This window comes from Vigna unguiculata, chromosome 7, assembly GCF_037176805.1.
Source record: "Vigna unguiculata cultivar grain cowpea cultivar isolate G323 ecotype 2 chromosome 7, ASM3717680v1, whole genome shotgun sequence".
Taxonomy (NCBI): Eukaryota; Viridiplantae; Streptophyta; class Magnoliopsida; order Fabales; family Fabaceae; genus Vigna; species Vigna unguiculata.
The window spans coordinates 7,610,674-7,682,762 of NC_140798.1; the positions used below are offsets into that span (position 1 = coordinate 7,610,674).

At 30.9% G+C, this 72,089-nt stretch overlaps 5 protein-coding genes and 1 long non-coding RNA gene across 8 annotated transcripts; 3 read left to right on the forward strand and 3 right to left on the reverse strand.

Moving 5' to 3' along the window:
- The first annotated feature begins 4,583 nt into the window (after nt 1-4,583).
- LOC114190409 (uncharacterized) lies at nt 4,584-5,632 on the forward strand. The gene is made up of 2 exons (XM_028079278.2): nt 4,584-4,782; nt 4,899-5,632. The coding sequence occupies exons 1-2, from the start codon at nt 4,584-4,586 to the stop codon at nt 5,630-5,632; spliced, it is 933 nt and encodes a 310-aa protein (XP_027935079.2).
- A 10,768-nt stretch (nt 5,633-16,400) lies between these two features.
- Nucleotides 16,401-20,748, forward strand: PAB7 (poly(A) binding protein 7). Its single transcript, XM_028079971.2, has 9 exons — nt 16,401-16,771; nt 17,821-17,939; nt 18,040-18,233; nt 18,483-18,742; nt 18,840-18,946; nt 19,024-19,213; nt 19,606-19,886; nt 20,172-20,316; nt 20,421-20,748. The coding sequence occupies exons 1-9, from the start codon at nt 16,576-16,578 to the stop codon at nt 20,423-20,425; spliced, it is 1,497 nt and encodes a 498-aa protein (XP_027935772.1). The 5' UTR covers nt 16,401-16,575; the 3' UTR covers nt 20,426-20,748.
- Nucleotides 20,749-31,125: 10,377 nt separating this feature from the next.
- On the reverse strand, nt 31,126-33,073 carry LOC146884585 (uncharacterized). The gene is made up of 3 exons (XR_014996535.1): nt 32,383-33,073; nt 32,202-32,285; nt 31,126-31,171 (listed from the first exon to the last, which is right to left on the reverse strand). It is a non-coding gene; the product is annotated as an uncharacterized LOC146884585 (long non-coding RNA).
- A 606-nt stretch (nt 33,074-33,679) lies between these two features.
- On the forward strand, nt 33,680-40,996 carry LOC114191589 (splicing factor Cactin-like). Its single transcript, XM_028080850.2, has 14 exons — nt 33,680-33,833; nt 34,079-34,407; nt 34,504-34,595; nt 35,668-35,767; nt 35,956-36,027; nt 36,223-36,285; nt 36,373-36,513; nt 36,691-36,786; nt 39,092-39,376; nt 39,454-39,589; nt 39,681-39,832; nt 39,922-40,098; nt 40,307-40,573; nt 40,653-40,996. Exons 2-14 carry the CDS (start codon nt 34,120-34,122, stop codon nt 40,770-40,772), a joined length of 1,989 nt encoding a protein of 662 aa, XP_027936651.1. The 5' UTR covers nt 33,680-33,833; nt 34,079-34,119; the 3' UTR covers nt 40,773-40,996.
- Nucleotides 40,997-41,038: 42 nt separating this feature from the next.
- On the reverse strand, nt 41,039-43,609 carry LOC114191590 (FKBP-like peptidyl-prolyl cis-trans isomerase family protein). Of its 3 annotated transcripts, none has more exons than XM_028080851.2 (10): nt 43,404-43,609; nt 43,175-43,327; nt 43,024-43,079; nt 42,861-42,916; nt 42,515-42,572; nt 42,091-42,165; nt 41,744-41,863; nt 41,523-41,600; nt 41,397-41,437; nt 41,039-41,309 (listed from the first exon to the last, which is right to left on the reverse strand). In XM_028080851.2, exons 1-10 carry the CDS (start codon nt 43,471-43,473, stop codon nt 41,282-41,284), a joined length of 735 nt encoding a protein of 244 aa, XP_027936652.1. In that variant the 5' UTR covers nt 43,474-43,609; the 3' UTR covers nt 41,039-41,281. The 3 variants fall into 3 exon arrangements, with proteins under 3 accessions (XP_027936652.1, XP_027936653.1, XP_085532222.1); XM_028080852.2 differs by having other exon boundaries at nt 41,744-41,833; nt 43,404-43,602; XM_085676096.1 differs by lacking the exon at nt 42,091-42,165 and having other exon boundaries at nt 41,744-41,833; nt 43,404-43,608.
- Nucleotides 43,610-48,398: 4,789 nt separating this feature from the next.
- LOC114190368 (protein CHUP1, chloroplastic-like) lies at nt 48,399-50,101 on the reverse strand. The gene has a single exon (XM_028079218.2). The coding sequence runs from the start codon at nt 49,958-49,960 to the stop codon at nt 48,722-48,724; it is 1,239 nt and encodes a 412-aa protein (XP_027935019.2). The 5' UTR covers nt 49,961-50,101; the 3' UTR covers nt 48,399-48,721.
- Between the last annotated feature and the right edge of the window lie 21,988 nt (nt 50,102-72,089).

The following is a 72,089-nucleotide window of genomic DNA, read 5'->3' on the forward strand; positions in this document are numbered from 1 at the left end:
ATTATTAATTATTTTGGCTAAGTACTTGTGATTGATGATAGGTACCATTGGCAACTATTGGTCATCATTCCAAGATAATGCACAGTTGTATGGTTTTGTTCATGCCATAGTAAGATTCTACCTGCTTTGAAAAACATGTTACAAAAGTAAGTATTACTTTTTTTCAATGATAACCTATGTATCTACTTAGTTATATTAAAACTAACATATGTTTTATGCTTCCAAAATTTCATTAGAATTGTGGATAAGCCTAGAGGCCAACAACTTAAAAGTATTATATCTAAAGGTTAGAACTCATTCATTTTTAAGTTATTGATTTCTGCATGTCAACTTATGACTTTGATATGTGATTATTTTATTTGTAATGTTTAGTGTAACAAGCAAGAAGATTCATGAGAATGTGGATATTATGTCATGTCTTGGATAAGAACAATCATTTGAGCTGTAATTAAAGATGATTAGATAGAGGTAATTTTATATGTATATATATATATATATATATATATATATATATATATATCATTCACATATTATAAATCATATCAAACTTTAAAGAATGATATTCATACATAATGAAATTGTATTACTTTTTCAGTGGTTCAAGAATTCATCACCTCTACCAGATGACATTATCCACACATTAAGACAAGAGTGGACAACATATCTATTAGAAAGATGAAGTTGATACCACGAAAATTAGAACTCCTTTCAAAAACTTTGTTGGACAAAAATTTCATGTTGAAACTTTTAGTTTGGTGTTATTTGTATTAATTTAGAATGCTAAAGTGTTATTAGATATAACTATAAGTCCTGAATTGTGTTGAAAATATTATGAAACTATTATGGGAATTTTTTTATTTTTCAAGTGTGGAAATGTTGTAAAAACAACCAAATTTAAAAAAAAAACAACATTATTTGACGTCTAGTGGTGCTATGACAGATGTCAAATAACGTCGTCCAAGGTAAGCCCCAACGTTATTTGACGTCTGTCAGAGCATCATCAGACGTCAAATAATATAGTTTTTTGGCACCATTCAGCACGAAAATTGACGTCTGCTCCCTTTTGCCTCGACATTGGATAACGTCAGACTCTTCTATCCCCGACGTTAATTGATGTCTGCTATAATTTTTGACGTTATTTTGACGTCTCTCAGTACGATGTCAGTATTTGGGCAAACGTCAAAGGTCGAAAATATTGAACGTTAAAAGTCTTTTTTGTGTTAATGAAACTTCTCAAAAAAAAGATAAAAATAAAAGTCATGACATGTAATACAACTTTAGTTATCACAAGTATGTTAAAGTCGAAATCCCTCTTACAACATCACCCAATTTTGTAATATTTTTAAAAACAAATCCATTTACGTAAATTAAAAACTACATTAACCTATGTAAATTATTCATTTTCGTTAATCCTAATTTTGCATTTTTTTAGTTTTTAATTGATTAAATTATTTTTTATAGTACCTTTAATAAAGATGTTAAAATTTAAAAAACACATAGTGCTAAACTGAAGATTAGGTCGAAGTTAACAAATTTATTTAATTTATAAATAGAAGTATAAGAGAAAAGTCTAGAGTTACGAACCAATATTAAAAAATAGATCAAAATTATAATTTAACGCAATGCGATTTTTATAATATAGTTTACATTTCAATAATTGGTTTATAGCTAGATATTACAACGCTTGCTTTTGCAGTATAACTTATTTTTACACGTTTTTGTTAATCTTCTTACATTGTACTATGTACAAATTCCAACTATATTGATTTTTGTTTATATTAGATTTTGGAGTTAAATATGTTTTTGGTCTCTTAACTTTTTTAGAAGAAAATTAAAATTAGTATATCTTTGAAACTTTAGTCGACTTTAGTCTTCTATCTTTAGAAATGCGTGTATTTAGTCCTTTTAACCAAATTTTGTTAAGTTTATTTTTAAAACGTTTTTTAGCTAACATTGAAGCAAAAATGTATCAAACGGTGTAAACAACTCAAATGTTATCATGAGACGCATTTGAAACATCAAATAAATTTAACAAAATTTGGTTAAGATGACTAAATCGACGCATTTAAGTTGTTTATACCATTTGACACATTTCTACTTCAATGTTAGCTAAGAAACGCATTTGAAACCTTAAATAAATTTGGCAAAATTTAGTTAAAATGACTAAATCTACGCATTTTTAAAGTTGAGGGACTAAATTGGGTCAAAATTTCAAAGATGAACTAATTTCAATCTTCACTTAAACTTAAAGATAAAAAATAGGGTTAATTATGTTTTTCGTCCCTCTACTATTATCATTTTTTGGAATTGGTCCCTCTCCCAAACGTTAAACCATTTTTGTCCTCGTGATTTTGGAACTACTGATTTTAGTCCCTAATTTGTGAACGACGTTAAGTTTGTGACTACGTGGCAAACGGCGTTCCACTTAGGGTGGTCATCTGACGACACTTGTTCATTCAGATGCAGACATGTGTTAAATGATTTTTTTCTTTATTTATTTAATTTGTTTAATTAATATTATATAATATATTTTTTAAATGCCTCAATTTTAACACGTGCAGTTCTCGTTTTGAATGAGCACCAGCGACATCCTCTTGTTCTTAAGTTAGGGAGAACGATTTTCTCCGCCAAAGGTGCCTTTGGTATGCTGGTGAAAGTGGAATACCAAACGTGTGTGAGTATCTGTTCTTGGCGAGCTTGTTTGAAGTTGTTGGCGTAGTGCATGAGTGACTTTCTCGACGAGGTTGCAAGAGTAGAGCAACATTGGTTGGAAATATAGGGAAGTTTTTTCTTTCCTTTGTCATTCTGATTTAGGGTTTTAGTGCTTTTGATTTGGGGGGAAATTTATTGGGTGTTTCCAGTTCCAATTTCCAGCGGATGTGTTAGTGTGGGTTTGATTTCTGGTTAGGTTTGATGGGTTTAGGGTTCTGTTTTGGTTGTTATACAGATGGTTTTTTCAGTGGTGTTCCATCACATGGGGAAGTTTGAAAGATTTAGAGGAAGGATGTTGTGTTACAAAGGTAGAGAGGAGCATGTAGTGCATGGACTGGATCCAGATATATGGTCCTACTTCGAAGCATTGAGTATTCTGAAGAAGGATTTTAAGTATGATGGAGAACTTTATATGTGGTGAAAGCCGAAGAAGGGGAGAATGGATAGAGATCTAAGGCCATTATGTGTTGGAATTGGCCGAATATGCAGAAAATAAAAATGAGGAGGTTGAGATTTATGTGGATCATTTGGTTAGTTCTGCTCAAGTCATTGAACTTGTCGAAGGAGTGAATGGTGGTGGAGTAAATGAAGAAGATTCCAATGCTGGTGTAAATGATATTGGGGCAAATGAAGAGGCTGGTGTTGGGGCAAATGAAAAGGCTAGTGCTGTTGTTAATGTTGGTGTGATACATGAAGAAGAGGTTGGTGTTGTTGTTGATGATGTTTGGGCAAATGAAGAAGAAGTAATTGCTGTTGTTAATGGTGATGTGATAAATGAAGAAGAGCCAAATGTGGCTGTTAATGGTGGTGTGGTAAATGAAGAAGAGGGAAACATGGATGTTAATGATGGTGAGGTAAATGAACAAGAGGCAAACCTGGTTGTTAATGATGGTGATGTAAATGAAGAAGAGGCAAATGTTGGTGCTGGATCTGGTGTTGTTTCAGGTGATGATGAACCTGATGAATTGGATGAGAGTGAGGATGAAAGACATAGAGATGATGATGATTGTTTTAGGTTGGAAGATACTCTACGTAGGAATTTTTCTCAAGTTTTAGACAGGTGGAAAAAATTCAAACAAGACTGGAAAAATAGGAAGAGGTCAAGAACAACTGGTATGGGTACTGCTGAGGGAAACCAAAGTGAAGGTCTGGGTACTTCTAGCACACAACAAAGTACTGATAATCATGAAATAGATGCCAACTATAGCACTGATGAGCTAGATAGTGATGTGGATATTGCTTATGAGGATGGTGGGAGGAAATACCCAATATTCAAGGGTGAAGACATGTGCAAGGAATTCAAATTCAAACTTGGGATGGAGTTTTCTTCCTTGAAACAGTTCAAGCAAGCTTTGATGGAGCATTCTGTGTTGAATGGCAGAGAGGTTAAATTTTTCAAGAATGATGATGTCCGAGTGAGGGCAATTTGCAAAAGGAAGTGTGAATTTTTGGTTTTATGCAGTAAAGTTGGAGGAAGTCAAACTTTTAGGGTGAAGACCTTGATTGATACCCATAATTATGGCAGATTTTTTGTTAACAATAATGCAAACAAGAAATGGGTTTCCAAAATTGTAGTTGATAAGTTTAGGAATGTTGGGAGAATGACAGCCAATGAAATTATTGATGATGTCCGAAGATCATACAGTGTTGCAATAACCCCTTGGAGGGCTTGTAGAGCAAAAGAGATTACAATGGACATTCTTGAAGGAGATGGGCAAAAGCAATACAATTTGCTATATGATTATGTTGTAGAGCTAAGGAGAGTGTCTATTGAAACAACAGTGAAGATAAAAATTAATCAACCTCAGCCCACATTGTAGCCACGGTTTGGGTCCTTCTATTTGTGTCTGGATGGGTGCAAGAAAGGGTTCATGAATGGCTGTAGACCATTCATAGGTGTAGATGGATGTCATTTGAAGAATAGCTATGGAGGCCAACTTTTAGTTGATGTGGCAACAGATCCAAATGACCAATACTTTCCACTGGCATTTGCTGTTGTAGAGAATGAGTGCAAGGAGACTTGGAGGTGGTTCCTAACATTATTGTTAGAGGGCATTGGAGATATTCAAAGTAATCGATGGGTATTTATTTCAAACCAGCAAAAGGTAAATTCAAATTTGTGTACTTAATTGTGAACAATTAAATTATATGTATTATTGAGTTGTTGTATATGTACATTTTACAAGGCCTGATGCAAGTATTTGATGAACTATTGCATGGAGTCAAGCAGCGTTTTTGTCTAAGGCATTTGTACAACAACTACAAGAAGAGATTTGGTGGTGGTATAGTCATTAGGAATCTCATGATGGCTGCTGCTAAAGCCACATACTACCAAGGTTGGGAGGCAAGTATGGAAGAGCTAAAGAAGGTCAATCAAGAAGCTGCTGAATGGTTATATGCAATTCCACGTAAATCTTGGTGTAAACATGCATTTAGTGCATATTCTAGGTGTGATGTCCTCATGAACAACTTATTAGAGTCATTTAATAACACTATATTGTTAGCTAGGGATAAACCAATTATAACAATGATGGAGTGGATTAAGACTTACTTGATGAGTAGGTTTGAACATTTGCGAGAAAAATTAAGTGCATTTACGGGTGTTGTAATGCCTAAACCAAACAAAGGGCTAGATAGGGAAATAAAGAAAAGTGAAAATTGGTTTGCTGTTTGGACTGGAGATGGTAAGTTTGAAGTTACACAAGGATTCACAATGGATAAATTCACAGTTGACCTCACAAACCACACTTGCACCTGTTACTTTTGGGACTTAGTTGGCATACAATGTAGACATGCCGTGGCTGCAATCAATTATAGAGTAGAACAACCCTCTGATTATGTGCATGCATATTACAAAAGGGAGGCTTATGAAGCTTGTTATGGGTCACAAATTTCACCCATTAATGGCCAACAACTCTAGCCTAAAAGTAATGGACCAGAAATCCTACCCCCAATATTTAAGACTCCTCCTGGAAGGCTACAAAAATTAAGAAGAAGAGAACCTGACGAAGATATCAGTCACTCTAGGTTGGGGAAGAAGCATCTTAGAATGAAGTGCAGTAACTGTAGACAATTTGATCACAACATCAGAAGCTGCAAGCAGGGAAAAACCAACAAGGTAAATCTGTTTATCATAGTCAAATCATATCTAATATAATTAAGAAGTTGGAACTAATAAGTGTATGTTCTTTACAGGGAAAACAGAAAAAGAAGAAGTCTGCAACAACTGCAGCTGCCATTGCCAATGCATCCGGGAAGAAGACCAACTTAAGATCTGCTACCACCACAAGAAGGACATCTAATAGGAAGGGAGGAAGGTCATCCAAGCCCCCATGCGGCGCACCTACTTTAGGTTCACAAGCAAGTTCAAGCAACCCACCAAGTGGACAACCCATGTGAACAATATTGGGAGTTGTGTTATGTAGTGGTGGTCACATGGATATTTTGATTTAAATGTATTTTTTCTTAGTTGTGATGTAGAGTTCTAGCTGTTGTTGTTTTAGCTTTAGCAGACCACTAGGACCACTTGGATCACTGTTTTCAATATTATATGTCATTCTACTGATTTCATGCATTGTTAAGATTTATTTTTTGCTTCATCATGCTTCATTACACTTGGGATGGAATACAACTTTATCATTCATGGGCAGATTATAAATTGAAGCTCTGTTTTGTTTAATCACTGTTATTAGAATATGTAACTTGTGCCTGAATGAATATCATAAATCAAGTGGGAGCAACCTCATATAAAACAACACCAGGCTATTTCTCTGTAACACAGAACCATTTGATTAACCTTTTTCAACTTCTCAAATTGCAGAAACATTTCTCTAGTTATTTTCCACTAAACTATTGGGACGTAACTTTGCTTGCCTGTTTGAAGTAAAATTCTTGGTTAAAAGATACAAAATCATGTGTAAAGAGCAGAATCATCATTGTTTTCTCCCCTCTTTTCTTTTTTCCTTAATTTTTTTTAATGGTGCCAATCATAAATCAGGGAAGCAATGGGAAAAATTCTTGCTCGCGGGCACAGTACAGTTCTTGTCTGTTATGGAAATCCAAAGAATATTATTGGACTTCTACTGGTGTGTGTTTTTCACACTAACTTATTCAAAATATTAGCAATTACTTTTGTTCAAAATATGATACCAACCATTCATTTGATTACTGCTTTCGATATCAATCCAAATCAAGCAAATTCATTACTGCCAATTCACAATGCCATCAACTATACTTGCTTAAACTTCAACTTAAAAAGAGGGCAAGGAAGAAACTAAAACTTGCTTTAAGAAACTTAAATTCAACATTCCATTTCAGAATCTGCAGTTCATAACATTGAAATGAAAAATTGCTAACAACCTTATTCCTTATAATTCGTCTTTAACATAAAGAGAATACAAAGTCTGATAGTAAAACCCCAAGACAAATGAAAAAAAAACAACTTTATTTCTCCCATTTTTCTCTTCGCCGATAACTTCTTCTTTAGTTTGACATTCTTATGCACCAATTGAAGTATCATTGTCTCATTGCCGCTTAAATTTTCATTCTCTCCTTCTTCCATTTCAGGCTTTTGTTCAACTTCAGTTTCCACTGCATCAGCCCATCGGAAGTAGTTACAATGTGATTTAGTCTACAATACAAAGTAAGAAATTTTACAAAATTGAGACATCCCCACAAACAAATTAACGAATCCAAACACCATAACAAAATATACGTACAACCCAATTTCGACACCTAAAGAAAAATCTGTCATTATTCTTTGTAGTAGTTGCTTTAAGAAGCAGTAATTGGTCGCCACACCCACATACTTTTCTTCCAAATTGAGAAGATCCCACTTGCGCAGAAGAAGACGAAGATGATGGACCACCCTTCGACCCAACACTCCTCTTCATTTAGAAACCCTAAAACACAAAAAATTCCCAAATAATCAAATGAACCTACCTTATGTTGATCAACAAATTTTTAGCACTTCAATATTCTATGATGGCGTGGTAATGGCTTTCTAATTCCATTCCTTCAAATTTCAACATCCTCATCACTCTTCCAAACTCTTTCTCTTCGATGGATTCACAAAGCTTCACAAATCTTCTGTCTTCACACTTTAAAACGAACTGCACATGTTAAAATTGAGGCATTTAAAAAATATATTATATAATATTAATTAAACGAATTAAATAAATAAAGAAAAAAATCATTTAACATGTGTCTGCATTTGAATGAACACGTGTCGTAGATGACCAGCCTAGTTGGAATGTCATTTGCCACGCAGTTACAAACTTAACGTCGTTTAGTGGTTCCAAAATCACGAGGACCAAAATGGATTAACGTTTGGGAGAGAGACCAATTCCAAAAAATGATAATAGTAGAGGGACAAAAAACATAATTAACCCTCAAAAATATATTTAATCTTATGATCAAGAGTGTAAATGAGCACGACACATTTTTAAACTCCACGTAATTTGTAAAATTTGTAATGTTTATAATATTATATTAGTATATGATAATAATGTAAAGTGGTTATAAACAAAATATAATATATATTATACATCATTAAATTACATATTTATATTTTTTTAAAATTTAATTTATTTGGTTCATAAATGAAAAAAAAAAGACATGAAAAAAAGTGAACACCCATAATTATATAAAATAATGAATTTATTTAAAAAAATAATGAATTTGTGGATTTGTCCATATTTCATATAGAAATCAACATCGTCTTTATATATACATGTATTTTGAAGTGCCATTGTTGTGGTTTTGAATTTTCATAATCTTTTATTTAACTTTTAGTAGTTTGTATGGTATTTTTTTTAAAATAAATTGTTAGAATTATGGTGCTTGATTTAGTCCCACATCGCTTAGAATAGTGAGATGTGGTTCTCTATTTTACTATATAAGAGACTCTATGTAAAGCTTTAAGATACACCAAAAATACAAATACTTCCTAGTGTAGTCGTGGACGTAGGCATACACATTGTAGCCGAACCACGTTAAATTCTCTGTGTCTATTTTTCTCTCCTTTATTCTTTTCTTTATTGCCTTGTTCCTAACAATTGGTATCAAGAGGCATTTTTCTTAGTATGCTCTGTGGTTGCAGCATTGTCTGATCTTCCACATCAGAAAAGATTTGGTTTCTATTTTTTCTTCTTGGGGATCTCAGTTTAGAGAAGTAGTGGGAGCTTTGGTCAAAGGCAGCAGGAGCTTTGGTCAAAGGCAGCAGGAGCTTTGGTCAAAAGCCGCAGGAGCTTTGGTCAAAGGCAGCAGGAGCTTTGGTCAAAAGCCGTAGCAGGAGCTTTGGTCAAAAGCAGCAGGAGCTTTCGTCAAAGCAGCAAGAGCAATGGCATTGGAAGAAGGGAAGGTGAGGATTGAGAAGTTTGATGGCAATGACTTCGGGTTCTGGAAGATGCAGATAGAGGACTACCTGTATCAGAAGAAGTTGTATCTACCCTTAACAGGGCAGAAGCCAACTGACATGGAGCAGGCGGAATGGGATTTGTTAGATCGGCAGACACTCGGTGTGATCCGGTTGACATTAGCCAAGAATGTTGCATTCAACATCATGAACGAGAACACAACCGTAGATTTGATGAAGGCATTGTCAAATATGTATGAGAAGCCATCTGCAGCCAATAAAGTGTATTTGATTCGCAGACTAGTCAACCTAAAAATGGGTGAAGATGTTCGCAGGAAAAGTTCAGGGGAATCTTCCAGTTCTAGTTCCGGTTCAGCATTGAGTACTGAAACTAGAGGAAGAAGTAGCCAGAAAGGTCGTAATCAAGGCCGAGGCAGATCAAAGTCTAGAGAGAAATCAAAACCAAAATTCCGGAATGATATCACTTGTTGGAATTGTCAAAAAAGGGGTCACTTTACAAATCAATGTAGGGCTCCAAGGAAGAACAACAACAACAAGAGGCAAGATAGTGATCAATCAGCAAATGCAGCAACTGATGAAATTGAAGATGCACTATTATGTAGTCTAGATTGTTCTATTGATTCATGGATTATGGACTCAGGTGCATCATTTCATACTACACCTTCTTTAGAACTATTATCTAACTATGTTCCAGGAAAGTTTAGGAAGGTCTACCTTGCAGATGGGAAATCTCTTGATATTATAGGAAGAGGTGATATCAATATCAGAACCTCTAATGGAAGTGTGTGGACTTTGAAGAATGTCAGACATATTCCAGCCTTAAAGAGAAACTTAATATCTATAGGGCAGTTGGATGATGAGGGGCATTACACCACCTTTGGAGATGGACACTGGAAAGTAATGAAAGGTAATCTTGTTGTTGCTCGTGGAAAGAAACGAGGATCTCTTTACATGATTGCAGATGAGGATATGATATCAGTTGCAGAAGTTGGCAACAGTTCCTCTTTGTGGCATAAGAGACTTGGGCATATAAGTGAGAAAGGAATGAAGCTCATGGTCTCAAAAGGTAAAATACCTAACTTGAAGCATGTTGACGTTGGATCTTGCGAACATTGTATCTTTGGAAAGCAGAAAAAGGTTAGCTTCTCCAAAACAAGTAAGTCGTCTAAAGTTGAAAGACTAGCACTAGTGCATACAGATGTTTGGGGGCCAGCTCCAGTGAAATCTCTTGGAGGTTCACAGTATTACGTAACCTTCATTGATGACTCTACAAGAAAGGTATGGGTTTATTTTCTTAAAAATAAATCTGATGTGTTTTCTGTGTTTAAAAGGTGGAAACAGGAGGTTGAGACTCAAACAGGTTTAAAGATTAAATGTTTGAAGTCTGATAATGGTAGAGAATATGACAGTAATCAATTCAAGGAGTTTTGTTCAGAGAATGGGATCAGAATGATCAAGACGGTTCCAGGAACACCAGAACAAAACGGTGTGGCAGAAAGAATGAACAGAACCTTGAATGAGAGAGCAAGATGTATGAGAATCCAGTCAGGATTACCCAAGGTATTTTGGGCAGATGCAATAAGCACAACAGCCTATCTCATAAACAGAGGACCATCAGTTCCTTTAGGCTATCAGTTACCTGAAGAAGTATGGTCTGGAAATGAGGTAAACCTTTCACATCTGAAAGTTTTTGGTTGTGCTTCATATATTTTGTTGAACTCTAATAGTAGAGATAAATTGGACCCTAAGGCAAAGCGATGCTATTTCATTGGCTATGGATCTGACATGTATGGCTACAGGTTTTGGGATGACCAAAACAAGAAAATTATCAGAAGTAGAAATGTTACTTTTAATGAAAACATGTTCTATAAGGACAGGACTGCAGAATTTGCAGATGCAAATAAAAAGCCAGAGCAGGTATCATTAGAAGAAGTTTCAGAAAGTGATGTAGCCAACAGAAGGCAGAATACAGAAGTAGAGCCTGAGTCAGAGCCCGAGTCAGAGTTTGGGTCAGAACCTGAACAGATAGTAGAGTCAGTAACTCCTGAATTACCGACTAGAAGGTCTAGCAGAACCATTGTAGCACCACAAAGGTACTCCCCTTCATTACATTACTTGTTGTTGACTGATGCTGGTGAGCCAGAGCATTTTGCTGAGGCTATGCAGGGAGGTGAATCTATTAAGTGGGAGCTAGCAATGGAAGATGAGATAAAGTCTCTTCAGAAGAATAAGACATGGTCTTTAACCAAGCTTCCAGAAGGAAAGAAGGTTTTGCAAAATAGGTGGGTCTATCGGTTAAAAGAAGAACCAGATGGCAGCAAACGATATAAGGCCAGACTCGTAGTGAAAGGGTTCCAACAGAGACAAGGAATTGACTTCACAGAAATTTTCTCTCCTGTTGTCAAGATGACTACCATCAGAGTTATCTTGAGTATAGTAGTTGCAGAAAATCTTCATCTGGAGCAGTTAGATGTGAAAACTGCATTCCTACATGGAGATCTTGAGGAAGAAATCTTTATGGCACAACCAAAAGGACAATGGTATAAGAAGTTTAATGAGTTTATGAGAAACTCAGGATTTCACAGATGTGAAGAAGATCATTGTTGTTACGTGAAGAAACTGCATTCCTACATGGAGATCTTGAGGAAGAAATCTTTATGGCACAACCAAAAGGACAATGGTATAAGAAGTTTAATGAGTTTATGAGAAACTCAGGATTTCACAGATGTGAAGAAGATCATTGTTGTTACGTGAAGAAATATGTTGATAGTTATTGTCAGGTTTTACAGAGGGGGTTTCACTAGGGAGAACAACACCAATGAGATCTGAGTCTAACCACATAAGACACTGACACCACTCTCAACCCAAAACCTTAAGGCAATGGGTTTATGGGTCTTTATTCTTATATAGTGCTCTACTTTCTCATTTCTGGTCAATGTGGGACTTAGACTCACACTTGTATTCCTAACATAAATGACTACATTTTATTAAAAAAAATTTATGAGTATAAATATTTGATTGAAAATTAATAAAAATGTAAATTTCATTAATGGGAATTTTAAAATTAAAAAAATTATTCAATAAGAGGGAGAAAATGTATTTAATCGATAAGATTATATATTGTAATTATTTTAAGACTTAAATACACTTTTTAGGCTTTATGATGTTTAATAAAGTTTCTATAGAAGTTTTATAGCATGTTTGTTCTCCAATTTTTCCACAGCAAACAATTTTAATCTATTGATAAAATGTTTTTCAAACTCATAGAAAACATTAGCATCTTCATAAATAATAAGAGTGTTAGTTATGTATTTAGGTAAAATATTAATATTCCTATTAATTATAAGTTTTAATATTATGGTATAAAATGTTTTTAACATGTGTTAACATTTAAAAGATATATTATGTTAAACTAAAATTGTTTAATTTTGAACATTTTGAGAACCAACTGCTTTATTAAAGCTTTATAAAACCAAAGAATAAAATTTGATCACTATAGATTAATGCAAAAAATAATGCGTGACTCCTCATGTAAAAAATAATATAATTTAGTATATATATATATATATATATATATATATATATATATATATATATAATAATTTTATAAAAATAATATGTAAGTTATGTCATTATTATTTGTTTAAAAAATAAGTTACTTAGTTATTTTGAAATGAAAGTAAAGTATTCAAGTAATTATCTTATTAAATAAATAAATTTATTATTTATTATTTATTATTTATTCTAATTATAACACTAACAGAAAGTACAGAATGATATATACTTTTCTCAAATTTTTATAAAAATATGAATCTTATAAAACACCATTCTTAAACTGAAATTCGAAAGAAAATTTAAAAAGTGGGTAAAATGATGAAACTATTTAAAGTATAATACCATAAGAGATCATTTAAAATTAAAAAAAAAACTTAAATTAAAGTATTATAAAAAGTACAACAAACAGCAATTTTTTAAATGAAGATGTGAGTTATGGTAGTATTAAGAAATAAAATTTAAATAATTTCAACTACAAATTTTAATGAACAACAATATGCAATTTTTCACTTTTTTTTTTCTTAACCATATTCTATCTTTTCTATCTTGTGGATATAGTAATTCGTTACAATGAAGGTTTAACCTGTCATTCATGTTTTTCAACCCCAATTGCAACCTTGAAGTTTTCAATTGTATCCTCTTTTGTAATGAATTGAATATCGCATAATGGTTCTTATTTCTGGAATTGAAGTTTGGTGGAGATATTGCGTGATTGTTTTGGGTTTTAAAATTTTGAATATTTATTTCTAAATTATTCTCTATTATGTACTAGTTTGGTATATAGACTTGTATCAATGAGATTAACTTATATATTTTCTTTCATTCATAATAATAATAATACTTTCCTTTTTTTTTCTTTTCACTTTTTCTCTTTTGTATACGGTATCAGAATTATATGTTAAAGTCTATCATAATAAAATTTATTTTTTGTTGAGTTTATTTTGTCTTTCGATCATGATTTTTTCGACATCTTTCACTATTATATATTGTATCTCAATCCTCTCTTTCCTCCTGTGTTGGGTCTATCGATGTGCATAACCACACAAAAAAACAACAATTACAAGACACTAATGTTATTAAGTTACACTAATGTTCTCATATTATTTGTGATAAATAGTGTTATTTATATTTTTTATGACATGTTATAATTATTACCTTACAAAGATATGTATTTGAACTTAAATGAGTGATCGAGTAAATTTCACATTACAATTCATTAGTTCTTGTTAATTACATCTTAAATAATATCATAATTTCTAAAATTAGCTTTTCTTACATAGGAAGAAGGTTATTGGTCTAAACTTAAGCTTGTTAGTTGTACAATAAAGGATAATGACATATATTATATAAATACATTTATTGTTAATAATAATAATTTTGTTATGAATTAATGATTGTTCATTCATTTAATACAGTTATTCATATGATATTTATATGATTATATAATTAATTGATACTCATATGATATGATTCATTACAAACTATAATTATAATTCATCCTGTCATTCTCTATTTTTTTTTATACTTTTTTTTACTCTATTCTCTATTATTAACTTTATTTTATAACAAATCTAATTATTATTATATAGCAAACTCAAGCCAACCAAACTTTATGCATCGTAAGTAAAATTCTACATAATCTCCTAAAGAATAGCAAAGCAAGTGTAAATGAAGTATTATTGCTATGACATCTATTGTGACAATAATAAATATATCAATTAATAAATATATCAAGCAAAAATATTAGATAATCAAGAAAAAAAGTTTTATGTTTCCTTGCACCAAAGCAAGTATAGCAGCACACAAGAAGTTTCATCAGAAGATTTAATATTGTAAAACTATATTTTAAAAAGTATACCATTTTTAGTTAAACGTAAAATAAAATAATATATATCACGCGCCTACGCTCTTGGACCTCTCTATTTGAAAATGTAAAATGTAAGAGAAAGTAGTATGAAGATACTTTATTTTTAACATTAAAATACACTCTCCAATACAACACTAATGGAATAGAACGATGATCAAGATTAACAACAAAATTTCAAGAATTTCCGTCACTTTATTTTTCTTTTAAAACAGTGCATCATTATTGTTCAATTATATGAAAACATATATAATACAAATGTTGAAGAAGATAACATGATTACTAAGAATCACTGTACATAAATGTACATAAACAATAATGAATATAAATTAAAGCAAGTGCAAAAAAAAGTGACCTTTTAGAATTTTACGTAAGTATACAAATAAAGAAATCAATTTTTGTTCTAAGATTTAATTTTAATATTTTTTTTTCTTTTGAATAAGCAAAAAAGACTATAAAGAAGGAATAAAACTTAAGTATATATACATCTAAATAAAATAGTACTAAAAAAAATATTTAAATAAAATAAAATTTCTCCAAAATAATCGTAATGGGTAAGTTTAAGTAAGAAAACATAAATAAAATCAGACTATCGGTGTTGGTTTCCCCATCAGTCACTTTATTTACAACTTCATTAACAAAAAAGTACAACTAAAACTCATTGGTAGTGTAAAACTTTACAATCATCAATAATTTTTAATTCATCATATTATGGGTAAAATTTTAATGCATTGTTATAAAAAACTTCTAACATCGTCATCATCAATAATTTTTTCTAATTTTTTTTATCATATTCTCATATTGTTCTTGTTCACTCTCAGTTTTAAAAGCTTACAAAAAAAATAGTTATTAACGATAACGATCAATATGTATAAATATAAATATATCTAGTTTAATATATTAATATGTTACCTTTCATATTATATTATGTGAACTTTGGACACACATAAATTTTTAAGTAATTTAAATGTAATTTATGTTTCATGTCACACTAATTGTCACATAATGAAGATGTTGAAATCTTAATTAAAATGTGATATTTAAAGCATTTCTAAGTAAAAAATTATATCTTAACTATTATCTATTATTTTTTTTCTAATATTAAACGCTGAATTCAATCATAATTTAACTTAATTTAATTCTCAATAAAGAATTGTTTGTTAGAAAAGTTGTTAAATTTATTATTATTAACATCGAAACATAACATTAATGAAAAGAAATAAATTTATAATTCCTCCCACAAATATTTATACTTGAGCATTTTTTTCCTTTTTCATTCCTAAGTGTAATGAATAAACAAATAATTAACGTGACCTTGAACTATGTAAATGAAAAATAATTAAAACAAAAAAACTTCAAAATTTTGATACTTAATTAGAAATGGAGAAAGTACTTATCTTCAAATATATATAAGAATAAGTTTAAAGGAATACAAAATTATAATAAATATGTTAATTTCTTAAAATAAATTTAATAAAATAGTCTCACTCTTTCCATAGATAAATTATGTAAGTAAAAATGAAAAATTAATTAGCTTGAGGACATATTAAAAAGAACTAAATGCTTCATTAAAGATAAGACATAACTGAATTTGGAACTTTCTACATGGCAAGAATTTCAGTTATTTTAGAATAAAATAGAATAATATTTATGATGCATCTCTCATAAAACATTTTCTAATCACTCTTACATTATTATCATATATTTTATACCATTTTTTTTCATTTGTTTTCTTATATAAATAATTATATAAAAAATTATATATATGTAAAACCATAAAAACAAGGTGCAGCGACGCATTAACAAAGCGCGTGATCATAATGCGCGTGATCATAATTCCATCATTGTTCACCTATTAATACTGAGTGGTCGATCCTTCTGCGTCTGCGTGCATGCAAGATCCTCACACTCACTGGTCACACAGTCGCACCACCTCCTTTCTCTCTCTGCGTGCACTCTCAGTCTCTCATCAAGATTCTCATAGAAAACGCCGTCGTTCGAGGAAGGGTTTTAGTCACCACCTTTTCAGTCTTCCATTCTTTACCGCTCTCTATTCTCCGATCCAACAATGGCCGTTCCAGCTACGGTTGCCGCTGCTCAGTCTTCGCTTTACGTTGGAGATCTTCATCCTGACATCACCGACACCCAACTATTCCAGGCCTTCCGTGAATTCGAAAGCCTCTCTTCCGTCCGCGTCTGCAGGGATTCCATGACGAGGGCGTCGCTCCGTTACGGTTACGTCAACTTTATGTCTCAGCAAGACGGTATCACTCGCTCTCTCTATATGAGATATTCATATACAGTAACATTCACGATTAACAATTGCTTTGATGCATTGCATGGCTGCGTTTTCTTTATCTTTATCGTTTCTTTGATTGTTCTTGTTCGTCTTTGTGTATTGAGAGAGTTTTTTTTTTTTTTTTTTCTTTTTTAAATTTATCTTTACACTAACCTGTCTTTGGTAGTGTGAATTGGTGTTTTGTTTTAGGTCTTCAAGAGAGATCTTGGAAATTGCTAGTTACATGGATTTTTATTTATCGATGCCGATAAGTGGTAAAGGAATGATGTGCAAATATTGCTAGTTCGAATTAATGTTTTGTTGGCTAGGGTATTTAATTTCTTGGCACGTATTTTGATGTTTGAGATTTGGCCTTCAGAGGGTATGTTGATACTATTGTTGTTTTTGTAAAGAAACGCTAATCTTCGAAGAGTCTTGCATGTTTATCGTGTGGGAATGAAGGTAAAAACTATTTTTTTCATAAAATGGTCTGCAATGCAATTTTAGTCGTAGCGTCTAGGTTCTTGGGCTATCAGTGGCTGCATAGCAACTACAATTGAGGTTATTTGTCCGCAATTTCTTGCAATGTCGATGATTGAAGTGAAACTAGCTTTTTGCGGTTTTATTTTTATATATGTCGGGAAAATTTGCCTAGAATCCGGACAATACACACTAGACTAAGATTTGATAAAGTGCTTTTGCTTAAACTTTTCTGACCGAATTGTGTTAGTGTGTGGCTTGAAATTTGTAGTTGTAATTTTTTCATTAACTGCAAGATTTTCTCTTTGAAAAAAGATGGAGACTATTAATTGCTATCTTAGACTATCTTTAAGACAAGGTGCTTACTAACTCAATTTCCTAAATTAGATTGTTCACGAAGAAGCAAGAGCTTACTTCAATTTCATTTTTTTTAGTTCTACTTGTACTTTCTGAAGAGAGTAAAGAATATGCTTTCTTGGATTATTGTTGCTCTTAGAATGTTTACACCTGTTGATGTAGTCTGATTCGATTAACCTTGGTATGCTTATTGTGTAGCAAACCGAGCTATTAAAGTGAAAAATAATTCTTATCTCTTTGGAAAAGTGATAAGGGTCATGTGGTCACATCGCGATCCTAATGGAAGGAAAAGTGGCAGAGGGAATGTGTTTGTTAAGGTATATCTACAGCTTTGTATGAATAGTTAAATCATTTCTGGTTCGTTATTGCTTAAAGTGAATTCTAATGGAAAATTTCTGGTGTTCAATACCATGGCAGAACTTGGCAGAATCAATAGATAATGCGGTGCTACATGATTTATTTCAAAAATATGGAAATGTTTTGTCCAGCAAAGTAGTCGTGTATGACGATGGGAAGAGCAAAGGGTATGGCTTTGTTCAATTTGAATCGGAGGAATCTGCAAATAGTGCCATTGAGAAGTTGAATGGCTCTACCGTGAGAGACAAACAGATGTATGTAAAGCTCTTCATTATTTCAGGACAAACGCTAGTTAAGGAATCAAAAGTGGAAGTTTTACTAAAACTTGTTATTGATGCACCACGCTGTGATTTCCAACTTATTTGTCGATAACTTTTTTCTGATCGATTCCTTAACTAGTGTCAAGACCGTAAAGTTTTGAGCCTTTATTTAATTACTTTATCCACTTTCTATACACATATTTGTCTAAGGTAAATATTAATCTGACTCTAATTTTCTAATAGATATGTTGGGAAGTTTGTCAGAAAAGGTGACCGCATTTTGCCCGGTTATGATTCCAAGTATACAAATTTGTACATTAAAAACTTGGATTCGGATATTACGGAAGCACTTCTTCGGGAAAAGTTCTCCACTTTTGGAAAAATTATTAGTTTGGCTATCGCAAAGGACGACAATGGGCTATCCAAGGGTTTTGCATTTGTTAACTATGATAGTCCAGATGATGCTAGAAAGGCGATGGAAACAATGAATGGATCGCAATTTGGTAGTGTATTTATCTTTTAATGTACAGGTGGTGTTTATTCACAAAATTGCCTTTTTTGATATTGATTCATATCTGCCTTTTGATTTGTCATATGTAGGTTCAAAGAATCTTTATGTGTCTAGGGCGCAGAAGAAGGCTGAACGTGAGCAACTCTTGCATAATCAATTTGAGGAAAAACGCAAGGAGCAAATACAGAAATCAAAGGTAATTCCATGCCCTTTCTCTTACGTTTAACTTGTGAATTCCTTTTTCTTCTGACAATGTCTTCATTTAACTTCCAGGGCTCCAACCTTTATGTGAAGAACATTGATGACGCTGTTGGTGAAAAAGAACTACGAGATCTGTTTAGTTCATGTGGCACAATCACTTCTGTAAAAGTTATGCGAAATGAAAAAGGGATAAGCAAGGGGTTTGGTTTTGTCTGCTTCTCCAACCCTGAGGAGGCTATTAAAGCTATGAGCACTTTTTATGGTGAGTTTTGCCGATGTAATATTGTAGTGTCATGGGATTGAATGCGACCATGTTCTGTTTTTAGCTAGATTTGTATTAATACTATGAAACAGGGGACAAGTGCTTGCTATAACATTTCAATAATAGAACACAAAACTTATATGTTACATTTATAGGATTACAAACTTTTTTTCTTAGTCTTGGGGATTGAAAGATCAGATATAATTTATATGTCGTTTTTAATTTTTAATACCAAATTCTAATTAAAGTTATGATCTTGAGAATTTACATCCATGTTACTTCAATGAATTTGAACACTTATTCCATCCAGGACCACTATGTTGTTTATGGTGTAAACACTGATTTTATCTCGTTGTTTATGCTCTTATTTACAATGCTGCTACATGCCGCAGGATGCATGTTCTATGGTAAGCCACTGTATATTGCTTTCGCGCAGAGGAAGGAGGATAGGAAAACACAGCTGAAGCTCCACTATGCACCCCAACAAGCACGATTGAATGGATCTCCTGCTACAGTTATCCCTCCTGGCTTTACACCTTACTTTTATCCAAATGTTACTTCACATGTGTTTCAATCTGGGCTTTTGTATCAACCTCTGGGATTGGGATCAGGATGGAGGGCTAATGACTTTACGCCTCCTACTAGACCATTTCAACCATCACAGGTTCCTATTGTGAGTATCGAATTTACAGAACAACTTTAAAATAATTAATGTTTTTTGACCATTTAATATTATTTTGGGAATAATATTTACTAGGAAAAAAATAAGTAGCTATATCATTACAGCGTATCTCTAACTTTTATTCCTTTATGCAAATCATTTGTCAAACTAATATTTAATTGTACTAAATCCTCCCCGGGGAAATGTAAATACGTCATTAGGACAAGCAAATCTGATTTGATGAAGCTTGAATGAGTCTTAGACATGAAATTTATATTTCATTTCTCTTATTTTCAGGTTCCTAGCACTAATAGGAATCGTAGGCTAAATAGGGGCATGATGAATGGGCATATGAATTCAATGGGAAAAGCTCAAACTGGTGTATATATCCCGCAACTGCAGCACTATTATCAGCCATTGGACTCAAGAGAGTACATGGCAGGTTTGCTTCTTTTTCTTCACCCATTTCTTCAGAAACTTTGTTTTTGGCATTTGTAGTTACGTTTTTGAATTCTTAACTGCAATGATTTATGTTATCTTGCACAGCTTAGCTGCGAAGATTCCAGGAATGCTTATGGAGAGACACTTCCTCCAAAAGTGACGTGTTGTTGTGCTCTGTTGACGATTTCAACCTTGAGATGATACCAGTTTTGGAGCTTAGATCATGACATGGTAGAAGCTTCCAATAACTGAGATATCTGATAAATGAGAATAAACGGAATGGGAACAACTCTTCTTTCTTTGTCATAGTATTGATACTGAATAATTGATGGTATCTTTCGGGGTAAACTTTGTTTGAATTTTGATTACATGGATAATCTTGGATTCTTGTATGAATTTTCATCTTTTTCGTTAAGAAATGTCTTTCACCCCATACGCCAATTCTTTTAGCAATGCGTCTAATAAAAATCTGATTTCTACTAAATAAAAGAGAGAATTTGCTTTGATTGGATGATTTAGTTACCAAAATTGTAAGTTTGTTCTTACATCTTTACAGAGTAGAGGGATTTCTGCTTTCCATATTGGTATGTTTTAATTTTTTCATAAACATTTGTAACGAAATTACAAAAATAAAATAGTTTTTATAAATTAAGATTAGTTTATACATAAATTGTCTCTCTAGTTTACCACTTAAATAATCCTTATATTGTTTAAAAACTACTCTTTTAGATTTGGTGATGAAATCCATTAGGTCTAGATGGGTCAAAAGTCAAAATTAGTTTCAATTTACTTGAATTCAACTCGCTCACCTAAAAATATGAAAAAGATATTTATTTAATTGTAAAAATAATATTAAAATTTTCATCTTTTAATTTATTATCTACTTTGAAAAAGAAAATAAAACTCAAAATTAAAATATACAACTAAAAATGTAAATGTTCAATTATATATATATATATATATATATATATATATATATATATATATTCTCAACTATATAATATATATAATACTAAATTGAGATTTGTTAGTAGTTGTATTTAATTGGCTAATATTTTCACCAAATCTCTTACTAAAAATAAGTTTTTAATTGAATATTAATTATTGTATGGGTTATCTTTTAATGTTATCTTTTAATTCGTTAAGAAACATTTTAATTTGTCAAAATATCTCAAGAAATTTTAGTTATTTTAATCAATTGTACTAGACTAAATTTTATTTTAATCAATTAAAATTGATTAAAACTATTAGAGCTTGTGTTCGTGGTGATTTTACTTAGGCTTTCAAATGATCAAAGTCCAATTCTAATGCATTGAAATTCACTATATTGATTCATATGACGATACTGTTATGTACTTTCATCTTTTAATGGACTAAAAGCAAAATGATTTTCTAATAAAAAATAGATTTGTGAACTTCTCTTCTTAATCCTAAAACAAATAATCAAATAACTGTATATAAATCATTTCATCTATTTTTCTTCTAATAATATCAATTCTTCTAATAAAATCAATTGTATGAATTCTATATCAATCTTTGTTTGTATATATGTATAACGTTGAAGATGGGAGATCATCAATTATGCATATTCTTGTTTTTCTCGTGATTATGTATGTTTTCATTGTGTTTGAGTGAGTTTCCTTGATTTTGTGTATACATTTCTCTACTTTTATTTTATCTCACCAACAAATTCTTCTTTCAATAAACCAGAAAAAAAAATGTAAAAACAATATGTATTTAAATTTTATGAAAATAATTCAGAGTTTCATCTAATATACAGACAAAGTTTAAATTTTGTTTCTCTTAATTGACAAGCTTGTCAAACACACCTTCAACAAGATAGGCACATTCATATATATACATCTAGAGCATAAGACTATATATTAACAGGTGATCCAATAACGATCCAATAGCGAGTGGAACAATACGTCCAACAAACAATAAAGTTTGTTAGGATAGGCTCTAACTCATGACTCTGATACCATGTTAAGAAGTGAACTTTAAGTCTAACTCAATCTCCCAAAAATTGACTTATAAGATGAGGTTTGCACCCACTTATATATTCTAAACTGACCTTAACACTAGTCAATATAGGACTTCCAAGAGATTCAAAACAGTTTTTTAAAAATAAATCTAGAGTTGAAGGATCAATTTATGCATCCTACTTGCACCGTGATACCACATATAAGTTCTCACTATTTGAAAAATCTTATGATGTTGCCATAGATTTCTAGAAACGAATGAACCCTTAAAGATGAAAGGATTCCATCAATGTTATCAGCTTTTAATCAGCTTGGTTGTCATTATGGGAAAGTGAAAGTGTATTGGTTAACAAAGGAAGAATTAAATTGTGCATGTTTATGTGTTGATCAACTAAGTTGAAGTTAAACCCTACATAGAATAAGTATTTTAGAGCAAACTGACATTATTTTTTCGATGACTGAATAAGTAATTTGAATTTTATATTATGGTCTATGATTTACTTTTATTCCTACATTTTTTTACTCAATTGAGTCTTTATATGTTTTAAATACAATTAACTTGGTTCCTTCTGTTAAAAGATGATGATGTGTCAAATTAAACCTCTTCTTCCTTTCAAACTCCTTTTTTCTTTTGCGACACAATCCTACCACCCACCCTCTTCCTCCTTTCCCACCGCCGGCATCGTTCCGAGATAAATGATCTTATCATTTGAGGTTATTGGCAATGAGTTCATAAATAGCCCAAGCCACCACTTCTTAAACCTTCACATGACCATCTTTTAGGAGTTTGGTAGTGGCAAAGAAGACTATCCTTACAAAATGCACAAACCTCTTCACCCCCTCTCCACCCACTTATCTTCTCTTTAAGAGTCTCTCATTGATAAATCTCAATTCCTTAATTCAAAACTCTAATTCCTTTATTCAAAGTTCCAATCCCTCGATTGTAGGTGGCTCCATGATAGGGCCTTGGAATCGTAGTGCATTATAGGGAGAACTGAAGGGGAGTTAGAAATCGTAACCCTAGTGGGATTTTGAATTTGATTTTGAATTTGAGAGTGTGTTTGAGTGTGCATATGTGTGTGTCTGTTTGTGTTAAGGAATGGAAAAGTGGAAAGAGTGAAGGTAGAAGAGAAGGAGGAGGAGAATAAGTGGTCATGGGTGTCGCCAAGGTGGTGGTAATGGTCATCGGCGGAACTATTAAATGACAGGGGTGTCCCCCAAAATTTTTGAAATTTATTTTTTATATATATTTATTTATTTTTTAAAATTATATTTATATATTATTTATATTAAATTTATATTATGAAAAATTATAATAAAAAATAAAATAAAAAGTTCAATGGAGACATTGATTTATAAAAGAGATTAGAGTTTTTTTTTTCTAACTATAAGAACTTTCTATAGTGTAAATTATCATGAAAATGTGTGAGAAGAAATAAATATAAAGAGATAAATTAGAAAATAGAGATTGGGGAACACATAAATTGAAATTGAAGTATACATTCTCGGATGATCTCTCACCTATCAAGGTTAGTATTTTATTATAATTTATATAGGTTAAATTTATAATTCTTTTTAAGATGTTTCTCCTAAATTAATTTTATTCCAAATGAGTATAAACCCTAATTTTGATTTTAGGGATTGTTTTATGAAATTTGTATGAACCTTAATTATAATTTTTCCCAAATTATTATAACCCTTAATTATGAAATTTAGGGATTTCATGTTTTCTGCTGCCTATGGTAAATTTTTTTTAAAGTTTTGGATTTATATAGTGTTGCTTATTTAATTAAAGTTGTATGAATTTTGTTATGTTTTGCATTGTGATAATTATGATTTGTGAATACAATTTTTCTTTTTCTAAATAGGTGAGAGATGATAAATTTATATTAGAAAGATTATGATAAAGATTAAAAGAATTGATTCTTTTTTGGAAAGAGGAAGGTTTGTGATAAAGATGAAAAAAAAAGCATCTACATTGACTAAACTTAAGAAATTTCATGAGAACCAAGAATTCAAGACAATGAAAAACAAATCTCTAAATTTCCTAGGGTTATATATAATGAATTTAAGAATTCATTAGAACACGATCCGGGAAAAATGTCCTCAAATTTGATAATACCCACCAAATCAAATTGATGAGGTATGAAAGACTTATAAAAATGGTATTCATGGTTTATATCATGATATAATAGCATGATATAATATGGAATGATAATCATATTTTTTTGAATTATACTATTATTTGTGCTTGTTTTAAGCCGAAGAAATGAAGAGAAAAAATGAAAAAAAAAATTATATATAACAAATTTAATTTGGCGCCCCTAAATTTTTTGTCCAAGTTTCGCCACTGGTAATGGTTGTGAGTGTTGTCGGAGTTGGTGGTGGTGGGGTTATGTCACTAGAGAAGAAAAAAGAGTTTAAGAGGGAAAAAATGGTTTAGACTGATACGTGGTCACCTTCTAACATCATTAATGTTGATTTAATGAAAATGGACTATATTTAAAAAAAAAATATAGGGACACTACAACAAAAATCATTTTAGGCAACATCGTAAAATTGTAGTCTAAACCATAAAAACCGTGGGCTAAAGTTTAGACAACAGTTTTTTAAGTGTGGACTCGTGAGCGTAGCCGTAGGTGATAGACCATGATTTTTAGTATGACAACATTGTTAAAATCGTGGCTTAATATCTTCACAATAGGCAACAAGTTTTGAGATTGAGTTTAGACCACACATGTATAAATGTTGTCTTTGAGTTTAAGCCACATTTATTAAAATGTGGTTTTATATGATTTTTTATATGTATAAAATTGTAGTTGTGAGTAGCTTGCATAAAAGCTCAAAATCACACTTCAAACCAATGAACAAAAATTCTATCTGTATCCAAAATGACAAGGACAAGTATAATATTTCTAATATATCCATATCCCATAAATTATTTCAAAACATAAAGTCCTAATATTTCTAATTAATCCATACTCTCCTCGCAAAGAAAAAAGAAACAGTGAATGTTCAGTATCAGACCAGGATCATATACATATTACAGGATAAAATACTTTGAAATACAAACAAAAAGGTAGAAAATATTGCTTAAAAAAGAGAACCCAGACAATCCTAGTATGCAAATGGAACTCTTGAAAGTTTCCATTCTTCTAAAATATTGCTTTAAAAACATATCATTGTACATTATTGTCAATAGTGCAAAATCACAAAAAAAGTTGAAATTCCGCTATATCATAGAGTGTTATGAGTAAACATTGAAGCCACATGCAACTGAAATATAACATTTATATATTTTATATAAAAAAAAGGTAGACAACAATATAAGTAAGTTGTATAAGCATTAACATGATATTAGCTCGAAGTCAGAATGGTGAAAAACCGAAAACTAGATTGTCGAGGTGTTGCCACTTACGCTTAACCATATCAATTAAAAACATATCAACAATTAGAAAAGCAAGTTAGAGAAATACCTAATAACGAGGCGATCCTTCTCTTGTAATGAACCTGTCACCAATAATGTCCCACATATTTGTTGAAAAATCTATAGCATAAGATACAAAAAGTTACAAAATCAAACAAATTAACCAAACCAAAGGCAAAACCCTAAGTTACATACTAACCTTTCTTCACCATACAACATCCACACAACAACACGTACCAAAGTTAAGTCCAAAGATTGAACTTTCAAGGTGATGTACAACAATTGAAGTTGTAGAGCGACGATCGAACTTGCACGGTGGTGTGTGACAATCGAACTTGCAAGGTGGCAAACGACATTTGAAGTTGTCGGTTGGCGAACAACGGTCAAAGTTGTAAGGCGATAATGATGAAAATGTTGCAAGACGATGATGGTGACAAAGTTACACAATGCACGATATGTTATGGCATGAGAGATTTTTCAGTTCATAAATTGAAATGGTGTGAGGTTGAGGTAAGCAAAGGGATATTGTGAGGGAGGAAAGAGATTTTTTCAATCTGCAAAGGACAGAAGAAGGGTGGGAGATAACTTTTTTTGGGGTGTATGAGCGTGAGGGAAGAATGAAATGTTTTTCAAAAATCTATTAGATTTACCCAAGGGACGAGGGAGGGAAGACGGAAATTTTGGAGGGAAATTTGTAATCTACTTTAGACCACATTTTCAATTTTTAACCTACATGTTTTAAATACTTCACTTATATAAATGTGGCATAAAACATTCTTTGGTAGTCTTTAAGCCACGACTGTAAAACTATTGTTTATAATATGTTTAGGCAGCAATTTTATATTCGTGGTCAAGTTTGGTGTTGCCTAAATTAAAATTTGTTGTAGTGGGACTCAATTGTGTCAAAATAAATTTAGGAACAAAAATTATTTATAAGCCTAAATATAGTGAACAACTTACTAATCAAGCCTTTCTTAATTAATTACACTATCCTCATAATTTTCCTTCTCAATTATATATTTTGAACAGTTCATTCTTAGAGAATGTGCAAAATGGTTTTACACGTATGCATACAAAGTTTCTTTCATGGTTCAAGAAACAAGTATGTAACAATAAAAGTTTCTTATTTTTCCGCATTTCATTATAGGATATTGCCTTATACATTCATAGGTTGACAATGAGCCATTAAATGTAAGGAGCCAACACTTAAGGAATTTATCACAACGTCCTTTGATATGCGTTAAAGAATGACACACATACTTTGTTAATGGATACAAATTCCATACTCATTTATGGAGGTAACACAAAAAAGAAAATAATAGTGAGATCAATGTTAAGGGTCTAACAAAAGGAGGTAAGAATGATTTTTATGGGATCATTCAACACATATATGAATTAGAGTACAATACTTCAAGTTATCCTAAGAAATTAATTGATTTAATCCATCTACTAGAGGTACTAAATGTCGATCCTAAATATGAGGTTATAGATATTCAAATGGATAAAATATATGAACATTTTGATAAGTTTATTATTGCACACAGTGTTAGGCAATTCTATTATTTAACATAACAACCATTGTGGAAGGATAAATGTGGTTGGTGTGTTGCCATTAAAATGAAATCAAGGGGTCGTATAAAATCTATTGATGCGAAAGATGAATCAACCTATCAGGTAGATAAAATGTTAGATGTGGATGAAATTATTAAAGTTAAAGGTATATCTGGATTGCAAGATTTACAAGCTGAATTGGAAGAAGTACACATCCTAATTACGGAGTCATTTTAAACCAAGATTAAGTGGATGCAAAATAAAAAGAAAAAGATGATGAAGATGTTTTTTATGTTTACAACTGTAATGAGGATTAATAGATCAAATGCAATACATGTAATTTGTATCTAATAGCTACTTATTATAATCGTTCAAATTGAAATTAATTATATTCTCTAAATCAAAAACCAATTTTAATTAAATATTGTTTATTATCAAATCATGGTATAGAATTACAATTACTATTTTCAGCTTTTGAAAAAGTAACAATGAAGAAGGGAGAAGACACTATGGGAATAAAAATCCTAAATATATAACTGCACCATCAACTACACCAATTGCAGATTAATTACATAAATGAGTCAATCTACTTTTCAATTTACGTAAAGGGGTATGTTTTTAAAATATTACGAGATTGGGTTAAGTCGTTTTAACATACTGTCAGAGATGAAGTCGTATGACGTGCTACGACTTTCACTTATTCTCTTTTTTTAATGAAGTCTTCATAGTAATGACAACTTCAGTTAATTTCCTTTATTTTTCCTATTTCAACTAAAGTCGTATTAGGAGCAATGACTTTAGATTTTTTTTTTGTAAAGTATAAAGTCATCATATGTTCGTTTGAACTATTTTTATTCGGAATTTCTTTTTATTATTTATTTAAATGTATTTTTAATTTATTTAAAGTAAAGTGATTTTATAATTTTTAATATGTTATATTTTAATGATTTTATTTTTATTTTTTATTTAACTAATTTAAAATTTAATTAATTGAATATATGATAACCGAGATGACCTCAATCAACTCAGGATAAGCCAAAAAAATGTTCTTAGTGTTGTAACTAAGGTCAAAATGGTAGAAATTGTCCCTATATAACCAATGATGTATCATTTTATATTATTTATTTGTCTAATCTATTAAATTTTTTGTATTAGGTAATCTCAATTTTTTTACCATAATAATCTTTATCATGTATTCAATTAATTAAATTAATTTTAAACATAAAATTAGTTAAATAAAAAAACAAAAAATAAATAATTAAAATATAGCAAAATAAAAATTATAAAATCACTTTATTTAAAAAGAAAATTAAAAATACATTTATACAAATAATGAAAATAACTTTAAAAAGTTCACAATAAAAAAAAATTCTAAAGTGTCATTCCTAATACAATTTTAGTTAAAAAAAAGAAATAACTGAAATTATGATCGATACGAATATACTAAAAAGAAACTAGTCACATGTGTTAGTGTTCCATCTTTGACATGTATGTTAAACTAGTTTTTTGACTCGTGCAATACATGAGATCATTTTTAATATTGATTATAAATTATAAATTTATAAGAAAAAGTGTACATTAATATTTTATTATTAATCTAATCACAACAACCATATTGTCATATAACCAAGTTCAATAACCATAATTGATGAAGTACACCATCTTGAACAACAATATTACAAAATTATGCTTAATCTAATCACAACAACAACCATTAACAAACACTTCAATATTTGGTTCGATGAAATCATTGTATGCTTGAAAGACAACAATATCTCATTCTTTTAATTCATTTTCATAACAAAATAGCCTTCAACCTTGACCTATCTTTGTTGAACTTCTATGTTTGTTTGATATTAGTATTTTGCAATTCACTATAGTTTTGGGCCCTATAAGAAACATATCTTCTACATTCTCCTCCCGAATGAAGTTGGCAAACTTTGATGGCAAGTCCTACATGATTCATAAGGTTATTGTTAGTACATTCAGTATTTTCATTTAATTATACTTCTAAGGATAAGAAGAAACCAGAAGGCATATACCAAGTAACTTGCTTTGCTTTGATACTTTGTCAATTTTACTGAAAATATAGATCTTATATCTTGATGACTGATACGGTGCATAAATGTTGTCAAACTCCTTGGTGTACAACCACCTTTAAATACGGTGAGGTGAAATAAAGAATTTTCCAAATACTGAAACTGGATGTGAGAGTCACTTTGAATGTGATACAAATTTCTCATATTACTCCAACCTTCAGTGATTCTTGGGTTATCTGAATCCATGTTATAGGTAACTGTCGTGCTCTTACCATTTACATCTACCAAGTGCCACTGTGGACCTAATTCATGTGCATAACCAACAACAAAGTGTCGATCGACAAATCCAAATGGCTACAAATTAATGAGGATACTAAATTATTTTCTAACAATAAATAAAGACATTAACACTTTTTTCTCTGCAAGAATAAAAGAAGAAAGCAAAAGCACTTTTTTGACATGCCTAAAGATTCATTTAAACTAAAACCATACGAATACTCTGGTTTTGGTTAACCAAATCGAGTAAAAATTGGGAAAAGTGACTGTCAAACATATGAAGACCACAGAAGAAACTAAAAGTTCTTTTTCACATGGCTCAATGTTGTGCAAGAAAAGAAAAAATGGCAGAGAGAAGAAGAAAAAAGAAAACCTACACCACCTTTAAATGTTGCAAAAGGTTGAAAAATAATATGAAAAAGGAAATAAAGATCTGATTTCAAATAAAGATGTCATTTGAACATTGGAAGAAAAGGAAATTATGAAAAGAACAAAAAAAATAAAAAGGAAGAATTGACCTAATGGAGTCATGTAGCTTTTTTATATCAAATAAGAAATAAATTGAAAAAAGTTACGAAACAGTAACATAAATGTTGTAACGTAAGATGAAAAATGAAATAAATATATGGTTTCAAATAAATATCTGGTTTGAACTTTTGAAGAAAAGGAAAGTGTGAAGAGAATAGAAAGAAGAGAAAGGAAAGAACTGACCTGATGTTGTCATGTACATCTTTTACCATTTTAGTTAACTGAGGAGTCCAACTGTCTGCATATCAAAAGAGAAAAATCAGATATAGGAAAACCTACATAAAATAAAATAAACATAAGGTTAGAAATCGTGGAAAGATACGTTAATTTAAAATTTAAAAAAAATATAAATAAGAATCGTTTCGAAATAAATCACGTCAAGAAACAATTAATTACAAAATAATTATTTAAATTTAATAAACATATTATATTTCTAACATAAATGATAGAGATTGTACAAAAATAATACCTATTAAGATTGTATTTAGTAAACGTATGTTGATTTTTATTGTTGTAGAAAAATTTATACAAAAAGATATAATATATATGAAGAAGTGATATTTACTATTATTGACATATGATATTTACTATTATTTCACAATGTAAGTGCAGTCTGAAAGCAAGTGATAGCATGAACATATTTTGTCTAATTCAATCTAAAGCAAATACATACTAATTTCATATATATTTTCATAATCTTTTACATTATTAGTTCTCATATCCAATCCCATCGAGAACAACTTTAGTTCTTGCTTTGAGCTTCTAAAGCATGAGAATGAGCATAGCAGTGGGCCATCTTTTTTGAATAAAATTGCTTCCTTTTTTCTGGAATTCCAACACTGGCTAAGACAGCAGTGCCACCTTGTGTTGAAAAAAAAATCAGAATTGAGTAAACCACCAAACTAACATATATAAAAAAAATTATCTGGATTGAAGTGTAGTAGCTTTGAACAAATATCAAGACAGTTTGGATCCAATCCCGAAAGATGTTTATTTTTATGTTTCTTACCAATCGAATTCCTAAATGTTTCCTCTCTTCATCAGAAGTCAACTCTGTAATGTAGGGAAAGAAATAGCAACTATATAAACTCCATAACAATGTAATTAGTGTTTAATGTATTACAACAATCGAGCATAGCATTAAACAATTAATCTGTTATCAAAGGATCAAGTTGTTCTTTCATCTAAAATACTTTAAATGAATAAAAAAATATGATTGTGATTTTAGACACAATCATGCATAAAAAACAAAGAACATCAAATGAAAATGTCATCACAAAATTTGTTTCGTCTCTTCATCAGAAGTCAACTTTGGAATCAAGGGAAAGTAATAATGCAACAATCTAAACTCCATAACAATGCAAGTATTGTTTAATCAAAACATGTGAATAATTAAGACAATTAAAATTTGAATGTAAATAACAGAACGTTGTACTACAATCTGCTTTACAGTAAAACATAACCTTGATACTCTAAAAAGAAACAACAGAGAGTAAATGTAAGATTTATATGCTAAACAACCAATCCCATTTCATGTTTGTTAGTTTTAATTTATTGTCTTGAGTGCATATACAAATGAAGATAAATCCATTAACAATGAAGCATTTCCTTCTACAATTACTAAAACTCTTTCTCAGTTAACACAAATCAATAAAAGATTACACAGGCCACAAAACAATAATTTTCAAACAGTCTTATGGTGCCAAGAAATAAACAAACACCACCCATGCATGTGAAAACCAACTTATAATTATATCTTTGAATCAACAATACAACAATTAAAAAAATCAATACAATATATTGAAGGTATTCCATTATCAATTTATTCAACTGTGGACTCTGCTTTTGAGTTTTCTAACATTTAAAATTTGGTTAGAATTATCAACTACTCCTTGGACTCTGCTTATCTCAATGCCATATTCAGAACTAATTGACATCATTTGCTTATCAGTTAAGTTGGCCACAGTTTTTGCTACAAATTCTGAAAATGCAGCTCTGTCACATAATTTAAACATATCAGTTTCATCCACCCAAAAAAGATAATGAAAATTATGAATATGAATGCCTTTAAACAGAACTCAACCTGAAATGTTGGCGTTTCTTGAAAGTTGAGGTCCAATCAGATCCAACTTGAGCACACCTTAAGAATAAAAGCTCAAATAACATCCTAGATGGAGAATAGTGATTTTATCAGAGATCATAAGAATTTTTTGCATATTTTTGTGATGTGTTTTACACAGAAAAAGAAAGATGTGGTCGCTTACTTGTCATCATAAACTGGAATCTGCTCCTCGTCATGATAAAGGTATCTTCTTATAGTATCTATTTCGGCCTTGCCTCCTGTGAAGACTTCTTCTATCTTCTTCTTTGTTAGTGAAGGCATAACAAAAAAAAAATGTACAAAAAAAAAATGCATAAACAAAAAAAACCAAGACCTGACCAAGTAGTGTTAGAATAACCAAAAACGAAGTTGGAAATTACATAAAAAGAATCATCTACCCAAAAAAAACAATAACCTTACCAAGTAGTGGTCGAAAAACTCAAAAATAAACAAAAACAAAGTTGGAAATTAAATAAAAATAATCATCTACACAAAAGAAAAACCATAACCTTACCAAGTAGTGGTCGAATAACCCAATGGTGAAAAGAAATTGTGAGAACAATCACTAAAATGATAGAAAAAAACATTTAGGGTTTAAAATTGAAAAAGGATTGAGTTGGGTATTTGAGATATTAAAAGTGAAGAGATGAAAATAGAGAGTAGGATTCGAAGAAGAAATGAGAAACAAATGGTAGGGTTTATGGAGAGTAGGATTCGAAGAAGAAATGAGAAAGAAATGGTAGGGTTTGAGGCGGCAAAGAGGTGGAGAATGAGAAAGAGATGGTAGGGTTCGAGAAATGGAAAGTGAAGAGACTTTTTGAAAAAAGTGAGAGGGGTGGAAAGTGAGAAAGAGATGGAAGGGTTTGATAGGACAGAGAGATGGAAAGTGAAGTTGCATACGTGACAAGCTGAGAAAAAGACACGTATAAGAAATAGTTAAAGAGGTAAAAATTATTTAAATTTTGAAATGGAAGATTGGTTGAGAAGATGACATGTGTATAAACTTACTTTTTGTGATCCTTTAATCTGTATTGTATATTATAGATAGATTGTGTATTCTCTTATCACTTTATCCAATCTCATAATATTTTAAAATATAATGTAAATTATAAAGTAAATGGACTCATAACCCAAGTTGCAACAATGGCACCCGTACCCTGCTATCTTTTTCAAAATATATAAGATGTGTTTTGAAAAAGAATTTCCTAAAGAAAATTTACAAAATAAACTTTATGAAATACATGACATACTTTTCAAAACAGTTTTCCTAAACAAATAGCCCAACGTTTTAGAGTTGGAGAAGAGGAAGACATAGCAGTATGGACATGGTGCAGCCAGTGAGAATATTTTAATCTTTTTGTGGTTAGTACAGGGGTGCAGATAGTACTAATAGAGGTGCAGGAAGAACAAGTTTAGAGGAAAAAGGAAGAACAAGTTTAGAGGAAAAAGGAAGAACAACCCAAAACTCTTTGGGATTAGGCCCATTCTATTTTCCTAAGGAAAATGAAGCGAAAAGCAAAATCCAAGTTTCCAAATTTCAATGTCCGGTATGGAAATTACCGGAAGCTCATCAGCACCGTCGTCTTCATTTCGCAACCGTCTTCTTCGCCACAGGTTCGTCGTTTTCCCATCGATTACTTTTTCACATTCGTATTTTGAACTAATGCACTCTGCTCCTTTACTCGAGTTCTAATCTTCTATGGTTAATAATTTTTTTTTTATTTTTTATTATTGAACAATTAATTTGATTCTTTCTGTGATGAAAATCCTTATTCCATACTCTAACTTTACACAGAAGCACTTTCACTGTTTTGCTGTTATGGAATATGATTGTTACTTTACGTTGTCTTTTTGCTTAGCATTATAACTTGAGCAGAGTAGAAGAGTTCAAGTGAACAGAATGGGTAGTAAGAGTAAGAAAAAGAGAAGAAGATCTGATGATTCTTCATCAGACTCGCCATCTTCACAGTCCAGTGATGATTCAAACAGCAGCGATTCGTCGTCTTCGGAGAGACACCGGAGAGACGGTCATCGCAGCCGCCGTCGTTCACGGCGTGGACGAAGCAAGCACGACTCAGATAGTTCCTCTGACGAGAGTAGTGACAGGGGTCGCAAGAAGAAGAAGTCCTCCAGGTACATTACTGAGGAGGAAATAGCACAGTACTTGGCCAAAAAGGCTCAGAAAAAGGTTTGAAGATGCTTCTTTATCTTTGTTTGGTGTTCTTATGTTTTATTATTTGAGTTATTTGTTTTGATGTTTCCTTCTTCTTGGTTTTGTGCTCAGGCATTGAAAGTTGCCAAGAAACTGAAGACTCGTACCGTGTCAGGTTATTCGAATGATGCAAATCCATTTGGTGACTCTAATCTTAATGAGAAGTAAGTTCCTACATTCTCCGGTTCTCCCTATTCTCTTTCCTGGGTTGTGTGGTTTTGGATTTGTTGATCTAATAACTGGGCTTTTTTGTGCTGTTTACCATAAGAGATGAATTTTCCTGATACATACTTGTAACTTATTTTCGTGTGTGTACAATTGGCATTTTATTTTATATAGAGGTGATTGCTAAGGAGTTCTGTAGTTTAAATTTTGGTATAGGTGATAATATGAAAGTAAGAAACTTCTGCAGAACCAGTTAATTATTGATGGATTGTTGATTGAGGTTCTTACATGATTCTGTTTTCAATTTTAGTTAAAACCTCAATTTGTTTGATAAAATAATAATTATTTGGAAAACTTTGCGGCAATTGTATTGTCAGTCTTTCAGGAGAATGCTTGTCTGATTTACTTATACTAAATTCTGTAATTCGGTGGTGGATGGTATTTGGTACTTTGTGGCAATTTTGTAATACTAAATTCATCTTAGTGTATCTCAAATAGAATTTTTTTATAAGAGTTTCTTATGAATGGAAACATTATTTTAATATGGGTCCCGTATATATGAGTTGCTTAAAATTGAAAGAGGTCCTTAATGTGGGTCCCACAGAAAGACGCCTCTTACAAAGTCATTTCTTCTCCCCCCTCCCTCTCTCTCTCCCACATTTTGGTATTTTGAATCTTCTGGGATACTTGTTACAAGTGCTGAAGTTTCTTAGGTTTACCTGCGGGTAAATTAGAGAGTTTTCCTGTTCGAATCAAAGCTGCCCTGTCAGTTTATCATTAATTGTATTCGTTTACCATCCAAAATTATTTTAGAAATGCTATTGGTTTCTGTTGGACAACTTTCTTGTGGATGGGGAGTTGTATATAATTTGCTGTTGTTCTTAGATAACTTCGATATATCAGTTTTCTTGTTCATTTTGCCTGTCTTATTTGATTCCACTAAGCTTAGAATTTTATTGTCATTTTTAATGTTCTAGAAGCTTCACATAGCTGTTTTACCTCAAACTAATGTACTAGTAGTCGAGTGGTACCTACCTACATCTTATGGTTCTCAAATTTACTGAGTTGTAGGTTTGTTTGGCGGAAGAAGATTGAGCGTGATGTTGTTCAAGGTGTGCCTATTGATGCATTTTCAGTTAAAGCTGAAAAAATGAGACAGAGAGAACGGATGGTATGCATTTTTCTGCAAAAGATAAAATAAATATTTATTACTTTGTAGGCAATACTAAATAAGTATTTGCTGTAGCTTCTTGCTTCTTGCCTTCCAGCCTTACTAAGTTATAATGATGAAATTGTCAAACAACTGACCATTATCTCTGCCATTTATTCACTAAGTTCTTGGTAAAAATCATAATGCAGGCAGAAATTGAAAAGGTGAAAAAAAGAAGAGAAGAAAGGGCACTTGAGAAAGCACGACATGAAGAAGAAATGGTAAGTTCATTACATAATCTGTTATTAGAAAAATTATCGTTAATCTATTGGAGGGACAATTCTTTCTTAACACTTGACACTCATGTTTCTGGCTGGTGCTTGGCTGTGGTGGGTATATGCTAGTATGACATACTAAATATTCCCTATCCTGTAAGTGCATAAACTATGTCATCTTTTCCAAATTCTCTCTCACAGGCACTGTTAGCTAGAGAGCGTGCACGAGCTGAGTTCCATGACTGGGAAAAAAGAGAAGAGGAGGTATATTCCTTGAATTCCTTTCATTTTATTGTTAATTTTTTAGTTGTGGTACTTGCAATCTGGTAATCAAGACAATTTCATATGCAGTTTCATTTTGATCAAAGCAAGGTTAGATCCGAAATTAGATTGCGTGAAGGTCGTGCCAAGCCGATTGATATCTTAACCAAGCATCTCAATGGATCCGCTGATTTGGATATAGAAATAAATGAACCATACATGGTGTTCAAGGTTAATATTTATATTTATAGCAATTCATATCTTCCCTATCCTTTAACTGATGAAGATTATAATGTAATATCCTTCAAAAACTCATTGAACCTTTTCCTTAGTATGATTAAAGATTTCCAGCTTTAAGTACCATTGCTGTTGGACAATTTACATAACAATTTGACTTATATGATTCAGGGTTTGACAGTAAAGGAAATGGAAGAGCTTCATGATGAGATCAAAATGCATCTGGACCTTGACAGGGCGACACCCACCCATGTAGAATATTGGGAGGTATCATCTTTTGTCCATTCTTTAGTTAATTGCTTTATAGTCCTTCACAGAGTACTAATTACTTAATAATTTTTAGCCTGTCTATTTTTTATACTACCATCTTCTTTTATTCACCTTAGGTATTATCGAATGTGACTGTGACTTTGAAGTATGAATCTTATCCAGTTCTGGTACAAGGATCACATTTATGATTCAATAAAAAAAAAATAGATAAGAGTAATGCAAAACAACAAAACAGCTGAAATTCAAGGTTATTAGCATCTACATGCAAAACATATGTATCTTGGAAGTCTCTCTAATTATAGAACAGCATAAAATAAAAAAATGATGGTGGAGCCAATATGCTAGTGCTAGACAAAGAATATGTTTAATATGTATTATCTTAATTTGTAAATATTTTTGTAGATTTTCCATGCAGAGTATGTTTCTTTGTTATTATTAGCTTAATGCATTTTGTTCTTGTTAGTGGTTATTTATCATTATATGATTTAGCATAATATAATTGCATTACCAATGATAAAATAATGCAGATTGACACACGTTTAACGCCTGTTAATATGCCAATCCTTCGTAGTTTAGTTTGTCACTAATTTGTGTATGTATTTTATGGTAAGGGGATAATTTTTTTCAAGTTGTTTATAAATATATGTACATAATATTTACTTTTAAATTTTAAATATAATATATCTGGTTCAATTAGTAATCTAACTACTTGAACTGATTGATTTTAAAACTACCAACTTCTGACATTTTTCTGCTTTGGGTTTTAAAATACTTTCAGAAGAATCTAACGGAAATTAAGAGGAAATTTTATGTGTATGTTCTTTGCTTTGGGATTAAAGAGGAAATATCATGTCTATGTTCTTGGATATGCTTGAATTCAATTGTCAAAGAACTTGCTATGAATTTAACTGTTTGGTAATAGCATAGGGATAATGCCCTTTAGTTATTAATTTTTTATTTCTAGAAGGGCATATGAAAACACTGCCTTCTATTATTTCTTAGTGCTAATATAAAAGGTATAACCTGTTTAGCATTGAAGTTCTTTTTGTCATAGTTGTATTGGGTGCTTTAGAATGAAGTTCTTCCACTCTCTCTCTGAACTGTGGTCGGGATTTGAGAGGTACTAAAACTTTTTGTTTTTATGTTACAAGTTTGTACTGTTGGTTTTGAGTTGTAACATGTTGGCAAAGTCTCATACAATTGGCACTTCTGGTTGCTTGCATAAAATGGAAGTGGTTTACTGAAATGTAAAACATGTTTCAGCTTGTTTATGTGTTTTGTGTAATTCCCTGTTTAAGGTAGATAACATAGTATCATTATACACATATTTTGGGTAAAATTGAGGCAGCTGGATCTTCACTTTTCTTCGTCTCTTCTAATAAATTCTTAATACACAAAAAAGTTATGAGGTTGGTGTAAATGTAATTTTAGAGGAACGGAATGGAATATTGTTCCCAACTATGTCAGGCATAGCATAGATGGGTATTTAAAATTTAGATTAAGGTTTCTTTTCTATAACAATCTGCTATGGAATGGCTTGTAGCATGGAGAATATTCAATTACACAATGAGATTGCTTTTCCCAGTTCAAATTCATTTAGGTGTGTGTAACGAGTAAAAATACAGATATGAGCACAGCGGGAAATGTTGGGCCTAAGGCAGAAAAACACAGGGCAATTGGAGAGGGAATAAGGCGCAGCACTCGGCCCAAAATAACCAATTCCAAGTTGACTGATTTTGTGTGGTGCAAAAGTTAGTATATGTGCACTATGAGGAGAGAGAGTGAGGGGGGAATGAAAGCTTGTCTTTTCTTCTTATGTGGCTCTGAAATTCTCTGAAATTTCCTTTCTGCAAATTCTGTTTTCAGTACCTAGAATATTCCTTGTTTTCAACAAACTTTTGGTGGATATACAAGGAATTTTTTTCAATAATTGATTGTGCTTCTCTCTCGTTTCTTTACTTGTTACATTTGGTGCTTTCATTGGGAGTGCTTTCTTCCTCCTCCCCCATAGTTTATATATTTTTGTTATATGCATGCTGGTGTTTATGCCTTTCGATGCAGTGTCTTTTATGTGACTATGTATGTCTTGTTATGTTTGTGCTTTATATGTACATATAAAATTTATCCTCTGAATTGAATCCCAGATAAATTAGTTTCCTTAATCTCTTCCTCTTCTGTTTCAGTTCACTCATATGGCCATTGTGTGACTTCCTTAACATGTAATGCCATTGATCTTGACACTAAATTAATCATGTCATAATTCATGTTTTAAGTTGAAGTCTTGCTCAATATCTTCATACAGGCACTCCTTCTAGTGTGTGATTGGGAGCTCGCCGAAGCTCGAAAAAAAGATGCAATTGATCGAGCTAGGGTACGTGGTGAAGAACCTCCCCCTGAGCTGCTTGCAGAAGAAAGGGGTCTGCATTACAGTGTTGAGCCAGATGTGAAGAGGCTTTTGGAGGGGAAGACACATGCAGAACTAGAAGCTTTACAGGTGCATATATCATCAGAGATGCGTACTGGTACGGCGAAGGTGGTTGAGTATTGGGAGGCAGTTTTAAAATACCTCCACATATATAAGGCCAAGGTAACTCTCTCACTTTTAAGATGCATTCTTTAAAATAATGGATAAATTCACTTCATTATTAATTGTGCTATATGCAGGCTTCTTTAAAAGAAATCCATGCTAAGATGTTACGCAAACATTTGCAACACCTTGAACAACCATCGGAAGATGAAGATAAACTGGAAGACGCTCCAGTTAGAAACTCTGACGAAGACAATGAACATTACAGAAAATGTATATTAGCCTTGGATTTTTGTCATTGTTAGTTTATACGCATTCTCCACCCAAACTTTGTGTTGATATTTGCTCGATGTTTATTGTGTAGCCCAATCTGCAGATGAATCATTTTCACCTGAACCCATTAAAGTAGAAGAAGATCAAGAAGCTGAGGATCAGGCTGGCTCATTTTCACCGGAACTGTTTCATGGTGATGAAAATGAGGAAGCTATTGACCCGGAAGAGGACAGAGCTCTATTGGTAATCTTTAAACATGGTTTTCAACAATGATATTTCTCGTTTGTGTGTCAAGTGTGTAGTCTAACTCTGCAATGACGGTACGTTCACAGGAGTGGAAGCGTATGGCTGTAAAGGAAGAGCAGCATAAACGAATTCAAGAAGCAATGGCATTAAAGCCTGCTCCATCTGAAGATAATTTTGAGACGAAAGCCATGAAAGCTATGGGAGCTATGGAAGACGGGGATGCAGTGTTTGGCTCTGGTGCTGAAGTGAATCTAGATTCACAGGTAACCTGTCTTGGTTATTATCCAATTTCATTCTGTCAAATGTCATTAAATGATTGTCGCTATCTATGATTCTTCGAAATTTACATGTTCGATAGATTGTAAAATATTTAGTTCATTATACAAAGTTCTGGATTTTTACACTACTATATTAAAGGACGTGGGATTATCAACATTTAAAGTTTGATGTAATTGGTCAATGTTGGAGCAGGTTTATTGGTGGCATGACAAATACAGGCCCAGAAAACCAAAGTATTTCAACCGTGTCCACACTGGGTATGAATGGAACAAATATAACCAGACTCATTACGATCACGACAATCCACCGCCAAAGGTTGTACAAGGGTATAAATTTAACATCTTCTACCCGGATCTAGTAGACAAGACAAAAGCTCCAACTTACACTATTGAGAAAGATGGTAGCAATGGCGAGACTTGCATCATAAGATTTCATGCAGGGCCACCATATGAAGACATTGTAAGTCTACTTCTTGATGCTCTGAAGGTTTATATACATTCTCAAACAAATTACCCATTTTATGTGTCTTCCATGACAGGCTTTTCGCATTGTTAATAAAGAATGGGAATATTCTCATAAGAAAGGTTTCAAGTGCACGTTTGAACGTGGAATTCTACACGTGTACTTCAATTTCAAACGCTATCGCTACCGCAGATAATTTCAGGCTCCGGCTCCGGCTCCGGCTCCGTTCTACATGGGTTTGTTACCATTTTGAAATTTAAGGTGTATATCCGTGAATGTTAAGGTGCTGCTGGCATATAGTTTCTTTTAGGTGTTTGGAGGAATTGTACAACCAACATTGAACAAAACCCGATAATTGTTTTTTGATGATGCATTTGACTTGAAAGTTAAATGTTGAAAGAATTAGGAAACGACGATCAATCATGTTTTATGATCGGAAACAATGGAAGGGGCGAAAGGACACAACAGAAAAAGTGAAGACATACGGTTTCTTTCTTCACTGCTTTATTTTCGTTTTGATAATCACATGAACTTTACAACTCCGACCGAACAGAAATCTGAATTGAAACAATCAAATGTTTCTTAGTAACTCCAGAAACAGGTTGTTCATTAACATAATGGGAAAAGTAAAGGCCGCTGAGTAGGTGGCCATCATTTTCTTCTCTTAAAATGTCGACTAAGCACTCTGAATATCAAATCATTGTATTAACCTTCAACTATCTTTACAGGAGTCCTGCGCAACCAAAAATAATCTAAATTAACTACAGGAGACTAAAATATACAGGAATAAGGAAAAAAACATTCTGACATCGTTACTTACCCAAATGGACTTTGTTTGATAGAAAGCAGTTCAATATCCAACTGCATTCCGAAAGTAAGAAATGGTAAAATTGTATGTTGAAAAATAAAAATCACTTTTACAGGAGAACAATCGAATAAAGTTCACCTCAATCGTTGAATTAGGAGGGATTTCTTGCACTCCCTTGCTTCCATAGGCAAGTTCAGGAGGAACAATCAATAGTCGCTGCAAAAAACCATCTAAATTACACCTTCACATCAAATGGATAAAAAGGCTTTTACAGTTTGCGCACTTAATTTTATTGATTATTAATAATTTGATTTGCATTCTTAATAAAACAGAAAGCTGCTCCCATATTTTGGTCTCACCTGGCCTCCTACTCGCATGCCCTCTACACCTAAATCCAACCCTTTGAGGACTGTTCCCCTCTCTGATTGCCCTACATCAAATCCATAGGGCTGCAATAATTCAAACATGTTTTCGTCAACCTATAAGCAAGCAGAAAAAAATGCATCGTAGTAATCATCTAGACCAATCATGTAAAGGATAAATAGTTTTTGAAACTCTGAATCTCTAGAGAAATAATAGAAATGATTTGGTTCGTTTTCTCATGCCATTGCATTTGCATTTGATGCTTCTAACTGCTACACTAATCGATCTTAATAACACAATACAGAAAGAGTTGAGAAATTTTGCATAGTTACTTGGATCATACCGTTCCTCCTCCAACACCCATTCCTTGTCTACTAGTCATAAAGGTGATACCCTTCCATTTGGCCACATAGTGAATCTACAATAGGATAATCTCATTATTTCTGAATTCTTAGTTATACTTAATCAAATAAAAATCTTTTGGTAATATCAGTATATATGAATGCACATGCCAGTACCTCAGAGTTATAGAGAAAATTAAGTAGTCCTCTTCAACACAAAATCTTAAGATTACAAGTTTATGTCTCGTCTTTGTTATATATATTAATTTTCTCATTTTTATTAGACGTGGAACTTAGATTCAGAATTTGATTCCTAACTATTCACTACACAAACTATATGGTAATCCGACACATTTAGTTAATGGCTTTCAACCACACGCAGAAGCAATAATGAGTGAAACATTTTTAACTGGGTCACAACCGTACTGCAACACGAGATCCCTTTTTAGCTTCAGCTCCATTCCCAACCTTCAAATCATAGTACCTGAAGATATAACAGTTTCATAGCAGCACATCTTTAAAATGCAATCAACAAAAAGGAAAAATAGTGCAAATTACGAAATTTTAAAGATAACCAATGTAAAATCAAAGAAAAGTGACAGATTCAGTTTCTCTATGATTAAGAAAACATCAATAAATGTACTAGATGGTGGAATTCTTATTGTGATGATATTAATTTGAAGAATTTCAACACACTCTAGTCATCAGAATCTGATACTAAATGGGAAATAAGGTAGAAAGATTCACAATCAACATGTTAGCATAAACTCACTTCAAGCCATTGGGCAAGGTTGTATAATCACTTTCAGGAATTTTTGCTCCTCTTAGCTGCAGAAAACAGAAGAGTTGAAAATTCCACTTAGTACTACTCAATTATCAGAACCATCATTTTTCTTTCAAATAAACTCACAAACTAGAATAATGGAGCCACATACAGCTCTTCTACTTGTGCTAACAGCTCCAGCCACATCACATGCATAGACTCCACCAACTAACATAAGATAAAAACATCTAAGAAAATCACATGGAATGGAACATAGAAAACATCGAAAGGGAACATTCCAAGATAGTTAACTGATAACTAACAAGTTGTGAGGAGACAACTGAGTAATGCTCTCCTTCCTTCAATACTCAAAGAAGACACTGTAATTGGTTCTGCTGCAGTGTTTTTTGTGGAAGAACATGAACAGTGGCATGATAACCTAAATGAATTTTTCTTGTTAAGTCTTCTGTGTGTTCCTGTAGAGTTGAGGAAAATTCTCAGGCTAGTTTGAATTGAAAGAAGTGTATGGAGAAGCAGAGAAAGAGAAGTTACTTGTGATGCTAATGGGGCAATTGAGGATCATCATAGGATGGTGCTGATGGTGGAACAGAGAGAGTTCCATGGTGTTTGATTCTTGGTTGATACTGTGTGATCAGAATCTTGTACATTTTATTTTCCTTTTGGTATAATTAGAGAAGAAAGAGAGAGAGAGAGAGAGAGAGAAAAAAAACTCAGAGAGGATAACGTGGTTAATTCCATCCACAATTTTGAAGCATTGAAAAATCACTGGTTTCAGAATATAGAATATTAGATTCTTGATATAATTCGATATCGATGCGTCACCAACAAACCTTTCGGAAATTAAACAAATTTTGTCTCTGGAGATTTCACCTAAGAACATGGAAAATAGGAAATGAATTTAGTAGATATTTTTATTTATTTAACTTTTTTTAACCTGTTGTATATTAAGTATATTAATTTAACTTTTATTATATAGTATCTTGAAAATAGTAACATATTAATCATGGACTGAAATGAGCTAATTTTAATAATAATATTTAAATCAACCAGTTGCAGTAGCTTAATTTAACTCGGTTTTTTTCTGTTTTATGTAATGTGAATCATATAAATAAAAAGTATTATTTATTTTGTATTATATCAATAACAATCTACAGAGTAATTTGTCTATTAAATGGTGTTTAAGGAAGGAGACAAGTGCTTCCTTTGAAGACATTTTTGTTTTCCATGCTATAATTTTTAGTTTTAGAAAATTACTCTTTTTGTTAGTCTAATTATTATTTTATTTTTTATTAATAATTTATTTATTTATTGTTTATTTAATTAATAAGTAATTTATATTTTTCATGAGACATAAGACCTTATAAAAGTGCGCAACAAATAAGCTTAAGAACAATGTAAGAACATGTCAAACAAATAAAGTGAATCATACTAACCAGATACAAAACAAACCATTTATCTTATAATAAAATAATGTGATTATTTTATTATATTATACTATTTTATTAATTATATTTGTTTCATACACATAGTGAGAATTAAACTTAGCCACAGTCAACAACAAGCAACGACAGAATTTTCTTATGACCAAGGTGGCTCCCCATGATTTTTAATTTTAATTTATATATATATATATATATATATATATTTATATGTATTTTTTAAATTTAAATTTATATATTTAAAAAGAAAATAAAAATTAATTTGATAGATATTGAATAATAAAGAAATTAAAATTTTATATCTGACCATAAAGTTTTTTCATAGAAAATCATTAATAAAGTGTAAAAATAAAAAGAACGACAAATTGAAAAATGAAGACCGGAGAACAAAAAGATTAAATATAGCATACTCCTGAATCTGTATCTTAATATAATTTATATAGGTTAGATTTATTGTTTTTTCATTATGATGTTTCTCTTAAATTAAATTTTTTCTAAATTAGTATGAAAAATATCTTGATTTTAGGGATTTTTTTATGAGATTAACATGAATCCTAATTATACTTTTATCGAATTAGTATAACCTTATATTATAAATGTTGGGATTTTATGTTTTTCACCGCGAATAAATTAGTTGAATAATTTTGGAATAGAAATTAGGATATCCATTTTAACATGAATTTAATAAATTAAAAAGATTAAAAATTAGAAAGTGTGAATTAGATATAAAAATGATTTAAATAAAAAAATAAAAAAGTTTTTTTAATTAATAAATTATATATAAAAAATTTAAATTCACATTTCTAAATCTTCTGTACAAGTTCCGCGGCTTACAAGGATTTTTTTTCCTCACTTATAATCACCTCACCTTTGAACTCACTCAACCCTTCGATATGCGGAATCACACATAATACATAATCGATTCTATATTCACATAATAGAATATGTGAAGAAAGTTAACATTAAAATATTTATCTCGTTTTTCATTTTTAATTGTTCTTTTATTTATCATTTTTCGAGCTTTCTCTTCATTTCATTAATACTTTCATCCGTCTTTGCTAATCAGATGTTTGAAACAAACAAGTGTAAGCGAAATAAGAAATAATTTAGCTCACCAAGATCTAAAACTATCAACCACAATCAATTGATAATTTTATCAATAATTTTTAAATAAATTAGTTATAATGACTCAACTCTATATTAAAACTCAATCTTTTCTATTTTATCTCTAATATAATATGAATCATATTAAATCCAAAAAAATATATATTATATATCTTTTATCTTATTAATAATGGTTATACTTAAGCCTATATAATAAGATCTCCATTAGAGAACCATATTTCATCATCGGTTTTTATAAAATTATCACTTTTTAATCTCTTATTTTATTGAATGTTAGAAAATCTTATGCAAATAAACCTCCATTTCATACTTGATGACCTCATTCAAAGCTTATTTCCTCAAAGTTTAAACTTGATATAAAGGTTCTATCTTTCCAACAACTTATCTTAATAGTCTCCTCCATTATTTTGGTAAGAAATATTTATTTTTTTTTAAATATTTAATTAGATATTCCTTTAATATAACTCTAAGATGAATTTTCAAGTCTGGAGTGGTGATTAGAAAAAAGGAAAAATTATCCTGAGAGTGACAACAGTAATAAATATTTTTTATTGAAAATATTAGTGCCTAAAAGTTAAATACTTATTTTTTTTAAGTTAAGTCACATAAAAATTTCGAAAACTTGTTCTGAAATTGTTTTAAAATATATAATCGGAAAATCACTTTTACAAAAGGTAAAATGGTCATTTCCGAAAAGTTGGGAGGATGCAAGAAGAAATTGTGAAGGTGTAGAAAGTAAAAACCTTCGAACTTTAAGATTAAATATATATTTTTCCCTTATTTCCAGTAAATTTTAAAATTACTTAATTTTGAAATTTTAAATTAATTTAATAATTCATCTTTTAAAATACATAAATTTATATGGTCTAACCCACTTGTCCTTACCTGTAACCAAATTTACTACAAATTCTGCTTAGACATGTCAAAGTGAGCCAACCCGGCTCACACGGGTTGGCTCACCACGAGCCGGGTTCAAAATGAGTGAACCCAACCCGGCTCACTTTCTAGTGAGCCAGAAATTTTGTAACCCGGCTCAACCCACCACGGGTTGGTGGGTTAAGTGGGTTGGCTCACCAACCCACCTAAAAAAATTATTTATTTATTTTTTTTATTATTCAAATATTTAAATAAATTTTTAAGTAACCCATGAGATGACAATGATAGTAAAATCAAGAATCAATGTTTTGATCATGCTCACCACCAATATATGAAGAATTATTTCCAAGAAAGTATCCATTAGTCTAAGAAAGCATGACTAATATTACAAATTTTCTGTCATGCTATTCAACAAAATATAAATAAAAAAAAACTATACATTTTTTTCATGCTAATTTAGAAAAAATTGTTTATAAGACGGTTACTTGAGTAATTTACTATAAAGATTATAGTTAAAGATTAAAGTATCAACATATATATAACTTGACAATCAAATTAATTAAACATTCAAATAATTCAAATATAATTAAACAACATTCTAGCATTCAAAAATATGAAATTGTGAACAAATATAATTGGAGTAGTAAATAATTTAAAAAAAATTAAAAGAAAATTAAAAAAAAATAAAAAAAAAATTGTAAAAAAATGTTGGTGGGTTAAGTGGGCCAACCCACCTTCAACCCGGCTCGAACCCGTTTAACCCGTGGGTTAAGTGAGCCGGGTTGAGTTCAACCCACTTTTGAAAAAGTTGAATTTTTCTCAACCCAACCCGGCTCGAACCCGTGGTGAGCCGGGTTGGCTCACGGGTTGAAACCCATTTTGACATCTCTAATTCTGCTTTATATTTCTCATTAATATTAATTTGTAAATAATAAATATTGTAAAAGCACATCAAGTTCCATGATCACGTGTTTTTTAAACTCATTAAAATAATATTTGTATGCCATTAATACGAAACTTCACACTTTTATTGTAATCTTCCTCCATTCTACAGCATTTAACATGTCAATATTTAAGACTATGACCGTAATATCGTTAAAGTTAAAATAATTTCGTGTAAATTTTACACGCTTAATAATAGTTCATTCGCATTTTAACATGCATGTATGTTTACGCAATTATTTAAAGTAATCATTATTATTATTTTTTTAAATCTAGTTATTCCCATGACTTATTCCTTAGAATGTCCAATATGAAGAGAGATTTTTAATCTTAATTTATTCTACAAAATTAATCTCTAACATAAGAACTAACCTTACATATTGTAAATTAATTTTTATTTATTAGATATAAATTTTTAATATAATTTTATAATTAAGATTAGTTATTCTTTCATTTATTTTATATATTCAAAATGTAATCTTTAACCATGCCAATTTTAACCAGAAATTAGATCATTTTGTGCATATTATATCGTTATTGTTACGGTGTGTTGTGTTATATTGATGTTGTCGAAACGTGATATAAGGGATTAATCTTACATTTATCCGATTAAGTTTATGGATTTTTTATTATATGACGTTTAATTTTGTTTTTCTTTTTATCTAATATGAAACTTAAACTCGTTTAAATTAGGTTTAATTAGTCGGATGGTACTCACCTTCATTTGGATGTGTCAGTTTGGTACCCACTCTTAAAAATGTGTCAATTGAGTCTCAACTTTTGAAAAGATGTCTGAATTAGGTCCTTTTCAGTCAAAAATTAATAACACCGTTAAAGGTACTAATATTTGAAATGATTTATAAAATTAAGTATTGATATTTATATTAAAATTTAGTGATAAAAGTCATGAATTAAGTTAACGACTTTAGTAATTTTTGTCTAAAAAGATCTCATTAAAACACTTTTTCAAAAGTTGAGACTAAATTGACATATTTTTAAAAACGGGTACAAACTGACAACGAAAGTGGGTACCATTCCGACTAATTAAATCTTTAAATTATTTCGAACCCTTTAGAATTAGTTCCAGCACTCGGTCACTCTGTGACTTAGAACAGATAGATACACATTCAAAGAAAACAGCATGCAGAATTAATGTACAAATTATTATGAAATGGCATCACCATTTATTTTGCAACAAACGCAATGCATCTATATACCATCATCCAAGTTTCTTTATTATCTAGTATCCATAGCTATATTTTGCTGATCAAAACTTAGATGCTGTTATGTAAGTGTTTTTATTGTTGTTTTTGTTTCAGAATTGGATGAAACTTCAATTCTTACATAAAAACAACACTGAAAAATACTTTGGAAAGTATCTAAGCTTTGCTCTATTATGATCATGACTTGGTCTAATTATATATTTTAGTTTCTGCTAGGGAAAAGCTGACATGGCATTTTGACTCATCAAGCACTGGAACAGAACCTTGAATTTGAAGAAATCTGAGGTTTCTTTGACCCACAGGAAACAGAAGTTTGTTTCATAATTTCAGGCTTCACTCTTACCTTTTCACTTCCTTCAACCCACCTCTTCAGCCTCTTAAGCAACTTTTTCCTTTTTGAAGAAGCATGATCACTCTCAGCAGAATCATTGTGATGATGAAACTCATGCTCTGAATCACACTGCACAAATCTTAAGCCTCCTTCAATCTCTCCCTCCTCATGATGTTCTTCATAGTGGCTCATCAACTCTTGCCTCAAACAACTATTCACCCTCCTCAAATGAATCAGCTCTTCAACTTCACTTGATCTTTCCTTCTTCATCTCCTCCAATTCATTCAGAACTTTGTTGTACTCTTCCTTACTCACATCTTCAACCTCCAAATAATATTTCAATGGTTTTCTGTGTATCTTTTCCTTGTTCAACTTTTCTGCTTCTGCTGTTTCAAGCTTCTTCACAACCTCCTTCTTCTCTTCCTCCAACTGCTCCAAAATCCTTCGCAGCTCTCTGATTTCACCCTCTAACTTGTTAATCACGCATACCCTTGTCTGAAAATCCTCATGGTTTCTCAAAAGTTCTTCTTCTTTCTCTTTGATCATCAAAGCCTGCACCTTTATCAAACGAGACTTGGCCTTTGAGTCCCTGAGAAGCCTTTGAACCTTCCTTTGAAGAATCCTATTCTGTGATCTCCAATACTGCATCTGTTCAACAACACTCATGTATTGGACCACAAAACTCTCCAACCTCATTGTCTCGGTCTCTATGGAAGAAACCTCTTTGCTCAAAAACTCAGCACGATCATTCTCCAACGACAACATGTTTCTGACTTCAACAAGTAGAGATTCTTGTGCCTTCATTTCACAGTACAACTCAAACTGCAAACGCAAGGCCAGTTCCCTCATTTGAAGACCTTCAATCTGGTTTCTGAGGCCAGTGATTTCACGTTCCAAACATGGCTTTTTGTCATGGATAATCACCAAGCTATTCGTAGATGATTCTCCATCTTCCACATAAGAAAGGATGTCATGACAAGTGATTTTTGAAGAATCACATTCATTTTGTGGTGAAGAAAACAGCTTAGAAGACAAGTTTTTCTTTGCCAGTATCCATGCATAGATGAAACCTGCTAAAGATGCAGCCAAGGGAACACCAGCTTTGAGGATGAGTGGCTTCAAATTCTCAGGCTTGAGTGGTGTGAGTTCCATGAAAATTTTTTGACAAGAAAATGTGAATTTGATCCTTGTTATAGTGGTAATGGTTTGAGGAAAGTTGGGTAAGTTTGTTTATAGGAATAGTGATGTGTAACTTTTTGACCACTCCAAAAGACCTTGTACGGCACCATCAATCCCTCTTGGTGCTCTAAGGAATCTGATTCCTTTCCGTGTCAACCAATTGCACTCGCAAATAGATATTTGCCATGTCGGGGCTTCTTTTCTTCCACCAGCTATGTGTGATGTTAATATATTCTCCATGTGTTCAAACACACATCAATAAATTTTTAGAAACTCGTTAGGGGTGTAAAGTAACACGGGCTCACTTCTTGACCTAAAAATAAGTCATTTTAATTCGATTTATTTTTTTTTGAACTGAAAATTTTGTAATTCGGATATTACATATTGATGAATTAGTAGTTTCATTCATTTAAATGATATTTTAATTTTTTATTTATTTATTTTATATATTATTAAATAAAATAAAAGTGAATGAAATTTTTTTTAGGTTAAGTATGTTCTAGTTAAAGAGTTTACATGTGAAATTGAAATTCGTTCGTTTATCAAATTTTGATATATTTTTGTCTTAAAATTAAAAAAATGAATAGATATAATATTTTTGAAAGTATCAAAACGGTATAAAAAAAACTCAAAGGTTATCCTAGAATATGTCTGACACTTCCACAAAATTTAATGCAATTGGATTAGGAGGACAAAAATTTATAAAGTTTAGAAACAAAAATATATCAAAGTTTGAGACATAGATAAATTTCAATTTCACGTTAAAGTTTGTCCAAATTTAGGAACTAAAAACATATATTTTTTTTATTATACACTTAAAGTGTTCACTTGTTTCATCAAACATTATTATAAAGATAGTAGTTGAAAATTAAATTGTCCACCTACATAATTTGCCAATCAAATAAATTAAACATCTAAACTAAGCATAACAACATTCTAGTATTTAAAAAAAAAAAAATTGTCAACCTACATAATTAGAAGTGTAAATAATTATAATAAAAAATGGTAAAATATTAATAAAGGGTTATTGTTGTGTTACATGTCAACTCACCTTCAATCCAGCTTGAACTTGTTTAACTTAGAAGTTAAATGAGTTGAGTTCAATTTGACCCACATTAGAAAAAACTAATTTTTTTCAACTCAACTCGATTCGAATATGTGGTGAACTAGGTTGGCTCACAGTTTAAAATCCATTTTAACATTTTTAGAAGGTTTAATTATTTGGTCCTTACTTTTGTCCAAAAATATTAAGGTGGTCCTTTAGTTTTTTTAATCTAAATTTGGTCTTGATTTCTGAAAATTGATGCAATCTTATCCTAATTTGTTAAACATTGATGGAAGTGGTCCTTTCCGTTAAATTTCTTAACATTAGAATGATGTTAATTACATCAACAAAACAAATCATCGGTATTAACAACTTCAAGGATTGTGTTAATTACAGAAACAAAACAAACCATCCTTTTTAACAACTTCAATCTTGAGAAAAAATCCTTAATCTGTTTCAAAAAATTTAATGAAAATGGCTAAATTGCATTATTTTCTCACAAATCACACTACAAGAAAATTTTTAATTAGAAACCAATTTTAGAAACCAAAAATAGTTAGCCTCTATAATAACCAATTTAGATATCAATTTACAAAATTAAAAATTATTTGTTACTAAAATAGTCACTATTATAAATAAAAAATTATAACTAGTCATTAATTAATTAGAGACCAATTTTGAACCTAAGTGATTTTGGTAGCTAAAAGTTAGGTAGTTAATTTTTGGTGACTAATTTCCTTTGGTAGCCAAAACCATGGTAGCTAATTTTAAAGACCAATTTAGTGACCAATTATAATTTTTTATTCATAATAGTGACTATTTTAGTAACCAATAATTTTTAGTTTTGTATATGAGTATCTAAGTTGTTTAATATAATTATTAATCATTATTGGTCACTAAAATTAGTCACTATTTAGAAGTTTTTTTGTAGTGTGAGGACCTGTTGGGTTATATATATTTTTCACATATATGAGTTATGGTTATAGTCATTGAGAGATCGTGGTTCTATATGATTATATGACATTAGTTTTACACATAAGATATTTTACACCAAAACCTTAAGGCAGTCATTTCGCCACTGTTGGGTTATATATATTTTTCACATATATGGGTTATGGTTATAGTCATTGAGAGATTATGGTTCTATATGGTTATATGACATTAGTCTTACACATATAAGATATATGACAACACCAAAACCTTAAGGAAATTGTGTTATGGATCTTTATTCTTATATAGTGTTTAATTTTGTCTATTCTATCCAATGTGAAATTTTGACTCACACTTGAACTATTCCTAACAGGACCAACCTGGATAATTTTCACAAATAAGAACACAATTGAGACTAAAATAGAATGGAGGACCAACTTGATATTTACAAAAACAAAGACAAAATAAGTAATTAAACAATTTTAAAACTAGGAAATACTTTATTAACTCTCTTTTTCCATTTTTTTTCTTTAATCTTTCTCTTATATGACAATGCATAACATTTTTTTATTATTTTCGCTCCTTATTTCTCTATATATCATCTTCAGACCCACTTGAACTGGTACCAACGATGTGTTCACAAAAGTGATTGAAGCTCAATTCCTACCTTTTGAAATGTTAAAATGTGAAGTTAATAACGAGTGCTAACCTATTCTATATATATATATATATATATATATATATATATATATATATATATATATATATATATATATATATTGGTTTCTAAAGAATTGTGGGAGAAAAAAAGAAGGGACAGCGGAAAAAGATTTAAACGACTTTCCTTTCAGCCCATGGCTTAGGTTGGGCATCTCATCAAAAGCAAAATAGGCAGTCTTCATTTTTTTTGTATTTCCATGAATTCTTTTCCTGCACTCCCATATTAAAAATTTCATTTTTACCCTTTTTCAATTGTGTAATCTAGAATTTAAAAATGGGTTTTTGATTATACAATCAAAAAGTAAAAAATAAGTTCCTGTTTGTGTGTAATTTGGAAGCTAAAAAGAACCAAATTATGCAATTTGGAAATAGAAAATGAAAAGAAAAAAATAGTTTTTGGATTGCACAATCCGAAAGTCATTTAATCCGAAAGTCATTTGATTTTCTAATCACATAATTTGGAAGTCATTTTTTTGTTTACAGATAGTGTAATGGAGAAGTTTGTTTCAAAAGAAAAACAATTACTTCTGAATTACACATCTGAAAGTCATTTTTTATTTCTAGATTGCATAATCCAAAAGTCAATTTTGTATTGTGAAGTTTGAAAAGGACAAAAATAAAACTTCGTTTTTATACGTGATGACTTGTAGGAAATCGATGTCCGTAGAGCTAAAAATCTTATACATGTAAACACTTCTTTGCACGAAAATTTCTCATCAATTCAAGAGGAGCTTAAACTATAATAGGAGCTCAAGTAAGATTAGAGGTACAATTAATAAAGGGTTTGAAACCCATGTGCACTTTTGAACGGCAAGACCTACAAAAAGTTAAGATCAACCTTTTGAGACACTCTAATATAAGATTCACTAAGAAATCCTATCTAAGTTTACTACTCGAATAGGAAAAGAATTAATAAAAAAATAAAATCATATGACAAAATTAAGCACAATAGGATAACAAAAAGTGTAGGTTATTTCACATAATGTCTTCTTGCTTATAGGATGTAAATAACAACATTCAAGTAATATTACCTAAAAAGTATTGTTAAAATCAAATTTATGTTTCTCTCGGAAGGCTAAATATTTTCATGAAGAAATTAAATTGATTTGATAAGTTTTGGTTTTGAAAAAGTGATATAAGGATTTTACTACAAATTGGTTCCGATTGATTAAAACAACTTTAATCGATTAAAATACAACTTGAGTTTTCAATGTTTTTTTAGATTCAAGTGCGACTAACTTATGCTTGGTTTTGATTGTGATTAAGCAATTAACTGTAAAATTTTGAGCTCAACAAACCTTATGTTTGGTTTTGATTGTCAAACGCAATTTATCCGGTTTAGTCTGTAAGATGTAAGTTGTGTGACTAGACAAATGCAAATGATGTTTAATATTTGCTTTCTCTAAGAGATGCAAATCTTTGCACATGCATAATTTGATAAATTTTAGCTTGAATAGGAACAAACAAGTATGCTTAGTTAAATAAGTTTTTAGTTTGAATAAATGATAAGTATATGATGCAAGTTGAAGAATCTCATTATACATGTTAAACTTTAACAAATGATTATTTAATGCTTGCAAGAAATGTATGCTTCTTCATTGTTTCAAGATCTCGCAAAGAATTTTTAGCATCAAAGATCTCTTGAAGAACGTGCTAAAATTTTCTTGATACAAATAACTTCTTTCTCAAAAGGTGGAAAAAAAAGTCACCAACCAAAGTCTATGAAGCTATGTCAAGTGTTGTCAAAGAAGTCACACACATTCAATACTAAATCATAAGTATTTTAAATGCATCTTGAAGCCTCAAAGTATGCTTAGATATAAGATGAAGTAGTAGTAGAAGATGATCCTCACAATCACTACAAAATATGTGAAAGAATTTTTTTCATTTAGACTACATATAAATGACTTTTTGAAAAAGGAAGGTTGACAACAATGATGACAACAACGATGAAAGTCTTGCTCAAGAATGTACACAGGATCTCAAACTTTGAAGCCTTATAGTTATGAAAAGGAACATTATTCATGTTCATGTTCATTATTGACCTAGAAGAGTGATAACCTTTGTATATCTCATAAGACCCCCTATTTCAAGTGAGTGAGTTTGTGATCTTTTAATCACATTCTTTGTAAACCTTGCATGTTTAACTAAGAGTGATTGTTGTTCAAAAAATACTTTATCTTAGCCAAGAGCAATTGTCCAAAAAATACTAAATCTTAAGCAGGAATGAATGCATTCCAAACAATACTCAATCTTAACTAATAGTGGTTGAAGTCTAAATAATACTCAGTTTTAACTAAAAGTGGTTAAGGTCCAAATAATACTCATTTGTATCTTGTAACATTAGTTTGTCTTATGAAACTTAATCAATTCATTGAGAATTGGACGTAATCTTTGTTAACAGATATATGTGTAAATATAGAAACATAGTGTAAATATTTCTTCCCCCTATCCCTTTAAATTACATATTATATGAGTGTAACTAATTTTAGAATGAGGGTTTGTAAAAACAAGTTTTGAAAAGTTTTTTAAATAGTCCGTTTGTCAAACTTAAAATTGTGTTTGACTTTTCTCATTAAACATAATTTCTTAAGAAAAACACTTAATAGTGTGATTTTAAAGTGAAACCATTGTCTGATTCCACACCATCAAGCGATATCTTACCAAAATTTCTGAAATTTCTAAAATATAATTCAACTCTCTCTTTGTGTATTTTGACTTGTTTTTCACAGTTGGTATTAGTGTTTGTCTTCTAAAGGATTGACCACCTCACAACGACTAAAGGAAAGATCCAAGCAATGATAAGCATGGAACAACTATTGATAGGAGAAGGAGCATATCTCACAAGCCACCAATGTTATGGCAATGACTACCCCTACTAAAAGGATAAGATAAATCCATCCATTATTGATTATGGTTTATCATAACCAAAGGAGTTTTCATCATCAAAACTCCAAAAGACTACACGAAAGCTAAGTTTGATCATATGTTGCTCAACAACAAAAGAAGGTATCCTCTATTTGTGTTTCTTCTAAAAATGAATATAAAAATATTTGTAGGTTCATATAAGCTAAAGTAATGTGACTTAGTGAAGATAAACTATGAGGACAATGAAGATTTTTAGCTAAATAAAGCTACAACTTTTTGGGATGGGAAAAATATTTGTGCCCACGAGTATTCGCGGATAAAATTTGCGACGAATAATTGGTACCTACAAATATTTTAATACCTGGTTTATAAAAGGTCGCGTGCGGGTATCATACTATACACACACACGAGTATCTTTTACATGCAAAAAATTAAAATTAAAATTTAATTTATATTTTATTAAGTTAAATTTAATCCAAATTAAAATTTAATTTACATTTTATTAGATGAAATTAAATTTATATTAAATTTAATTAAATTTATATTATAATTTATATTTCTTTTGTAATTTATTTAGATTTTATTTAAAAATTTATATAATATATTTTTTTAAATATCTACGGGTATCTACATATACCCGCAGGTTTTATAAAACTTGCAGATATCTTGTAAATGGTTATCATGTCTTGTAAATGGTTATCAGCAATAACGGGACAAGTACCAAGTTATAATTGTTGTTGCGGGTCAAATAGTGAATAAGCACTGTCTATATCCAACCTGACCCATTGTCATCTTTAACAATCATCACATGTCAATATGAGTCTTTAAGCATTAGTGAGGTTGTGGATGATATGTTTGTAGTTCTAAACATACCAGAGGCTCTTGGATAAAACTTTTGTAGCACTATGATGAACCTAAAGTTATTGGATAGCATGTCAAAGACCTAAAAGTCTAAAACAACAACCATCACATAGGCACGTGATTTTGATAAAACTCACATGGGATAAGATTCTTGGAATCTTAAGAGTGCATGAGATGTGTCTATTTTTCAACTAAACAATTTAAAAAATGCGGTTTTAACATCCTTACAAAAATGGATGATCATGATTTCCTCTGCAAATGATAATCATTGTTGTCCTCTTACAACTCAAAGAAAAATAATTTTGTAGGAGGATGATCATTCTTTTGTTGCATAACCACAAGGCTCACAAACACGTTCTTTTGGTGCATCTCTTGCATGTGAACTTTGAAGCTATTGGTTAATGAGATAATTTAGTTTTAGTTTCTTGCCAAAATAATAATGGTCTTAGAAAAATATTTGAATTATATCTTTAGTACCTTAAATGGGAATAGATACACTATAAAAAAAAAATAATACATTAAAAAAAAAAAGATACCAAAATAGTCAACGTAACTAACCATATGTTTTAATTAAGTTAAATTACAAAACATAGATTCACTTAAGATATCTTAAAAAAAGTTCACGGAAATCAAGCTTAAGGGTGTGGTTATTCGAGCCAATTTGTGAATTCTTCCCAGAAGATAAACAAGTGGCAAGGACTTTCTGCACCCTATCAAATTTCTTGGTGCACCCCCAGAAAATTGTTTCCGTAATAGAAGTAGGGTAATTATCAACCAAAAAAAAATCTTCGGATTTGTTTTAATGTGTTTCGGAAAATGAATTTTGAAATGATAGAATATAGAGATACGGTGCAGTAAGTAATATAGCCTAAACATCTTCACGGGCTCATAACCCATTAAGTAAATAATTAAGAAATTAAAAAAATTGAGGAAGATGTTTTAGCCCATTAAGAATATAACAAATAAAAATGAAGTTGTGGTCAATTTATCTTCCAAGACTTTAATATTGTTGATGGACAAAAATCACAATATTTTATGGAAAATGCTTTACATTTGAAGTTATCATTTGGATTTTATTTAAATACTAATATATATTTTTGTAATTTTATTTATATGTTTTTTTAAATATTTATTATTTAGAATTTTCATTTGGAATTAAGGTTTTTTTTTTCTATGTGTGTGATGGCATTTCGCAGTTAATTTAAATATAAAAAGTGCATTTTAAAAAAATATATATTTTAGATTAGCTAATCTATTAAACCTATTCACAAGTGATATAGAGAATCGAACCTATTTTTAATTAACTCACGGGTCGATTGAGTTAATTAATCCATCTATTTGAAGTGACTGAATTGGTCCACTTTCAAAAATCAATAATTATTTGAAGTGACTAAAAGTTATCCGCTATAATTATAACATTGAGTTGATGAATGAAAATACCATTGTTAATTTAATATTTTGCGGTTTGTGTCAAAGAAATTGCTTAAAAACAAAAAATGCAGCACGAAACTAGAAAAAAGATCATGGGGCTAAAACTTATCTCATCATAAATAAAATCAACATCTATTAACATTAATGTAAATGATGGCGTAAAAGTAACTTGAATAAAAAAAACATTTATTAACCTTAAAGTAGATAATGGCTTAAACGTAAGTTCAACAAAGATAAAATAAAAATGCTCATTAGCATTAATGTAAATAATGGGTTAAAAGGAAGTTAAAAAAAAATTATTTCACTTTTTCTCGGTATAATAAATATTATACGGTAAATACAATGTTCTTTAGGATTATATGTTAAGATTAGAGTTGTCAAAATGAGTATTTCAGTCCGAACTGACTCAATCCATCATAAGTTGATGATTTAGTGAGTCAATTTAACCCGACTTACTTTTTAATGAGCCAACAAAATTCAAATCTAGCCTGGCCCACCACGGGTTGGCTCACAGTTCACTTAATTAAAAAAATATAAATTTTCTCAGTCAAAACTAAATTATAATTCTAATTAAAATCTAAATAAACTTTAATACAATCCAAATACAAACCAAAATAAAAAAAAAATACAAATTATTTATGTGTTGGCTAAAAAAAACAACCTAACATGACCCAAATGTAAAGCCCAACTTAATAAAAAGCACTTGTTTGACCCTTTTATCTGTGGGTTGGTGAATCAACCCAACGGGTTCAACCCGGATGAGCCGAGTTCTAGATGAGTCGGGTCAAAAATCAACCTGTATTGAAATTTGTAAAATGATTTCAACCCAACCTGACCCAATCCTGTGATGAGTCAGATTGACTCGTGAGTTCCAACTCATTTTGCTAGCTCCAGTCAAAATGATGATTTTTTTTTATTTGATAGAAAGACTCTTATAATTTGTTCTGTACGGAATGCTTTTGTTATAATGTTTTCTATAAAGTCTTGTTTTTGTTAGTTTCATCAAACGACACGTTATGTAGAAACATTTGAAACTAGGAAAATCAACCCAAAAGAAATTGCTGTATCAATTAAATTAAATAGTGAATTGTTTTTTTTTTTTAATGTATAAGAAGAAGTATAGTGTGGTAAATATCATGAAATTCAGAATGATTTAATGCATTGAGTTGGTATATGTTCAATAATTAATAAAAGGAGATAGTTGATGTCCTTTTTAAATTCTTTAAATTCACCATTTTTAAACTTTTTTTTTTGTAATGTTAAGTCAGAAGCCAAAACTGTTGATGATTAAAAAGGACATAGGTGTTCCGTATCATTTCTTGACGTGTAAGATAAAGACGGTGCAATAAAATAAGTTGTAATAGTTTTTACATAAAAATTAGATACTAATATTAAGTTTAATTAAAATATATTATTTAATTTTTTTTTAAATATTGGTCAAAATAACCGAGTATCTAAAGTAAAGGTTTAAAAATTAAACTTTGATTATATTTTGAAAAGTTATATATATATATATATATATATATATATATATTGGTTTCTTATGAGAATCACACTTTAACTTGAATTCAGTTGTAGAGTCTTAAGAACTTGTGCCTTCCAAGTACAAACGTCTTTATTTGTTAGGTTTCATACGAAAATAATTTGGCATTTGATAATTAGTATTAATGTGAAACACATTGTGAAGACCATGTGACTATATAGAAACTGTTTTGATATATTTAGAAAGCGAAATGAATTACGTTTCCTTTTTTATATAAGGAAATAATGTAAAAGATTCTTCAAAACAATGACACGTAAATAAAGTGAAAATATGTTTTCTTATTATAGTTTATTTTATTATATTTTGTCTATATAATTGATTAATTGTTGTTTAATATAGTTATAAAAAAGGTTTCAGAAAATATAGTTATTTTTCATGATATAGTCAAACTTTTGAAATATATATATATATATATATATATATATATATATATATGCATTCATCAATCAAGGTATACCAACATTTAAGCATCCAATATTAATCATACTCTTAGGAAAATTAAACCGAGTAGCTACAGATCTCAAATTCAAATTTTCACCGTTCAAAGTAAAAAACAATGTGTTATGGATCACATGTCAAAATTTCAGTTAAATTGGACGGTTAAGAAACCGGGAAACGTAATTTTATGAAAACTGCACAAACTAGAAAAAAGGTAGTCACCCAACAACTATATCCTGCTACCCAATGAAACAAAACCAGAGACATAGCGTCTAACGGTAGGAAACCACCTCCCGGTGGTCTCTATTGTGCGTAAAATACGAAAAACAGCGTATTTGCACCTACTTTGATCAATTTAAATGCACTAAAACATGTAGAATTTAACAAAGGTTCATCTATCATGCATAAAACTACTCAAAACCAAAGGTGTATGTTCAAACAGAAACCACAAAGTCGTAGAAAATGAACCAATCCAGTTCGTATCGCCTGGTGGACCTTCATTGTCGTCAGGCGATTTATGGGCAAAACCCATAAACTTAGTTCAAACAGCATGCGTCGCCTAATGAGCCTTCATTGCCACCAAGCGGTTTTTGGGAAAAAACCTAGAAACGTGAAAACAATGTAAGTGGAAGAAGGACAAAGGCACTCATGCATATATTCATCATGCAATTACATATATATATACATAAAGCACAAATTTCAGCTCTCCTAACCTAGTATCCTTGCTCTGATTTCGCGCTTAGAGTATGTTCCTAGTCCACTTTTGCCTTAGTCCCTTTCTCCCCTCCAAATGTGCTTCCAACGCTTAATGTTCACTCTCTATTTGATGCTCAAAATTCTCCCTTAGCAATTCTCCCTCAAGCCTTCTGTTAATTCTCTAAAATTTTTCCTCTCAACCCTTTTTCAGCCCTTAATTAACTTAATTAATATCATTATCTATAACAATATATAAAGAGGATATCCTCTTTTGTGTCCACATTTTGATATTCCCGTTTTACCCTTAATTATTATTTTTAAAATTATTAATTATTTTAAAACCTCTTTTGTCTTTAACTGTTATGTTCAAAATTTCTTCTGTGTACACATTTTATTTTTCAAATTTTACATTTAAAAACTATTTTAATAATTAATTATATATTTCTTATTCATCTTAACTCAAATTTCTATGTCGCGCCTATGTGTTTGCTAGCTAGGTGTTAAAGGCCATTGAAGAGCCATTACTAGATATTTTCCCGCTCCCTCTTATTCATGCCAAAAAGAGATTTGGCAAAAAGGAATTTATTTTGCAAAGTCCAAGGTTCAAACACACAACCACCTAATTGTCAAGCCAATGCAAAATCATTCAATCCATTCATGTTTTGTGATGATTCCTATACATCTAGGATTATATTATCACTCATCATGGTCAAACATATTATTAAAATAATACATAATTAAAATAACACACAATTGATATACACAAAGCTCAAACATAAGTCCTCTCAATACTGCCAAATACACTCAACCACTTCAGCTAGTACTTTTCCTTATTTTTTATCTCTGCATTAATTAACTTAAGGGTTCTCTCCCTCTCATTTATCAAACAAATATTTATTTATTTATTTATTCCCGGGTCTTACAACCTTCCTTCTCTCAAAATGTAAACACACTTCTTCACTTTTGTAGGGTAGCCATATAGATAACCCAAGGTTTCCTCCCAGCGATCCCAAAACGCGTTTTTGCTGCTTGCCATCGATCCCAACTTTAGAAATGCATGAATTTAGTTTTTAATCAAATTTTGTTAAGTTTATTTAATGTTTCAAACATGTTTCATGATAGCATTTGAGTTGTTTACATTGTTTGACACATTTCTATTTCAATGTTAGCTAATAAACTATCATGAAACACATTTGAAATGTCAAATAAACTTAGCAAAATTTTGTTAAAATGACTAAATTCAAGTATTTCTAAATTTTGAGGATTAAATTGGGTCAATGTTTCAAAGAAGGACTAATTTCAATTTTCACTAAAAATTAAGGGACTAAAATCATATTTAACACTTATTTAAAAGTATGGATATTTTAGGATTTGTTGACAAAAAAAAAGAAAAGAAAATCAATAACTAAAAATTCATATAATGAAGTTTCTTACCTTATCTATAAAATTGCGCAAAAGTACTTAAGTTACCCAATTTTTCCATGAAAAACCTAGTTTTCTTTCCCAATTTTGGACTACCAACTTACATGCATTTTCTTTTGGAATCGAGAATGATACTATTAGATTCGTTGATAGAAAGAAGTAGAATGAACAACCAAAATTTTCTAACACTTATATTAAAAGTAAGAATAAAATAAATACTATAGTTATTTAAAAATATGAATGTTATAGTTGACAAAAAAATTAAAATGAGCAATGAAAAATTCAAATAATGAAATTTCCTATCAAAGATCCATGTTATCCAAATTTTCTATTAAAAACTTATTTGTCCACTTTAAAATATAAACTTATATGCATTTTTTTTTAATCAAGAATGATGTTGACAAAAGATCTAAAATGAAAAATCAAGATTCACAAAAATTGAAGTCTTCCACTATACTTAAAAATTAAGGGTGGCAATAAGGACTTGACCCGATGGGGTGGTGGTAGGCCCGTCAAAAATGCATGGGGCGGGCCGAGACAATGAACCTACAGGTCTACTAAAGCTTGTGGCTCGTATAAAAAAAACATGCATTTGTATATCAGTTACTTTCCTTGTAGACTCCTGCATGAACGTTCCAAATTCTTGTATGATTGGAAAAGAAAAGTATTATGTAATTTTGAATGTGCTAAAATTTGAAGAATACATCATATACGTCAAAGTACAAATATAAATATGATGAAAATGTTGAATTATCAATTTAGCATCCAACTCCTCAAAATCTTTGCTTAATTTTGTGAACTTGCTAAAGTTTCCCAATTTGTTGAACATTGAAAGTTTTATCATAAGATTAATAGGGTGTCAAAAGGGGTCAGGCCCAACGGGCCGAGCCGCCAGCCCAACACATATAAAGGGGGTCGGGATAGGGTTTCCAACCCATAGATGCGATGTAGCTCGGCCTGTTTTCTGTGCTATCTTGACGGGTTACAAGGCTGGTTAGAGTGGGCCAACCCGCAACCCGTTTCACCCCTAATTATGTGTGTTTCCTCCAGTTCAAGTCATTGTGTTAGTGTGAATCATTGATTCATTTTTTTATTATGTTCTTTGTGTGCGAGTGCGAGAGAGCTACTCACTTCTTCTCTTTCATTAGCTGAACCCAAATACAATCCCAATTCAAGCATCTCATCTTCTTTTCCTCAACTTAGATTAAGATTTCTTCTTCATTGAAGCCTGTATGCAAAAAAGACCATCTTCTTCAATTCTCATCTTTGTGACACCAATCTTGCATGAAGGGAGGGGAAGTCACTGTTGAACCTTCTCTTCAACAACCACCAATTTCAATGGCAACGAAGGTTGACGTGGTGGAGAGGTTGGTTTCTTTGTCCTGAATTTTCCCTAATAATGAAAGATTGGCCCTACTTTCTGTCTATAGTGTTTGCTCATTTCACTTGCCGTGAAAAAGAACAACAATCACTTTGGGTTCGTGGAATCGCGACACAAATTGGAGTATGCTCTTTTCAACTGTTGGAGGGTGTGGGCATTGATCTACTAAAATTCTAGGTACTATTTTGTATAAAAGTTTTATTGTTTGGAGATTTTGTTTGAAGTGTGTATGTGTTGGAAAGAGTAATTATGTCTATAATTATGTCTGTAATTATTGCTATTTTGAGTGATCTTGAAACTATTTTTTATTCGAGATTTTGTTTGAAAGTATGTATGTGTCATTTGAAGTGTGTATGTGTTGAAACAAGTATAAATTTGTAACTGGAATCACGAGTTTGACGCATGACTGTGCTTGGTAGCTGTTTTGATTGACCTTGAAAGTGTTTTTTATTGAGTTTTTTGAACCTGTTTGATTGAGCTTACTGAAACCTGTTGCATTTTGAGCTTGTTGGAACTATTTTCATTGAGGTTACTTGAAATTATAGTGAGTTGAGTTTGCTGAAACTAGTGTTGTATATTTTTTTTATAGTACATTGTTGTTGGGATAATTGATTAATAATGGACGACTCTGTTAGTAAACATGTTAGTGAACCTGTAAGTAAACATGTTAGGGATGTCCATGAGGTTGAAGATATTGTTGATAAGGAAAGTGTTAAAGTGAATAAGAAAAAGGAAAAGACAACAACTTCTGATTGTTGGAAGTTTTTTACTAAGATAGGGGTTGTTGAGAATGGGAAAGAGAGGGCACAATGTAATGGTTGAAATAAAAAATATTTATTTGGGAGTAAAAAGTATGGGACCTCTCATTTAAAGCGTCATATTGAAAAATGTAACAAAATCAAGTTTAAAGATGTGAGTTAGATGATGATGGATGTGCAAGGAAAATTAAAATCCAAAAAAATAGATCAAATGGTGTCTCATGAGTTGTGTGCTAATCTTATTCAGACATGGTTTACCATTCAAGTTTGTTGAGTATGAAGAAGTTAGGACTTGGATAACCAACTTGAATCCCGGTGCTACTTTGGTGTCTATAAATACAATTAAGAGTGATGTTTTGAGAATATTTATGAGAGAAAAATACTTGTTGAGGGGAGAGTTGATAAGCATTATGTGCTAATCTTATTCAGACATGGTTTACCATTCAAGTTTGTTGAGTATGAAGAAGTTAGGACTTGGATAACCAACTTGAATCCCGATGCTACTTTGATGTCTATAAATACAATTAAGAGTGATGTTTTGAGAATATTTATGAGAGAAAAATACTTGTTGAAGGGAGAGTTGATAAGCATTCTATCTAGGATTTGTTTAACTTCGGATTTGTGGACATCTTGTACTATAGAGGCTTACATATGTTTGACAACCCATTATGTTGGTAGTAATTGGAATTTGTCTAGCAAAATTCTAAACTTTTGTCATTTGCCTCCACTTGACATTGGATTTGAATTATGTAAGAAGATAAATGAGTTTTTACATGATGAGGGCTTGAAAAAAAATTATTTTCCATCACTTTGGACAATGCTTATAGTAATGATCTTTTGGTCAAAACCTTAAAAGAGAAACTTGTTTTGCAAAATTCCTTACTTTGTGATGGTGAGTTCTTCCATGTGCGTTGTTGTGCACACATTTTAAACCTCATTGTGCAAGAAGGATTGAAAGTGATAGGTGATGGTGTGGATCTAATAAGGGAGAGCATCAAGTATGTTACTGGATTTGAGAGAAGAATGATAAAATTTAAGCAATGCATTGAGCAAGTTGAGGACATTGATGCAAAAAGTGCTTTGTGTTTAGATGTTCCAACAAGATGGAATTCAACATTCTTGATGCTTCAAAGTGTCCTTCAATACCAAAGAGTCTTTGGAAGTTTACACTTAGTTGATAAGAATTACAAGTATTGTCCATCCGAGAAATGGAAGAGAGCAGAAAAAAATGTGTACTTTCTTGATGCCATTTTATTATCACAACTCTTATTTCTGCCTCAAGTTATCCCACATCCAATTTATACTTCTTACAAGTTTGGAATATTCAAAATCTTTTAATGGAAAAAGGAAAAGATGAAGATGACCTTATAAGACAGATGACTGAAAGGATGATGATCAAATTTGATAAATACTGGGATGAATATAGTGTGGGCCTTGCATTCGGTGCTATTTTAGACCCAAAAGTGAAGTTGGAAACATTGGGATATTGTTTAGAGAAAATTGATCCCCTTTCTTGGGAAGCAAAGGTAGATACCATCAATGAGAAGTTGTACAATGTTTTCTCTCAGTATTATACAAATACTTCAAGTTCAACTAAAGCAAAGCATAGTAATATCTCAACATCTTCTGGTTCCTCCAAACGTCCACATTTTGATGTAAGTTTTCTAACCATAGCACAACCATTGTAGTTTAATTATTATTTATGATGGTGACTTAACTATTTTTTTCTTCTCGTGTTAGGAAATTAAAAAGCACGAACTTCAAGCTGCAATAGAAATGGGAGGGAATCAACTAGACGTATATTTGGATGAGCCAATATTAGATCTTGACTTCACAAAGCCTATGGATGTTCTTGCATGGTGGAGGACTCATAGTAAATGTTTTACAGATTTGGCATTGATGGCAAGGGATTTGCTAAGTATCCCAATCACTACAGTTGCATCTGAATATTCATTCAACATTAGATCAAAATTTTTAAATAAGTATAAAAATCAATTGTTACCAGAATGTGTTAAAGCACTTATTCATACTTCAAGTTATAAGCATGACTTTTTGTGAAGGTAATTTTTGTAATTTAGATTCACTAAATATTTTATCTTTTTTGAACTTAATTTTGATATTCTAACTTTTTCTTTTATTTACGTGTCATGTTTTCACAAGATGATGAAGTACCTCACACAGTCACACATTGGAGAACATAATGACTGTTGATTAAGTTTCTGATTTAACTATGTACCGTTTATGATGATAGCCCATTCGATGCATCTTGTTTTGCTTGTAATTGTGGTGTAGTGTTTATGAGTTAGATATCTAGTTTATGTTGATTGTATTTAAATTACAAGGGATAATAGAACTTGCACTTTTTATGGTGTTGTTGGATTGGATAATATAATAGAAACTTCATTTTTTATGGTGCTTTTGGATTGGATTTAAAGTTTATGTATGCATAGCTTGATGTTAGTGACTTTTTGCAGGTTGCAGAGTATTTGTTTCATGCCATGTTTTTCACTAACTATGGTTGTGGGTTTTAGTGTGTAATTTATTAAGTCACCTTGTGATGAATATAATTTGTGATGCCACTAAAAAATTGTGATTCTTTTTATGTGATTGACTTTGTTGGATATGATTTGGAGTGAATACCAAACCTCATCTTGTGTTTCCTTCATTTGATGGAAACATTTTGGAGTGAAAAATGTCATTTTGAATGTGGGTTTTTGTGTGACATAGATATCATATCAGAGTTGTTTAGAGCAAAATTTGATTGAACTTATTGTACTGCATAAATATCTAGTTTCATCTATGACAGGAGCAACGAAATTCTTACATAGATTTATTAGACTTAAAGTGTTGTATTGTATGGATATTTAAAACATATAATTGTAGTCAATTTTTTTAGCCACTGTAACCATGCACTAGGCCACTACAACGATGCTTTTTATTTTTTATTTTTATTTTTCTGCTTCTGATTCATTAATACAAATTTTCGAATTGTGCATACACATGTTCATATTGAAATGGGTTGCAAAAATTGAGATTTACCCAGCTACCATTTTCCCAAAATTCAAAAAAAAAAAAAAACAAAAGCTGGCGGGCCAACACGTCAACCCACCAGCCTAAAAGCTCGCCCCTTGACGGGTCAGATTGATGTTTTCAGCCCACTTCTGTCAAACGGGTTGGCCCGTCTCGGCATGTTTTCAGATTTGATTCTCTATCTTTTGATGCTTGATTTTCTCCTCTTTTTGTGCTTATAATTTTTGTTTTTCTCTTTCTTCCCTGGCATCACATCATTCTTCAATTTGGCATCATCCTTTATATTTCTTCTTATATCAGCATCATCTTCTTTTCCTTTGTTAGGTGTGGATTTCATTGTAGTGGAATTGGACATTTTGTGAATATTAGAATGTGAACCTTCATCTACTTTCTTCACTTGGACATCTACTTTCTTCCAAAGATATTTATTTTCTGATTTTGATCCTTCTTTCATACTCACTTTATTTGTAGCTAATTTCTCCTTCATGAAGTCCAACACAAATCTTTTGTCTTTCATGTAGACTTTGAATACTTCTATGTTGTTAGCATTTTTTTATCACACAAACTTTATTTTCAAAGGAGACCTTGTAATCTTTCTCTAACATGTGAGCAACACTTAACAAATCCTGGGTAATCTCAGGAACATATAAGACATCAAAACTTAATTTGATACCTGAATGAGTTTTAATTGAAATTGTTCCTGTACCTTTCACAACAAGTTGTTCTCCATTCCCAATTCTTAACTTGGAAATATTTGATTTATCGAGCTCCTTGAAAAGTTCTCTATCATGAGTCATGTGGTTTGTGCAACCACTATCTATAATCCAATCTTTTGTAGATTCATTGGTTGTGACACATGATGTTGTAAGAAGTAGTTCCTCCTCTGTTTTATCCTCTACAATTTGAACATCTTCTTGAGAATCTTGGGATACCTTTTCCACATGTCCCAATTGACCGCATTTGTAACATTTGACATCTGGCCTCCACCAACACCAATTAGGTTGATGACCTTTTTTCTTGCAATGGGGACAAGATGGAAAAACCTGTGTTTGTTGTATTTGCTCCTTCTATTTTTTTTAACTATGAGAGCATTCTCTTCAGTGTAATTTAAATTACCTTCAACCGCCTCATGATCTTCTCTCATCAATCTTCGTTGTTCTTGTTCTTGCAAGGCATGTATCACCTCTGTCAAGGTAATTGTAGACAAATCTATTGTGCTTTTTGAGGAAGCAATAGATGCCTCATATCTTTCCGGCACCGTCACCAAAATTTTCTCAACGAGTCTAGAATCTAGAAACTCCTTTCCCAACAATTTTATTTTGTTGGCAATACCCAACAATTTGTTTGAGTATTCTTTAATTGTCTATGACTCTTTCATTCTTTACATTTCGAACTCCCTTATCAAGTTCAAAACTTTCATGCCTTGAATCTTCTCGTTCCTTTCATATTCTGCTTTCAAGTATTCCCAAATTTCTTTAAGAGACTTTAGAGTCATGATCCTGGTCTTAATCATTTGTGAAACACTTGCAAACAAGTATGATTTTGCCTTTGCCTTTCTCATTTTTTTGTCTTTATGCGCTTTTATTTGAGCCACGATGAGATTTTCGGACAAGGGAACATCATCTTCCTCCAAGACTTCCCATAGATCTAGCCCCTCTATATATGTTTGCATCCTTACTGCCCATAGATCATAGCTTTCACCATCAAAGAGTGGAATAGCGACGTGTGACATATTTCTTTCCATTCTATCGGCAGTAAGAACAATGACTCTTGATACCCTACATATAGAGCAAAATATAACATAATATCACGTATAAAATATTTAGAATATTCAACTCCTAATCTAAAATAATAACTAATTTTTAAAACTGAAATATATCACTAAAATTGAAATATTTTCTAAAAACTAATTTAAATAAAAAAAATATTAAGTAACATGACATATTTATATATATTATATTCAAATCACTTAAATTTTCAATTGAAAACTTTTTTTTTTCACTTTTGACATGATATATATATATATATATATATATATATATATATATATATATATATATATATATATATATATATATATATATATATATATATATATATATATATTTCCACAATTATTTAAAAATTGAGAACGGTACAAATAGATTCATTGACAAAAAGTAAAAACAATAAATGTTCACAAAAATAAATTCATATCTAAAAACCTCCCCAACATAACCAAGTCACCCAAATTTTTCACTAATCCATATTTTTTCGTATAACTTTCCCAAGTTCTAAGTTATCAATGAAATGTATAACTTGTAAGTATAACTTTTAAATAATTATAACTATTGAAAGTTATTAATGAAATGTATAACTTCTAAGTATAACTTTTAAGTAACTATAAGTATTGAGTTAGTTGTTGAATAACTTTATATATTTATTACATTTAAAAAGAAGTAACAGAATATTATAATAATCAATGCCATTGTAGTTAATGAAGTCATTTGACGCAAATGAATGTTCATCATCCTCATAAAATAGCCAATTTATGACCCACTTTATTAATAAAACAACAAAAATAACGATAGTAATATATTTGTATTTAAGTTAAAAATAAAAAAAGTTATGATTAAAGTCCCTTATAAGAAATTGGTCTTGAGATCGTTTTTTCGGCTTGAAGAGAAGTAATCTTCTTAAGCAAATAAATTGAAAAAAAAAAATGGTTTATTAGAAAAAATATTTTAGTGGGTTCATTGAGGAACGATTTCTTTCCCTTTGATTATTATTAAATAAGGAGAAATGACAATATTCTCTTTCAAATTATGCGGAAAATCAAATATTTCATGATCTCTAATGATTAAAGCATATCTCTCTTGAAAAATAGAGTCCACTAAAATTAAAAAATTTTAATTGAAAAATTTAAGACACTGTGCTATCATATATGCATGTCAACATCAGTGTTAAAAAGAAAGTGTGAAACATTATAAAAGTGTGAGAGTTCCTGCGTGGGGTATTGTGAAAAGTTGAGGTCTCTCTAATCTAATAGTATCACACTAAATTATTCATAAGAAAAGACAAGTTATCTTTTGGTCTCTCTTTTATAATTTCTCTTATTTCTCTCTCTCCTTTCACACCCTCACCCTAAACTCTAGGGTTAAACCATTTCCATTCATTTTTTTTTCTTTTTCTTGTTTATCTATTTTCATATATTCAAATTTCAATTGGAAATATCATTTAATAATCTATTAATACCTACATAAAAAGGGAAATGTCAAAACTCCACCAAAATTGTTTCTACAAACGACATGATCAATAAAATTCTAACATCTTCGTCTGTGTTGATTTCAATTTAAACAATATTAAACATTTTTTAAATAACTTGAAGAAACTAATTTCTTTTCAAGGTCTTATTTAAATATAAAAGAATGTTAAAATAGTAAATTACTCATTTGGTTACTTTACATTTTAAAAGAATTCATACATCTTATGAGCCATTAAATTGTGTATACAACTAACTCCAAATTTGGATTTATTGAAACCTAACATGGTTTTGTAACCTCACCATAGGTAGGCTCCAACTTTGAGAAAAATAATGCAAAATGTATTAATAGAAAAAAATTGAAATTAAAAAACTTTTTGAAATCAAGTAAGATAACAATTTGGATTAGACTCGACAGACTAATCAGTCAACTTGTAGAAAAAAAGGTGGATCAGGTTAAGAATTTAGGCTCATTAGCCTGTATTAACCCGATTCGTTTGGCCTGTTAGTCCGTTGGGTTGCAGAACATGTTGATCATCGGCTGGTTCGTGGCCTGTTAACATCAAGTAAAATCCTCTTTATTAATAATTAACATGAATAATGAAACCAAAGTTCTTAAGAGTTTATTTTGATGAATGTGTGATGTTTAATAGACAATCAAATTAAAAGAACTTTTTTTTTTAAAGTAAAGACGGACCAGACCAGTAGACCCATTAGCCCGTCAAGATATGGGACAAGTTGCATTCCTGTAAGCCTCTTACGAGACGAATAACATTTTTAGACCCCTACTATATAAACAGAATGATCTGTCCTGATTTATTTTCGAGTTAAAAACAGATTAGACCAAAATAAGAGTTTTACCATCCCTAAAACCAAAACATCCCTAAAACTAAAACGACATGATAACTAATGACTTTTACATTTTTCGATTTAGTTATTTATAAAATAAGTAAATTTTCATTTAATTATTAAAACTAAGTCGTGCTGCTTTTTAAATTGTTTACTTTTTAAATACTTATTTTAAATTTAAACAAAATCAGTCCAATAACATTACGAATAGGTAGTGTTCATTTATATATTTTATATGTGATTGTCCGATTCAATTCGAAAATTCCAACTGTGCGAGATTGTCGTTATATAAACATTCGCATTTATACATTACTAGCGTAACACAAGCGCGATACGCATGTGTATATGTATTTTTTAAATATGCATGATATTATATTAGTAGCTGATATTATTATAATATTATTAAGTTAAAAATAAAGAAGAAATATATCAGAACAAATAAAAGAATAATATATATATATATATATATATATATATATATACACTAGCGTAACACAGGCAGTATCGTGTCTGTGTGTATGTACTTTTTAAATATGCGTGATATTATATTAGTAAGTGATAATATTATAATGTTATTAAGTTAAAAATAAAGAAAAAATATATCAGAACAAATAAAAATAAAGTGAAATATATCAGAACAGATAAAAAAATAACTATTGATAAATAAAGAAGAGAAGAAACATAAACATCCGATTTTATAAAAAATTTGTAAAAGTAACGATCAATTTTTAAATATTTAGTAAATTATTATATTTAAAGGGTAAAATCGGTATTTTGAAAAGTGGACACAAAAATGGGAATCCCTTTATATATTGTTATAAATTTATCAATAATCTTTTTAAAAGGAAATGCTAGTTATACTTTTTTTATCCATGCTCTTACAAAAATT

Excerpts from the sequence above, each read along its gene's own strand:
- PAB7 (XM_028079971.2), top strand. The coding sequence starts at position 16,576 with ATGGCCGTTCCAGCTACGGTTGCCGCTGCTCAGTCTTCGCTTTACGTT. Across the intron at positions 17,940-18,039 it reads GAGGGAATGTGTTTGTTAAG|AACTTGGCAGAATCAATAGA; the intron begins GTATATCTACAG and ends ATACCATGGCAG. Across the intron at positions 18,947-19,023 it reads AGCAAATACAGAAATCAAAG|GGCTCCAACCTTTATGTGAA; the intron begins GTAATTCCATGC and ends TTTAACTTCCAG.
- LOC114190368 (XM_028079218.2), bottom strand. The coding sequence starts at position 49,960 with ATGGAACTCACACCACTCAAGCCTGAGAATTTGAAGCCACTCATCCTC.
- LOC114190409 (XM_028079278.2), top strand. The coding sequence starts at position 4,584 with ATGAATGGCTGTAGACCATTCATAGGTGTAGATGGATGTCATTTGAAG. Across the intron at positions 4,783-4,898 it reads GGGCATTGGAGATATTCAAA|GCCTGATGCAAGTATTTGAT; the intron begins GTAATCGATGGG and ends ACATTTTACAAG.
- LOC114191590 (XM_028080851.2), bottom strand. The coding sequence starts at position 43,473 with ATGGAACTCTCTCTGTTCCACCATCAGCACCATCCTATGATGATCCTC. Across the intron at positions 42,166-42,514 it reads AAAAGGGATCTCGTGTTGCA|ATTCACTATGTGGCCAAATG; the intron begins GTACGGTTGTGA and ends ATCCTATTGTAG. Across the intron at positions 41,438-41,522 it reads CTCCTAATTCAACGATTGAG|TTGGATATTGAACTGCTTTC; the intron begins GTGAACTTTATT and ends TTCGGAATGCAG.
- LOC114191589 (XM_028080850.2), top strand. The coding sequence starts at position 34,120 with ATGGGTAGTAAGAGTAAGAAAAAGAGAAGAAGATCTGATGATTCTTCA. Across the intron at positions 36,028-36,222 it reads CACGACATGAAGAAGAAATG|GCACTGTTAGCTAGAGAGCG; the intron begins GTAAGTTCATTA and ends TCTCTCTCACAG. Across the intron at positions 39,590-39,680 it reads CAATGAACATTACAGAAAAT|CCCAATCTGCAGATGAATCA; the intron begins GTATATTAGCCT and ends TTTATTGTGTAG.